The sequence below is a fragment of the Hyla sarda genome, chromosome 8 (genome assembly GCF_029499605.1).
Source record: "Hyla sarda isolate aHylSar1 chromosome 8, aHylSar1.hap1, whole genome shotgun sequence".
NCBI lineage: Eukaryota > Metazoa > Chordata > Amphibia > Anura > Hylidae > Hyla > Hyla sarda.
In genome coordinates this window covers 175,451,606-175,523,694 of record NC_079196.1, presented here as the reverse complement: position 1 = coordinate 175,523,694, position 72,089 = coordinate 175,451,606, and the positions used below count along the sequence as shown (strand labels likewise).

The following is a 72,089-nucleotide window of genomic DNA, read 5'->3' as shown; positions in this document are numbered from 1 at the left end:
GCAAATTAGCCCTCCGTGAGCGGTTCTCGAGATCCTCCAGTTTCAGTTCTAGGTCCCGCAGCTGTGCAGCATGGTCATCGATGTCCCTCCTGTCCTCCTCCGCCGTGTCTGCCAGCACATCCAGTTTAGCCTCGTTGTCCGAAACTCTCCTGCCCAATTCCTGCAGTTGGGAGGTAAAATCATTCACCGCCTTGGACAGAGCTGAGTGGAACATCTTCTTAATGCTTCGAAACATGACCGCTGGCGTTAATTCAGTAGGCTCTGCAGGCTCCTCCTTCTCAGACAGGCCTGCTGGAGAAGCATCTCTCCCTGTCGCCATCTTGGAGCGGGCCCCGGAGCGGAATAAATCCGGAATTGATTGAGAGAGGGCCTGGGAATTGCGGAGAGCTCCCCTTCTGCCTGATCGGGGAATATTCAGAAACTGATAGGTATGTGGATCAGCGTCTTGGAGCCGAAGCTCGGAGCTGAGTGAGGCTTTAAAGACGCGAGTGGCGCAGAGCTCACATCACCTACGTCCCACTCTGTGAGCCGCGCGCATGCGCCCCTGTGCATCTTATTACATCTGGTGCATCTTCTTTTACTTAACCCCTTAAGGACTAGGCCCATTTTGGCCTTAAAGGGTAGCTCCCAACATCCTATTTTTTTTTCTGTCCCTGCCTATTGCCAATCTATCCCTAACACCCTCCCTGCTTTTAATTTTTACTATATTAGAAATGCTTTTTGTCTGCCTGGAAGTGTGCTCACTACCAGGCAGACTTCCCCAGCAGGCAACACGTCACTGATGCCTGCTGGGGGGGACTTCCGCCCTTAGTTCATCTACACAGGGTGCCTCCAGCTGTATCATCACTACAACTCCCAGCTTGCCCTGACATCTATTGGCTGTCAGGGCATGCTGGGAGTTGTAGTATTGAAACAGCTGGAGGCACCCTGTGTAGATAAACTATTAGTTACATGCGGCGCTAGCCCGTCCTCTCCGTCTCCCTCCCCCCCCCCTGCGCCATACCCCGTTCCCTCCATCACAACCCCCCCCCCATTACACTTACTGCAGAGTCTGGCAGCGGGCGTGCAGGGACAGCAGCGGCGACGAGGCGGAGACGGCGACAAGGCGGAGGCGGCAACGAGGCGGCGATGTGCGGGAGGAGTGGCCCAGCCAGTGGCCGGGAGCCAATGCGCTCGCTCCCCGCCTTTCTGATTGACAGGCAGGGAAAGAGCGCAGGCTGAATGAAAAAGGACCTTTTTCAGACGTGACCTCACGCCAGGCTGCAGCCGGCCACTAGAAGGGAGACCCCTAGTGGCCAGTTTTCAAATGTAAATTAAACAATTTTAATTAAAAAAAAAATAATAAAAGCATATTAGAGATATGTTGTAGTACATAAGTACTACAACATATCAAAAAATAAAGTTGGTGACAGTGCCCATTTAGGGACCAGACCAATTTTATTTTTGCATTTTAGTTTTTTCCTCCTCGCCTTCTAAAAATCATAACTCATCCACAGACCCATATGAGGGCTTGTTTTTTGCTTCACCAATTGTACTTTGTAATTACATCACTTATTTTACCATAAAATGTACGGCACAACCAAACAAATATTATTTATGTAGGAAAATTGCAAAGAAAACTGCAATTTAGCAAATTATGGAAGTTTTGTTTTCACGTTGTACACTTTCCGGTAAAAATGACATGTTTCCTTTGTTCTGTGGGTCAATGCGATTAAAATGATACCCATGCTATATGCTTTTCTATAATTGTACCACTTAAAAAAAATCAAAACCATTTTAACCAAATTAGTATGTTTGAAATTGCCCTATTTTGACCACCTATAACTTTCAAATTTTTCCGTATATGGGGCGGTATGAGGGCTCATTTTTTGCGCCATGATCTGTAGTTTTTATCAGTACCACTTTTGCTTAGGTTTCACTTTTTATTAATTTTTTGGGGGAATAAAATGTGACAAAAAAGCAGCAACTTTTGACTTTTTTATTTTTTTACGTTTACGCCGTTCACCGTACGGGATGATTAAAAATATATTTTAATAGTTCAGACTTTTACGCACGCGGCAATACCAAATATGTCTTTATTTTTTTTACGCTTTTTGGGGGTAAAATGGAAAAAATGGAAGTTTGACTATTTTATTGGGGAGGGGATTTTTCACATTTTTTATTTTACATTTTTTTGCTTTTCTTTTTACTTTTTATGTCCCCATAGGGGACTATTAATTGCAATCAGTTGATTGGTAATACTGTTCAGTGCTATGTATAGGACATAGCACTGCTCAGTATTATCGGTCATCTTCTGCTCTGGTCTGCTCGATCTCAGACCAGAGCAGAAGATCCCGGGATCCGATCCTCCATTCAAAGTACCGCACAGCTGCAGATGCCGTGATCTGTATGGATCACGGCATCTGAGGGGGTTAATGACGGACATCCGCGCGATCGCGGATGTCCGCCATTACCGGCGGGTCCCTGGCTGCTGATATCAACCGGGACCTGCCGGGCATAACGCGAGCACCACTCCGGTGCTCGCGATCATGGCAGCGTGTAAATGTATGTCATGGTGTGCTAAGTACCACGTCACCATGACGTACATTTACGTCCATTGTCGTTAAGGAGTTAAAGCGTACCTGTCACCACAAAAAAAAAAAAAAAAAACTCACTACCAAATTATGACCATAAACATCAAGAGGGAGATTTATCAAAACCTGTGCAAAGGAAAAGTTGCACAGTTGCCCATAGCAACCAATCAGCTCACTTTTTTCATTTTTAACAAGGCCTCTGCAAAATGAAAGAAGCGATCTGATTGGTTGCTATGGGCAATTTTTCCTTTGTACAAGTTTTGATAAATCTCACCCATAGTTTTTATGCCTCTATCAACTATATTTATTACAAAAATCACTCTTTTTATTAGCTCACAGTGATAGAAATCCTCTCAGGGGAAGGGGTCGTGTCCCTCCCTTGTGGTGGGGGGAGTTGATTGGTGGGCCTGCTCATTTAGCCTTGTCCATGATTCCTCTCTTGTCATTCTCCCAGCCCTCTGGCAGGAAGCACATAGTAGGTTTCACACTGGTGTGGTGCTCTGTGGCGGCCACTGTTACTGTGATGCTTTGTCTGTGGGGTGGTGTGGCCAGGGGCTTGACCGGGCAGCAGTTGGGCTGCCGGGCCACTGGGTCATTCCCCCTGTGGGCTTGGTGTTGCAGGGGCAGTGGTCGCCCCCAGGTGCTACGCCAGTGTTAGGATAGGGATCCACTCTAAATAGGTGGCCTTGACGTGGCGAATGGGCTTGTACTTTTTGATCAAAATCTATAATAACAACCTGTTAGTTTTTCAAATTATGCTGAGAAGCAAGTAGATCAAAATACAAATGGTGGATGTGCGGCTGTGTTTCTGTTTCTCTATATTTGTTGTACATCTTTTGTCTATGACTCAGTGACAAGCCTGATGCTGCTGCAAGACTGGTTAGTGTCCCAGTAGCTATAGGGACCCATAGTGGTGGGATTTTAAGGAGTTGTTTTCTTTATTATCCTCTTAAGGCCCAGAGCGTACCTGTACACCCTGCGCCCACTCCCCTGCTATGACGGCTATCAATGGCCGGGACCCGTGTCTAATGCCAGACATCACCGATCGCGGTGATGCCCGGCATAAACCCCTTAGATGAGGTGATAAAAGTTCATTGCTGCCTCTAAAATGAAAAAAAAAAAAGACATTCCCGGCAGCTCAGTCAGGCTGATCGGGATCACCACGGTGTCCCGATTAGCTAAGAGGACGGCGGGCCTTACCTTACCTCGACGTCCGATCTCTTCCTTGATGCTCCTCCAAGCAGCCTTAGCAGCCTGGAGCAATCAAGTGCAGATAACAATGATCAATGCCCCCCATTGTGTCATTTTTACAAAAAAATGCATTTTGTAGAAACGAAAGGTTAAAATTATAATTTGCACATTGGCCCTCATTTACTATTGCAAACCCGACATATTTTGTTGGGTTGTGCGTCAGATTCTATGCCAGAAATTCTGTCTGCGTCAGATTTTGTGCCAGAATGGAAAAAAACACGGCTACCCTAAAAAGGGGTGTGGCCCGTCGGTAAAAGGGGTGTGGTCTCTGAAAAGGGGCATGTTCCCGACATTTTCACAAAAACCCAACATATTTACTAAGGTTTCCACAGAAAATGTGGTATATTTGAGATGAGGAAAACCAGACAGATCAGAGCATGTGTAAAAAAAAAAAAAAAAAAAAAAAGTGTAGGGAAAGTGGAAAATGTAGGGAAACCTTAGTAAATACCATGGAAAATAGATTGTAGGAAATTAAAACCCACAAAGAAACCTACACTCCACTCTTAGTAAATGAGGGCCATTATGTTACTAAACAAAGAAAAAGGAAAGCACAAAACCGGCACTTGCAACCAGCTTCTGCATATACTACGAGTTCCGGCACACATATGCGATACAATGGTTTACGGTGAATGAGGCCTGCAGGAGGTTCTGCTCGTGGAACAGAAGGTACATAAATATCAGATCAAACAAGAACTTAATGTGGAGCACTCACCCAGTAAAACATCTTCACTGGCAGTCTCCTAGGCTGTCATGTTCGGATGGAAGCGGGGAGGCGGCAGCTGGAACGGGGAGAGTTCAGATGCTGACCCCAGACCATATCCCGCCGCCTGGTGCTTCCCCCCATTCCAGCTGCCACCTCCCCGCTTCCATCTGAACATGACAGCATTCGGAGACTGCCAGTGAAGACGTTTACTGAGTAAGTGCTCCGTGTCAAGTTCTTGTTTGATCTGTTAATTTGCACATTACCTTCACCCGACACCACAGTAGAACTAAAATTCCCTTCATATGTGGACCGAAGAAAACAGTGCCCCTGTAGCTGAATGTCACCTGGACATACTCTCGGCTACAGGGAAACCGCTTTCTTTTTTACAGCGGAACACAGTTATCAGCACTCCTGCTCCCTCTTACTCCATCCCTGCTACCCTTTCTCATGGGGACAGTTTCTCCACACATCTCCCAGCATGTCTCCGATCCGCCCCCACACATACCACCTTCCCGCAACTCACATCTACCATCCAGCCGCTAGCTGTTGCTCACTGTAAGGGCATGCTGGGAGTTGGAGTCTTGCAACAGGTAGCGGGCGGATGGTAAATGCATGGGCTTGTGGGAGAAAGGCTGTGGAGACCTTTTCTGGCTGCGCTCCAGTCTGTTCAAGCAGCAGGGAGATTAGTGGAGAAACTGTGTCCCTGTAAAAGGGTAGGGGGATGCATTGAGAGGGAGCGGTAATACTGTGTTCCTGTAAAAGGATAGGGGGGATGCAGCGAGAGGGAGCAGTAATACTGTGTCCCTGTAGCTGAGAGTAGGGGGGATGCATTGAGAGCGAGCATTAATACTGTGTCCCTGTAAGAGGATAGGGGGGGTATAGTGAGAGGGAGTGGTAATACTGTGTCCCTGTAAGAGGGTAGGGGGGATGCGGCGGGAGGGAGCGGTAATACTGTGTCCCTTTAAGAGGGTAGGGGGGATGCAGAGGGAGGGAGCAGGAATACTGTGTCAATGTAAGAGGGTAGGGGGGATGCAGTGAGAGGGAGCGGTAATACCGTGTCCCTGTAAGAGGGTAGGGGGGATGCAGTGAGAGGGAGCGGTAATACTGTGTCCCTGTAAGAGGGTAGGGTGGATGCAGTGAGAGGGAGCGGGAATACTGTGTCCCTGTAAGAGGGTAGGAGGATGCAGTGTGAGGGAGCGGTAATACTGTGTCCCTGTAGCTGAGGGTAGGGGGGATGCAGCTGGAGGGAGCGGTAATACTGTGTCCCTGTAAGAGGGTAGTGGGGATGCAGCGAGAGGGAGCGGGAATACTGTGTCCCTGTAAGAGGGTAGGGTGGATGCAGTGAAAGGGAGCGGGAATACTGTGTCCCTGTAAGAGGGTAGGGGGGATGCAGCGGGAGGGAGCAGTAATACTGTGTCCCTGTAAGAGGGTAGGGGGGATGCAGCGGGAGGGAGCGGTAATACTGTGTCCCTGTAAGAGGGTAGGGTGAATGCAGTGAGAGGGAGCAGGAATACTGTGTCCCTGTAAGAGGGTAGGGGGGATGCAGCGTGACTGAACGGTAATACTGTGTCCCTGTAGCTGAGGGTAGGGGGGATGCAGCGGGAGGGAGCGGGAATACTGTGTCCCTGTAAGAGGGTAGGGAGAATGCAGTGAGAGGGAGCAGTAATACTGTGTCCCTGTAAGAGGGTAGGGGGGATGCAGTGAGAGGGAGCGGTAATACTGTGTCCCTGTAAGAGGGTAGTGGGGATGCGGCGGGAGGGAGCGGTAATACTGTGTCCCTGTAAGAGGGTAGGGGGGATGCAGTGTAAGGGAGCGAGAATACTGTGTCCCTGTAAGAGGGTTGGGGGGATGCAGTGGGAGGGAGCGGGAATACTGTGTCCCTGTAAGAGGGTAGGGGGGATGCAGTGAGAGCGAAGACAGGAGGAGTTCTTCTCTTCTTATCTGCATGTCTCTTCATACGAGACGAGGCCAGTAGGAGCGACTTTTGAGTCTCCTTCCAGATAACAGAGAAATCCCGGGTTGGGTTACTTCATCTACAACAGGAACTCCAGAAGAAGTGGGAATGGGGAGGGGGGGCAGAGGGTGACGGCCGTACACCACAAAGAATGGGGATTTGGCAGAGGATTCCGAATTTTTGAAATTGTACGAGAATTCAGCCCAGGGCAGAAGGTCGACCCAATCGTCTTGGCGGGAGGAGACAAAATATCGCAAGTAGTCACCAAGAATCTGGTTTACTCTCTCTACTTGTCCATTGGATTGGGGGTGATAGGAGGACGAGAAATGTAATTTGATTTTCAATTGGTTACAGAGAGCTCTCCAAAATTTCGACACAAATTGAACGCCTCTATCCGAGACGATATGCGTGGGAAGCCCCTGAAGGCGAAAAATATGCAGAAAAAATTGTTTCGCCAACTGTGGCGCAGAAGGAAGACCTGGAAGCGGAATGAAGTGAGCCATTTTGGAAAAACGATCAACGACCACCCAGATGACGGTGTTGCCATGGGATACGGGCAGATCAGTAATGAAATCCATGGCAATTTGGGACCATGGTTGCTCAGGGACGGGCAAAGGAAGGAGGAGTCCAGCAGGCTTCTGGCGAGGGGTTTTATCCCGGGCACAAATAGTACAGGCCCGAACGAAATCAGTAACGTCACCCAGTGTAGGCCACCAATACAGACGGGAAATGAGCTGGATGGACTTTTTAATGCCAGCATGGCCAGCTAGGTGAGAGGAATGACCCCATTTGAGGATCTTGAAGGGAAGGCTTGGAGGAACAAAAGGGGGGGTTTGTCCCAGTGAGGCTGGAGCAGAGGAGACCAGTCGCTCAGGCGGTATGATATGCTGCAGAGGGGTTTCAGATTCTGTGGCATCAGAGGAACGAGAAAGGGCGTCAGCTCTGACATTTTTGTCTGCGGGACGGAAGTGTATCTCGAAGTTAAAGCAGGCAAAAACAATGACCATCTAGCCTGGCGAGGATTCAGACGCTGAGCAGACTGGAGGTACGAGAGATTCTTGTGGTCAGAGTAAATGACAATGGGGTGTTTGAAACCCTCCAATAGATGCCTCCACTCCTCGAGTGCTAACTTGATGGCCAGAAGTTCACGATCTCCAATGGAGTAATTATTTTCTGCCGGAGAGAATGTTTTTGAGAAAATACCACAAGTAATGTTATATCCGGTAGCGTTTTTTTGAAGAAGCATGGCTCCGGCTCCGACTGAGGAAGCGTAAACTTCCAGGAAGAATGGCTTCAATTGATCAGGTCTGGACAGCACTGGTGCAGAAGCGAAGGCAGTTTTGAGACGATTGAAGGCCTCATCTGCTTGAGGAGGCCATGACTTAGGATTAGCATTCTTCCTGGTCAGGGCCACAATAGAGGCCACAATGGTGGAGAAGTGGGGAATAAACTGTCGGTAATAGTTGGCAAATCCCAGAAAGCGTTGGATAGCGCGGAGTTCGGAAGGGCGTGGCCAATCCAAAACCGCAGACAGTTTATCTGGATCCATTTGAAGCCCTTGGCCAGAGACTAGGTAACCTAGGAAAGGAAGACTGTTGCATTTGAAGATACATTTTTCAATTTTAGCATACAGGTGGTTTTCACGAAGCCTTTGGAGCACTAGACGGACATGACGACGGTGTTCCTCTAAGTTAGAGGAAAAATTCAAGATGTCGTCCAAGTAAACCACAACACAGGTATACAATAAGTCCCGAAATATCTCATTAACAAAGTCCTGGAAGACTGCAGGGGCGTTGCACAGCCCAAAGGGCATAACAAGATATTCAAAATGTCCATCTCTAGTATTGAACGATGTCTTCCACTCATCACCCTTCCTGATGCGAATAAGATTATACGCGCCCCTTAAGTCCAATTTAGTGAATATATTAGCTCCGCAGAGACGGTCAAAGAGTTCAGAGATCAAAGGCAGGGGATAGCGGTTTTTGATGGTAATTTTATTTAAACCGCGGTAGTCAATGCATGGTCGTAAGGATCCATCCTTTTTAGAAACAAAGAAGAACCCCGCTCCAGCAGGGGATGAGGACTTCCGAATAAAACCTCTCTTTAGGTTCTCTTGGATATACTCAGACATGGCTTGAGTCTCTGGGGCAGACAGAGGGTAGATCCTGCCCCGGGGCGGAGTGGTACCAGGAAGGAGATCAATGGGACAATCATAAGGCCTATGAGGTGGTAAGATCTCTGCTTGTTTTTTGCAAAAAACATCTGAAAAGTCCTGGTAGGCCTTGGGAAGGCCCGGTATAGGTGTAGCCACAGGGGTTTGACAAGTGGGAGCAGATGTGAGGCATCGTTTGAGACAAGAAGGACCCCAACTTTTGATCTCCCCGGTGGTCCAGTCGAGGGTAGGAGCATGACGTTGGAGCCACGGCAGGCCGAAAAGAACTTCAGAGGTGCAGTTGGGCAGAACAAAAAATTCAATTTTCACATGATGCAGTCCAATGCTCATAGGCAGGGGTTCTGTGCGGTAGTGCACAGTGCAGTCCAACTTTTCTCCGTTGACAGAAGAAATATAGAGCGGTTACTGGGATGCTGAACCTATTAACAAAAGAGGCAAAAATAAAATTTCCTGCAGAACCAGAGTCCAAGAAGGCCACAGCGGAGAAGGAGGAATTGGCGGAAGGAGAAATCCGCACAGGCACAGTCAGACGTGGAGAAGCAGAATTCACACCGAAAGTCGTCTCACCTTTGTGAGGTAATAGAGTGCGTCTCTCCTGACGCGGAGGGCGGATAGGACAGTCTTTTAGGAAATGTTCGGTACTAGCACAGTACAGGCACAGATTCTCGTTACGGCGGCCAGTAAGGTCAGGCGGGACCGATCCACTTGCATAGCCTCCTCGGCGGAAGGCACAGGAACAGTTTGCAAAGGACTTTGGAAGAGAGGAGCCGGGGAGAGAAATCGCCTGGTGCGAACAAGATCCTTTTCCTGCGTCTTTCAGAGAAACGCATGTCGATGCGGGTGGCCAAATGGATAAGTTCAGACAAATTTGCAGGAATTTCTCGTGCGGCCAGGACATCTTTGATGTTACTGGATAAGCCTTTCTTGAAGGTCGCGCAGAGGGCCTCATTGTTCCAGGATAGCTCTGAGGTGAGGGTACGAAACTGGATGGCGTATTTGCCTACAGAAGAACTCCCTTGGACGAGGTTCAGCAAAGCAGTCTCGGCTGAGGAGGCCCGGGCTGGCTCCTCAAAGACACTTCGTACTTCTGAGAAGGACTGGATTGTAGAGGTGGCGGGATTGTTGCGGTCCCAGAGTGGTGTGGCCCATGACAAGGCCTTTCCAGACAGGAGACTGACCACGAAAGCCACCTTAGACCGTTCAGTGGGGAATTGGTCCGACATCATCTACAAGTGTAGGGAACACTGGGACAGGAATCCACGGCACTGTTTAGAGTCCCCATCAAACTTGTCCTGTAGAGACAGGCGGAAGCTGGGAGCAGCCACTCGCTGCGGAGGAGATGCAGGAGCTGGCGGAGGAGATGATTGCTGAAGTTGCGGCAGAAGCTGTTGCAGCATGACGGTCAGTTGAGTCAGCTGCTGTCCTTGTTGCGCGATCTGTTGTGATTGCTGGGCAACCACCGTGGTTAGGTCAGCGACACTAGGCAGCGGGACCTCAGCGGGATCCATGGCCGGATCTACTGTCAGGATTCGGACTGGTATGCAGTGAGGACACTGGTGGTGGATCCTCTGTGTCAGTGGGGTGATGGCGTGGGCCGTACCAGGGGAACGGAGTCTAAGGGGTTACTGGTTTTCACCAGAGCCCGCTGCTAAGCGGGATGGACTTGCAGCGGCAGGTAACCCCCAGGTCGTTCCACCCGATAGCGACTCAACCCCAGCTGACAGCTGAGACAGGCGCGGTACACAGGGACAAGGCAAGAGCAAGGTTGGACGTAGCAGAAGGTCAGAGCAGGCAGCAAGAGTCGTAGTCAGAGGCAACAGCAGGAGGTCTGGGTACACAGGCTTGGGAACACACTAAACGCTTTCACAGGGCACAAGGCAACAAGATCCGGCAAGGACAGGAAGGGGAAGTGGGTTTATATACACATAGCGCAGGTGTAGGTACTGATTGGGCCAGGCACCAATTAATGGTGCACTGGCCCTTTAAATTTTAGAAAGCGGGGCCGCGTGCGCCGGGACAGAACAGCAAGAGGACGGGGCAGGTGAGGAGATTGGGATGCGTCCCGGTACGTGGATCGCATCCCCGCCGGTGACGCCAGTGCAGCTCTCCCTGTCAGCGGGTCTGACCGGAACGCTGCACAGAGAAGAACACTGCGAGCGCTCCGGGGAGGAACAGGGACCCGGAGCGCTCGGCGTGACAACTATGTCCCTTTAAGAGGGTAAGGGGGATGCAGTGAGAGGGAGCGGGAATACTGTGTCCCTGTAAGAGGGTAGGGGGGATGCAGTGAGAGGGAGCGGTAATACTGTGTCCCTGTAAGAGGGTAGGGGGGATGCAGTGAGAGGGAGCGGGAATACTGTGTCCCTGTAAGAGGGTAGTGGGGATGCGGCGGGAGGGAGCGGTAATACTGTGTCCCTGTAAGAGGGTAGGGGGGATGCAGTGAGAGGGAGCAGGAATACTGTGTCCCTGTAAGAGAGTAGGGGGGGATTCAGCGGGAGGGAGCGGTAATACTGTGTCCCTGTAAGAGGGTAAGGGGGATGCAGTGAGAGGGAGCAGTAATACTGTGTCCCTGTAAGAGGGTAGGGGGGATGCAGTGAGAGGGAGCGGGAATACTGTTTCCCTGTAAGAGGGTAGGGGGGATGAAGTGAGAGGGAGCGGTAATACTGTGTCCCTGGAAGAGGGTAGGGGGGATGCAGTGAGAGGGAGCGGTAATACTGTGTCCCTGTAAGAGGGTAGTGGGGATGCGGCGGGAGGGAGCGGTAATATTGTGTCCCTGTAAGAAGGTAGGGGGGATGCAGTGAGAGGGAGCGGGAATACTGTCTCCCTGTTCGAGGGTAGGGGGGATGCAGTGAGAGGGAGCGGTAATACTGTGTCCCTGTAAGAGGGTAGTGGGGATGTGGCGGGAGGAAGCGGTAATACTGTGTCCCTGTAAGAGGGTAGGGGGGATGCAGTAAGAGGGAGAGGGGAATACTGTGTCCCTGTAAGAGGGTAGGGGGGGATGCAGTGAGAGGGAGCGGGAATACTGTGTCCCTGTAAGAGGGTAGGGGGGATGCAGTGAGAGGGAGCGGGAATACTGTGTCCCTGTAAGAGGGTAGGGGGGATGCAGCAGGAGGGAGCAGTAATACTGTGTCCCTGTAAGAGGGTAGTGGGGATGGGGCAGGAGGGAGCGGTAATACTGTGTTCCTGTAAGAAGGTAGTGGGGATGCCGCGAGAGGGAGCGGGAATACTGTGTTCCTGTAAGAAGGTAGGGGGGATGCAGTGAGAGGGAGCGGTAATACTGTGCCCCTGTAAGAGGGTAGGGGGGATGCAGTGAGAGGGAGCGGAAATACTGTGTCCCTGTAAGAGGGTAGGGGGGATGCAGTGAGAGGAAGCGGTAATATTGTGTCCCTGTAAGAGGGTAGTGGGGATGCAGCGAGAGGGAGCAGTAATACTGTGTCCCTGTAAGAGGGTAGGAGGGATGCAGTGTGAGGGAGCGGGAATACTGTGTCCCTGTAAGAGGGTAGGGGGGATGCAGCGAGGCTGAGCGGTAATACTGTGTCCCTGTAGCTGAGGGTAGGGGGGATGCAGCGGGAGGGAGCTTGAATACTGTGCCCCTGTAAGATGGTAGAGTGGATGCAGTGTGAGGGAGCGGGAATACTGTGTCCCTGTAAGAGGGTAGGGGGAATGCAGTGAGAGGGAGCAGTAATACTGTATCCCTGTAAGAGGGTAGGGGGGATGCAGTGAGAGGGAGCGGTAATACTGTGTCCCTGTAAGAGGGTAGTGGGGATGCAGCGGGAGGGAGCGGTAATACTGTGTCCCTGTAAGAGGGTAGGGGGGATGCAGCACGAGGGAGCGGTAATACTGTGTCCCTGTAAGAGGGTAGGGGGGATGCAGCGAGAGGGAGCGGGAATACTGTGTCCCTGTAAGAGGGTAGGGGGGATGCAGTGAGAGGGAGCGGTAATACTGTGTCCCTGTAAGAGGGTAGGGGGGATGCAGTGAGAGGGAGTGGGAATACTGTGTCCCTGTAAGAGGGTAGGGGGGATGCAGTGAGAGGGAGCGGTAATACTGTGTCCCTGTAAGAGGGTAGGGGGGATGCGGCTGGATGGAGCAGCAATACTGTGTCCCTGTAAGAGGGTAGGGGGGATGCAGTGAGAGGGAGCGGGAATACTGTGTCCCTGTAAAAGGGTAGTGGGGATGCGGCGGGAGGGAGCGGTAATACTGTGTCCCTGTAAGAGGGTAGGTGGGATGCAGCGAGAGGGACTGGGAATACTGTGTCCCTGTAAGAGGGTAGGGGGGATGCAGTGAGAGGGAGCGGTAATACTGTGTCCCTGTAAGAGGGTAGGGGGAATGCAGCGAGAGGGAGCGGTAATACTGTGTCCCTGTAAGAGGGTAGTAAGGATGCGGCGGGAGGGAGCGGTAATACTGTGTCCCTGTAAGAGGGTAGGGGGGATGCAGTGAGAGGGAGCGGTAATACTGTGTCCCTGTAAGAAGGTAGGGGGGATTCAGTGAGAGGGAGTGGGAATACTGTGTCCCTGTAAGAGGGTAGGGGGGATGCAGTGAGAGGGAGCGGTAATACTGTGTCCCTGTAAGAGGGTAGGGGGGATGCGGCTGGATGGAGCAGCAATACTGTGTCCCTGTAAGAGGGTAGTAAGGATGCGGCGGGAGGGAGCGGTAATACTGTGTCCCTGTAAGAGGGTAGGGGGGATGCAGTGAGAGGGAGCGGTAATACTGTGTCCCTGTAAGAAGGTAGGGGGGATTCAGTGAGAGGGAGCGGGAATACTGTGTCCCTGTAAGAAGGTAGGGGGGATTCAGTGAGAGGGAGCGGTAATACTGTGTCCCTGTAAGAGGGTAGGTGGGATGCAGCGAGAGGGACTGGGAATACTGTGTCCCTGTAAGAGGGTAGGGGGGATGCAGTGAGAGGGAGCGGTAATACTGTGTCCCTGTAAGAGGGTAGGGGGAATGCAGCGAGAGGGAGCGGTAATACTGTGTCCCTGTAAGAGGGTAGTAAGGATGCGGCGGGAGGGAGCGGTAATACTGTGTCCCTGTAAGAGGGTAGGGGGGATGCAGTGAGAGGGAGCGGTAATACTGTGTCCCTGTAAGAAGGTAGGGGGGATTCAGTGAGAGGGAGCGGGAATACTGTGTCCCTGTAAGAAGGTAGGGCGGATGCAGTGAGAGGGAGCGGTAATATTGTGTCCCAGTAAGAGGGTAGGGGGGATTCAGTGAGAGGGAGCGGGAATACTGTGTCCCTGTAAGAGGGTAGTGAGGATGTGGCGGGAGGAAGCGGTAATACTGTGTCCCTGTAAGAGGGTAGGGGGGATGCAGTGAGAGGGAGCAGTAATACTGTGTCCCTGTAAGAGGGTAGGGGGGATGCAGTGAGAGGGAGCGGGAATACTGTGTCCCTGTAAGATGGTAGGGGGGGATGCAGTGAGAGGGAGCGGGAATACTGTGTCCCTGTAAGAGGTTAGGGGGGATGCAGTGAGAGGGAGCGGGAATACTGTGTCCCTGTAAGAGGTTAGGGGGGATGCAGTGAGAGGGAGCGGTAATACTGTGCCCTGTAAGAGGGTAGGGGGGATGCAGCGAGACTGAGCGGTAATACTGTGTCCCTGTAAGAGGGTAGGGGGGATGCAGCGAGAGGGAGCGGTAATACTGTGTCCCTGTAAGAGGGTAGGGGGGATTCAGTGAGAGGGAGCGGGAATACTGTGTCCCTGTAAGAGGTTAGGGGGGATGCAGTGAGAGGGAGCGGTAATACTGTGCCCTGTAAGAGGGTAGGGGGGATGCAGCGAGACTGAGCGGTAATACTGTGTCCCTGTAAGAGGGTAGGGGGGATGCAGCGAGAGGGAGCGGTAATACTGTGTCCCTGTAAGAGGGTAGGGGGGATGCAGTGAGAGGGAGCGGTAATATTGTATCCCTGTAAGAGGGTAGTGGGGATGCAGTGAGAGGGAGCGGTAATATTGTATCCCTGTAAGAGGGTAGTGGGGATGCAGCGAGAGGGAGCGGTAATACTGTGTCCCTGTAAGAGGGTAGGAGGGATTCAGTGTGAGGGAGCAGGAATACTGTGTCCCTGTAAGAGGGTAGGGGGGATGCAGCGAGGCTGAGCGGTAATACTGTGTCCCTGTAGCTGAGGGTAGGGGGGATGCAGCGGGAGGGAGCCTGAATACTGTGCCCCTGTAAGATGGTAGGGTGCATGCAGTGTGAGGGAGCGGGAATACTGTGTCCCTGTAAGAGGGTAGGGGGATGGGGCAGGAGGAAGCGGTAATACTGTGTTCCTGTAAGAAGGTAGTGGGGATGCAGCGAGAGGGAGCGGGAATACTGTGTTCCTGTAAGAAGGTAGGGGGGATGCAGTGAGAGGGAGCGGTAATACTGTGTCCCTGTAAGAGGGTAGGGGGGATGCGGCTGGATGGAGCAGGAATACTGTGTCCCTGTAAGAGGGTAGGGGGGATGCAGTGAGAGGGAGCGGGAATACTGTGTCCCTGTAAAAGGGTAGTGGGGATGCGGCGGGAGGGAGCGGTAATACTGTGTCCCTGTAAGAGGGTAGGTGGGATGCAGCGAGAGGGACTGGGAATACTGTGTCCCTGTAAGAGGGTAGGGGGGATGCAGTGAGAGGGAGCGGTAATACTGTGTCCCTGTAAGAGGGTAGGGGGAATGCAGCGAGAGGGAGCGGTAATACTGTGTCCCTGTAAGAGGGTAGTAAGGATGCGGCGGGAGGGAGCGGTAATACTGTGTCCCTGTAAGAGGGTAGGGGGGATGCAGTGAGAGGGAGCGGTAATACTGTGTCCCTGTAAGAAGGTAGGGGGGATTCAGTGAGAGGGAGCGGGAATACTGTGTCCCTGTAAGAAGGTAGGGCGGATGCAGTGAGAGGGAGCGGTAATATTGTGTCCCAGTAAGAGGGTAGGGGGGATTCAGTGAGAGGGAGCGGGAATACTGTGTCCCTGTAAGAGGGTAGTGAGGATGTGGCGGGAGGAAGCGGTAATACTGTGTCCCTGTAAGAGGGTAGGGGGGATGCAGTGAGAGGGAGCGGTAATACTGTGTCCCTGTAAGAGGGTAGGGGGGATGCAGTGAGAGGGAGCGGGAATACTGTGTCCCTGTAAGATGGTAGGGGGGGATGCAGTGAGAGGGAGCGGGAATACTGTGTCCCTGTAAGAGGTTAGGGGGGATGCAGTGAGAGGGAGCGGGAATACTGTGTCCCTGTAAGAGGTTAGGGGGGATGCAGTGAGAGGGAGCGGTAATACTGTGCCCTGTAAGAGGGTAGGGGGGATGCAGCGAGACTGAGCGGTAATACTGTGTCCCTGTAAGAGGGTAGGGGGGATGCAGCGAGAGGGAGCGGTAATACTGTGTCCCTGTAAGAGGGTAGGGGGGATTCAGTGAGAGGGAGCGGGAATACTGTGTCCCTGTAAGAGGTTAGGGGGGATGCAGTGAGAGGGAGCGGTAATACTGTGCCCTGTAAGAGGGTAGGGGGGATGCAGCGAGACTGAGCGGTAATACTGTGTCCCTGTAAGAGGGTAGGGGGGATGCAGCGAGAGGGAGCGGTAATACTGTGTCCCTGTAAGAGGGTAGGGGGGATGCAGTGAGAGGGAGCGGTAATATTGTATCCCTGTAAGAGGGTAGTGGGGATGCAGTGAGAGGGAGCGGTAATATTGTATCCCTGTAAGAGGGTAGTGGGGATGCAGCGAGAGGGAGCGGTAATACTGTGTCCCTGTAAGAGGGTAGGAGGGATTCAGTGTGAGGGAGCAGGAATACTGTGTCCCTGTAAGAGGGTAGGGGGGATGCAGCGAGGCTGAGCGGTAATACTGTGTCCCTGTAGCTGAGGGTAGGGGGGATGCAGCGGGAGGGAGCCTGAATACTGTGCCCCTGTAAGATGGTAGGGTGCATGCAGTGTGAGGGAGCGGGAATACTGTGTCCCTGTAAGAGGGTAGGGGGATGGGGCAGGAGGAAGCGGTAATACTGTGTTCCTGTAAGAAGGTAGTGGGGATGCAGCGAGAGGGAGCGGGAATACTGTGTTCCTGTAAGAAGGTAGGGGGGATGCAGTGAGAGGGAGCGGTAATACTGTGTCCCTGTAAGAGGGTAGGGGGGATGCAGTGAGAGGGAGCGGAAATACTGTGTCCCTGTAAGAGGGTAGGGGGGATGCAGTGAGAGGAAGCGGTAATATTGTGTCCCTGTAAGAGGGTATTGGGGATGCAGCGAGAGGGAGCGGTAATACTGTGTCCCTGTAAGATGGTAGGGTGGATGCAGTGTGAGGGAGCGGGAATACTGTGTCCCTGTAAGAGGGTAGGGGGAATGCAGTGAGAGGGAGCAGTAATACTGTGTCCCTGTAAGAGGGTAGGGGGGATGCAGTGAGAGGGAGCGGTAATACTGTGTCCCTGTAAGAGGGTAGTGGGGATGCGGCGGGAGGGAGCGGTAATACTGTGTCCCTGTAAGAGGGTAGGGGGGATGCAGTGTGAGGGAGCGGGAATACTGTGTCCCTGTAAGAGGATAGGGGGGATGCAGCACGAGGGAGCGGTAATACTGTGTCCCTGTAAGAGGGTAGGGGGGATGCAGCGAGAGGGAGCGGGAATACTGTGTCCCTGTAAGAGGGAAGGGGGGATGCAGTGAGAGGGAGCGGTAATACTGTGTCCCTGTAAGAGGGTAGGGGGGATGCAGTGAGAGGGAGTGGGAATACTGTGTCCCTGTAAGAGGGTAGGGGGGATGCAGTGAGAGGGAGCAGTAATACTGTGTCCCTGTAAGAGGGTAGTGGGGATGCGGCGGGAGGGAGCGGTAATACTGTGTCCCTGTAAGAGGGTAGGTGGGATGCAGCGAGAGGGACTGGGAATACTGTGTCCCTGTAAGAGGGTAGGGGGGATGCAGTGAGAGGGAGCGGGAATACTGTGTTCCTGTAAAAGGGTAGGGGGGATGCAGCGAGGCTGAGTGGTAATACTGTGTCCCTGTAGCTGAGGGTAGGGGGGATGCAGCGAGAGGGAGCTTGAATACTGTGCCCCTGTAAGATGGTAGGGTGGATGCAGTGTGAGGGAGCGGGAATACTGTGTCCCTGTAAGAGGGTAGGGGGAATGCAGTGAGAGGGAGCAGTAATACTGTGTCCCTGTAAGAGGGTAGGGGGGATGCAGTGAGAGGGAGCGGTAATACTGTGTCCCTGTAAGAGGGTAGTGGGGATGCGGCGGGAGGGAGCGGTAATACTGTGTCCCTGTAAGAGGGTAGGGGGGATGCAGTGTGAGGGAGCGGGAATACTGTGTCCCTGTAAGAGGATAGGGGGGATGCAGCACGAGGGAGCGGTAATACTGTGTCCCTGTAAGAGGGTAGGGGGGATGCAGCGAGAGGGAGCGGGAATACTGTGTCCCTGTAAGAGGGAAGGGGGGATGCAGTGAGAGGGAGCGGTAATACTGTGTCCCTGTAAGAGGGTAGGGGGGATGCAGTGAGAGGGAGTGGGAATACTGTGTCCCTGTAAGAGGGTAGGGGGGATGCAGTGAGAGGGTGCGGTAATACTGTGTCCCTGTAAGAGGGCAGTGGGGATGCGGCGGGAGGGAGCGGTAATACTGTGTCCCTGTAAGAGGGTAGGTGGGATGCAGCGAGAGGGACTGGGAATACTGTGTCCCTGTAAGAGGGTAGGGGGATGCAGCGGGAGGGAGCGGTAATACTGTGTCCCTGTAAGAGGTTAGGGGGAATGCAGCGAGAGGGAGCGGTAATACTGTGTCCCTGTAAGAGGGTAGGGGGGATGCAGTGAGAGGGAGCGGTAATACTGTGTCCCTGTAAGAGGGTAGGGGGGATTCAGTGAGAGGGATCGGGAATACTGTGTCCCTGTAAGAAGGTAGGGCGGATGCAGTGAGAGGGAGCGGTAATACTGTGCCCTGTAAGAGGGTAGGGGGGATGCAGTGAGAGGGAGCGGTAATACTGTGTCCCTGTAGCTGAGGGTAGGGGGGATGCAGCTGGAGGGAGCGGTAATACTGTGTCCCTGTAAGAGGGTAGGCCGGATGCAGTGAGAGGGAGCGGTAATACTGTGTCCCTGTAGCTGAGGGTAGGGGGGATGCAGCTTGAGGGAGCGGTAATACTGTGCCCTGTAAGAGGGTAGGTGGGATGCAGCGAGAGGGACTGGGAATACTGTGTCCCTGTAAGAGGGTAGGGGGGATGCAGCGGGAGGGAGCGGTAATACTGTGTCCCTGTAAGAGGGTAGGGGGAATGCAGCGAGAGGGAGCGGTAATACTGTGTCCCTGTAAGAGGGTAGGGGGGATTCAGTGAGAGGGATCGGGAATACTGTGTACCTGTAAGAAGGTAGGGCGGATGCAGTGAGAGGGAGCGGTAATACTGTGTCCCTGTAAGAGGGTAGGGGGGATGCAGTGAGAGGGAGCGGTAATACTGTGCCCTGTAAGAGGGTAGGGGGGATGCAGTGAGAGGGAGCGGTAATACTGTGTCCCTGTAGCTGAGGGTAGGGGGGATGCAGCTGGAGGGAGCGGTAATACTGTGTCCCTGTAAGAGGGTAGGGCGGATGCAGTGAGAGGGAGCGGTAATACTGTGTCCCTGTAGCTGAGGGTAGGGGGGATGCAGCTGGAGGGAGCGGTAATACTGTGCCCTGTAAGAGGGTAGGGGGGATGCAGCGAGACTGAGCGGTAATACTGAGTTCCTGTAAGAGGGTAGGTGGGATGCAGGGAGAGGGAGTGGTAATACTGTGTCCCTGTAAGAGGGTAGGGGGGATGCAGCGAGAGGGAGCGGGAATACTGTGTCCCTGTAAGAGGGTAGGGGGGATGCAGCGAGAGGGGGCAGTAATACTGTGTCCCTGTAAGAGGGTAGGGGGGATGTGGTGGCAGGGAGCGGTAATACTGTGTCCCTGTAAGAGGGTAGGGGGGATTCAGTGAGAGGGATCGGGAATACTGTGTACCTGTAAGAAGGTAGGGCGGATGCAGTGAGAGGGAGCGGTAATACTGTGTCCCTGTAAGAGGGTAGGGTGGATGCAGTGAGAGGGAGCGGTAATACTGTGCCCTGTAAGAGGGTAGGGGGGATGCAGTGAGAGGGAGCGGTAATACTGTGTCCCTGTAGCTGAGGGTAGGGGGGATGCAGCTGGAGGGAGCGGTAATACTGTGCCCTGTAAGAGGGTTGGGGGGATGCAGCGAGACTTAGCGGTAATACTGAGTTCCTGTAAGAGGGTAGGTGGGATGCAGGGAGAGGGAGTGGTAATACTGTGTCCCTGTAAGAGGGTAGGGGGGATGCAGCAGGAGGGAGCGGTAATACTGTGTCCCTGTAAGAGGGTAGGTGGGATGCAGCGAGAGGGACTGGGAATACTGTGTCCCTGTAAGAGGGTAGGGGGATGCAGCGGGAGGGAGCGGTAATACTGTGTCCCTGTAAGAGGGTAGGGGGGATGCAGTGAGAGGGAACGGGAATACTGTGTCCCTGTAAGAGGTTAGGGGGAATGCAGCGAGAGGGAGCGGTAATACTGTGTCCCTGTAAGAGGGTAGGGGGGATGCAGCGAGACTGAGCGGTAATACTGAGTTCCTGTAAGAGGGTAGGTGGGATGCAGGGAGAGGGAGTGGTAATACTGTGTCCCTGTAAGAGGGTAGGGGGGATGCAGCGAGAGGGAGCGGGAATACTGTGTCCCTGTAAGAGGGTAGGGGGGATGCAGTGAGAGGGAGTGGGAATACTGTGTCCCTGTAAGAGGGTAGGGGGGATGCAGTGAGAGGGAGCGGTAATACTGTGTCCCTGTAGCTGAGGGTAGGGGGGATGCAGCTGGAGGGAGCGGTAATACTGTGCCCTGTAAGAGGGTAGGGGGGATGCAGCGAGACTTAGCGGTAATACTGAGTTCCTGTAAGAGGGTAGGTGGGATGCAGGGAGAGGGAGTGGTAATACTGTGTCCCTGTAAGAGGGTAGGGGGGATGCAGCGGGAGGGAGCGGTAATACTGTGTCCCTGTAAGAGGGTAGGTGGGATGCAGCGAGAGGGACTGGGAATACTGTGTCCCTGTAAGAGGGTAGGTGGGATGCAGGGAGAGGGAGTGGTAATACTGTGTCCCTGTAAGAGGGTAGGGGGGATGCAGCGAGAGGGAGCGGGAATACTGTGTCCCTGTAAGAGGGTAGGGGGGATGCAGTGAGAGGGAGTGGGAATACTGTGTCCCTGTAAGAGGGTAGGGGGGATGCAGTGAGAGGGAGCGGTAATACTGTGTCCCTGTAGCTGAGGGTAGGGGGGATGCAGCTGGAGGGAGCGGTAATACTGTGCCCTGTAAGAGGGTAGGGGGGATGCAGCGAGACTTAGCGGTAATACTGAGTTCCTGTAAGAGGGTAGGTGGGATGCAGGGAGAGGGAGTGGTAATACTGTGTCCCTGTAAGAGGGTAGGGGGGATGCAGCGGGAGGGAGCGGTAATACTGTGTCCCTGTAAGAGGGTAGGTGGGATGCAGCGAGAGGGACTGGGAATACTGTGTCCCTGTAAGAGGGTAGGGGGGATGCAGTGAGAGGGAGCGGTAATACTGTGTCCCTGTAAGAGGGTAGTGGGGATGCAGCGGGAGGGAGCGGTAATACTGTGTCCCTGTAAGAGGGTAGGGGGGATGCAGCGGGAGGGAGCGGTAATACTGTGTCCCTGTAAGAGGGTAGGGGGGATGCAGCGAGACTGAGCGGTAATACTGAGTTCCTGTAAGAGGGTAGGTGGGATGCAGGGAGAGGGAGTGGTAATACTGTGTCCCTGTAAGAGGGTAGGGGGGATGCAGCGAGAGGGAGCGGGAATACTGTGTCCCTGTAAGAGGGTAGGGGGGATGCAGTGAGAGGGAGTGGGAATACTGTGTCCCTGTAAGAGGGTAGGGGGGATGCAGCGAGAGGGAGCGGTAATACTGTGTCCCTGTAAGAGGGTAGGTGGGATGCAGCGAGAGGGACTGGGAATACTGTGTCCCTGTAAGAGGGTAGGGGGGATGCAGTGAGAGGGAGCGGTAATACTGTGTCCCTGTAAGAGGGTAGTGGGGATGCAGCGGGAGGGAGCGGTAATACTGTGTCCCTGTAAGAGGGTAGGGGGGATGCAGCGGGAGGGAGCGGTAATACTGTGTCCCTGTAAGAGGGTAGGGGGGATGCAGTGAGAGGGAACGGGAATACTGTGTCCCTGTAAGAGGGTAGGGGGGATGCAGCGAGAGGGAGCGGTAATACTGTGTCCCTGTAAGAGGGTAGGGGGGATGCAGCGAGACTGAGCGGTAATACTGAGTTCCTGTAAGAGGGTAGGTGGGATGCAGGGAGAGGGAGTGGTAATACTGTGTCCCTGTAAGAGGGTAGGGGGGATGCAGCGAGAGGGAGCGGGAATACTGTGTCCCTGTAAGAGGGTAGGGGGGATGCAGTGAGAGGGAGTGGGAATACTGTGTCCCTGTAAGAGGGTAGGGGGGATGCAGCGAGAGGGGGCAGTAATACTGTGTCCCTGTAAGAGGGTAGGGGGGATGCGGTGGCAGGGAGCGGTAATACTGTGTCCCTGTAGCTGAGGGTGTGTGTGGGCGCCTTAGCCAATTACTATCCAGCTAAGGCACCTGTGAAAAAAAGAGACCTGTGAAAACTGAAAGAAGCAATCTGATTGGTTTCCAAGGGCACCTGCACCACTCTACACTGGGAGATTCATCAATACCTGTCCAGGGGAAAAATTGCCCAGTTGGCCTCTGAAAAATGAAAGCAGCAATCTGATTGGTTGCTATCCACGACGTAACCTTTCTCATGTTTTGATAAATCTCCCCCCACAACACTACTCTAAGAAAATACTCGCGAACATACAGTATTAGACCCACTCTACTGATGCATTCCCCCCAAGATTATTCTTCTGGATTTTACAAGCACGTAACGAGACGTGCTGACGTAACTATGTGCGTGCCGCAGCTCAGACAACGAAAAGGATTACAGCTGGGCTTTTACTGGCAGGAAGTGACGTATGGCGGATATAACATAGTCTGAAACTTCATGGGTAGAAGAATATGTCAGAACTCTTTTTTCTTAACCAATAGAAAAGAGTGGGCGGGGTTCTTGCAGTGGCGCGGAATGTGCTTTGGCGCGAAAGTATTGTTTTCGCGCGCTTTCGTCCTGCAGTGAGGTCTTTCTCCCTTGTGCTCTCGCAGTCCTCTTCTCTGTCCCATCATGTCCGGCTTCGACGATCCCGGTATCTTCTACAGCGACAGCTTCGGAGGAGAGCAGCAGACGGGGGATGACGGGCAGGCTAAGAAGTCCCAGCTGAAAAAGCGCTTTAAAGAATTCCTGCGGCAGTACCGCTATGGCACCGACCGCACCGGCTTCACCTACAAATACAGGTCTGAACTGAGCCCTGCGGTACATGGCTGACAATGTATCTAGATCAGGCTGATAAGGTTATTGATGTCTATAATAATGCCCAGCCTTCTTCTAGAGGGTTATTCAATGTTTCCTAACCACGGTGCCTCCTGCTGTTGCTAAACTAGGGCATGCTGGGAGTTGTAGCTTAGCAATTTCTCGAGGCACACTGGCTGGCTGGGTGAACACTGGTTAATAGACTTGATCTATTGGTTTCCTTTGTGTAAAGGATACATGCATGCTGGGAGTTATAGTTTTGAAACAGCTGGAGGCACAGTGGTTGGGAAACACCAATAGATCAAATCTATTGGTTTCCTATGTGTGAAGGATACTTTATAGACATGTAAGTCTTGATCAGGGGGTGGGGGGGTTGCTAGTGGAGACCCCCACCAAGCACTTAAGGGGTTAAGCTTCCCCCTTTTTTTTCCTTGTTTTGCTACTCAGAAATCTGTAAATAAGTTGATCAGAATCTTAGCTGAGCACCTCATCCTCTTAGGTTCCCACCCCCATCAAAATGTCTTCCTAGGGCTGGTATTGCACGAGCATATATTTGTATTAGAGATGCAGGTCTGAACTGACTGCTGTAGCTGGGTCACAAGAATACGCGTGTGACATTGGCGTAGAGATGCGCATTTCCAATTCACTTTGGCAGGTAATTCGGACATACACGTGCTGGACCAGATGCACAATGCCCAACCCAATGTATGTACTAAGGGATGGAAGTACAGCGAAATCTCCCAATAGGGAATACCTCCCAATTCCCCGGCAGACTCCCATAAGACTTAAAGGGGTACTCCGCACCCCTAGACATCTTATCCCCTATCCAAAGCATAGGGGATAAGATGTCAGTTCGCCGGGGTCCCGCTGCTGGGGACCCTGGTATCTCGGCTTCTGCACCCACCTGTATGGCTTCCACCTCACACCGGCAACGCTGGAGGCTTCGGATCCTGACCACAATGGCGTAAGAGCGTGATGTCACGCCCCGCCCCCTCAATGCAAGTCTATAGGAGGGGGTATGACTGACCACCCATAGACTTGTATTGAGGGGGCGGGGCGTGACGTCACATGGGGTGGAGTTGCGACGTCACGCTCTTCCACCATTGTGGTCAGGATCCGAAGCCTCCAGCGTTGCAGGTGTGAGTTGGAAGCCGTACAGGTGGGTGCAGCAGCTGGTATCCCGGGGGTCCCCAGCAACGGGACCTCCACGATCTGACGTCTTATCCCCTATCCTTTGGATAGGGGATAAGATGTCTAGGGGTGCAGAGCACCCCTTTAATGTATTTGCATCCTGGTTGGCCCAATAGGGGACAACCAGGCTCATGTGCTGGCCCTATCTTGTACACAGGGTCGTGGTACAGTCAGTACCCTAGTAAGGGGCCCAGGCAGTCCCCTGCAGCAGCCCCAGAAGACCTCAGTGGCCTCCTGAATTTTTATTTTTTTTTACTTTGAAACCTTCTGCTTATAAGGAATAAATTATATATTGATTCCCATATACAATATGTCTACTTTATGTTTCCATCATAAAGTTGACATGTTTTTACTTTTGGAAGACATCAGAGGGCTTCAAAGTTCAGCAGCAATTTTCCAACTTTACACAATTTTCTAAATCTGAAAATTTTCAGGGACCAGTTTAGTTTTGAAGTGGATTTGAGGGGCCTTCATATTAGAAATACCCCATTATAAAAAAAAAACTGCACCCTCAAAGTAGTCAAAATGACATTCAGAAAGTGTTAACCCTATAGGTGTTTCACAGGAATAGCAGAAAAGTGAACGAGAAAATTCAAAATCTTTATTTTTTTTACACTCGCATATTTTTTGTAGACCCAGTTTTTGAAATTTTACAAGGTGTAAAAGGAGAAAGTCCCTCAAAATATGTAACCCAATTTCTCTTGAGTAAGAGAATACCTCATATGTGTATGTCAAGTGCTCTGTGGGTGCACTACAAGACTCAGAAGGGAAGGAGCGACAGTGGGATTTTGGAGAGTGAATTTTTCTGAAATGGTTTTTGGGGGACATGTCACATTTAGGAAGCTCCTATGGTGCCAGAACAGCAAAAAAAAATCCCCACATAGCATATTTTTGAAACTACACCCCTTCAGGAACGTGACAAGGGGTACAATACTACTGTATGCTGCCCCCCATGCTAGAATCCGAGCTAATGGCCTACTTTCACATTCCTTTCCTCTAGGGCGAGGCACGCGTTAGTGGTGTCCCCTGTCCCCATTCCTCTTTGCTATTGCAATAGAACCCCTGGCGATTTTAATTAGGTCATCCCCTGATATCAAAGGATTTTGCAATGGAACCCTGGAGGAACGCATTGCCCTCTATGCAGACGACATGCTTCTCTTTTTGTTAATACATCACTCTCTCACCCCCTTAATGACCCTTATTGAATCTTTTGATGGCTACTCTGGCTTTACCATTAACTGGGATAAGTCTGCGCTTCTTCTTCTCGACCCCCCTCCCACCGTTGCCAGTGCTCGCTGGGGTTGCTCTCCCTGTAGTCTTCAGATTTAAGTATTTAGTAGAATGTCACCCCCAGCCCCTATGACTGTTAATCATCAATCTTGTTCCGTTACTATACCGCAGCTCCCAAAAAATAGTTACTTGGTGCAAGCTCCCCTTATCTATGGTGGGAAGGTCTAACTTAGTTAAAATGGTCCTTATGCCACAGTTTCTGTACATTCTCCATAATCATGTTTGGATTCCTATGAATTACTTTCTTAGGATTCAGGCTCTGTACAGAGAGCTTATTTGGAATGGTAGGTCAGCTAGAATCTGTCTTGAAATGCTACAGCGTGGCAAGGAGGAGGGCGGTTTGTCTATTCCAAACCTGTGGTTATATTTTCTGGCTTCACAGATCCAACAACTGAAGGGGTGGGCGCAATTCACTATGTGGCGTACATGCGATTTAATCTCAAAGCGCATAGGTGGTGTGACCCCTATCTGTTAGCAATGGCTGCGCAGACTTGCCCCCCGGACTTTCCGCCCCCCACCTTTTGTCCTTGTCGTAAGGTCTGGATGAAATTTAAGACTCATGCACTTTCCTGTCTTTGTAACATACTCTCCACTGTGGTACAATCCAGGTCTTTCTGAACTCTCCTCCCTGCCAGATGTTGCTTGCTGGATCGCTCGTGGGTTTCTGTACCTTTCTCAGGTGTATGATGGGCCGACATTGAAGTCATTTGCTCAGCTACAGGACGATTTTCATTTGCCACACTCCTTTTTTCTATCGCTGCCTGCAGCTACGACATGCCTTAGATACGCAGTCTCAGGCTTGTGACTTGACTGTCGGCTCATCGGTGGTGGTGAACGATTTATTTACTCAGGTTTCGACTAACGGTATTGTATAGAGACGTATTGTCCTCTTATCATGATGCCTACCCTTTGATGGTTAGGGGCAAATCGGAGGTGGATGTGGGTCCCTTATCGGATGAGCAATGGACGCAGATTTTAACCACGGCCCCGCGGCTTGCTGTCTCAGAGTGTCCCAAATTTTCTTACTGCTTCGAGTGTATCGCACTCCTGCATTTCTTCATAGGATCAGGGTATGGCCGGACTCCTGCCCTCGATGCTCTATGCTCGACACCCATTTGCTGCATGTGAAGTGGGACTGTGCTCCTCTTATGCCATTTTGGGACTATGTGGGGTGCTTGATCAGGAGAGTTTATGGATGCCCGTTTGCTATATCCACCATGACGTGTATCCAGGGCTATTTAGACGGATTGAACGAGGACAGTGGTAGGGATCGACCGATTATCGTTTTGGCCGATATTATCCGACATTAATGATCTTGGAAGTTATCGGTATCGGCAAATACCTTGCCGATAATCCGATAATGCCCCACTCAGACAGCCGCCCCGCACTGTATTACTTTACTTTCCGCTATGTTGCAATGGAAGGTTCAGAAAGGGGACTTGGGGGAGGGAAATAATTAATTTTTTTATTTTTTTTTGGGGGGGGAGATTTGTATGTTTTTTTAATACAAAACAGTTTAATAAAATTTTTTGATTTAAATAAAAAAGGGGTACAATGGGCTTTAAAACCAGTTTTTTTTTCACTAAAATGCATTTTTTTTTTCAATGTACCATTTTTACAAGAGGTAATAGGAAAAAAAGTCCCCCCCCCAAAAAATTTGTAGCCCCATTTCTTGAGTATGGAAATATCCCATATGTAGATGTAAAGTGCTCTGCGGGCGAACTGCAATGTTCAGAACAGTGTCGTTGAGCTTTTGGGGAGAGAATTTGTTTGGAATGGAAGTCGGGGGCCATGTGCATTTACAAAGCCCCTGTGGTGCCAGAACAGTGGACCCCCCCCCCCACCTGTGACCCCCATTTTGGAATCTACACACTTCACAGAATGTAACAAGTGCTGGAGTGAGCATTTACACCCCACAGATTTTTGACCGATCTTTGGAACAGTAGGCTGTGCAAATGAAAAATAAAAAATGTCATTTTCACGGACTACTGTTGTGCTGTTACAGTTAATATTCTCATTATTGTAGATGCAATTTACATAGTTAATTCTGTGACTTATGTACCATGTATTTTTCTATGGGTAGGTATGTGCTGCCACCTTCTGGCCTATTTTGGTAATGCTCTTGTTCCTCCTGTGAGCATGAATCATCATTTCCTTTGTATGTAAACTCCTCCCCTGCTCTTCCTGTACTTCCTGTGTCATGGCTGCTTGCATCTGCCACATGTAACAGGGACTCTTGTACTCCACATGATAAGCTAAGGAAAGCATCATCTTTTGACCGCATAATACTTAAATCCATTCATTCTGCTGTATTCCTGTTGTGTGATGTTCAGAATAAACCAGCTTTTGGATGAAACCAGTATTGGAGAGTTCAGCTATCTGAGGAGGATTGTCCGCAATAAACGTATCTGCTTATACAGGCCAGGCACAGAGGTCTCACAAGGGTTAGATCACTATCACAACAATCCGAGTCAGAATAACTGTTCACATGCGAGGGGGGGGGGGGGGGTCGGTGCATTGTTCCACTATGGGGGCTTTGCAAACAAACATGGCCTTCAATTTCAGGCACATTCTCTCTCCAAAAGCCCAATGGAGCTCCTTCTTTTCTGAGCATTGTAGTGCGCCTGCAGAGCACTTTAAATCCGCATATGGGATAAGAGATGGGGCTACAAATTTTCTTAAATTTTAACAAAAATTCGTCAAACTCCTGTGGGGTGTTAAGGCTCACTTTACCCTTTGTTACGTTCTGTGAGGGTTGTAGTTTCCAAAATGGGGTCACGTGTATTTTTTTGAATTTGTCAGAACCGCTGTAAAATCAGCCACCCCTGTGCAAATCACCAATTTAGGCCTCAAATGTACATGGTGGGATCACTCCTGAGCCCTGTTGTGCGCCCGCAAAGCATTTTATGTCCACATATGGGGTATTTCTGTACTCGGGAGAAATTGCGTTAAAAAAATGTTTTCCCTATTACCTCTTAAAATAAGTATGGGGCAACACCAGCATGTTAGTGTAAAAAAAAAATATAATTTTTTTTTTTTTTTTACAATAACGTCCTTGTGTAGACACCAACTTTTCCATAAGGGGTAAAATGCAGTATGCTTTGGGTCATTGGACAGTGCTTCACAGTGCAGATGGACAATGAGTTCTGAAGCATTTTGCTGAATATAAGCAGATAATATTGCCCGAAACACTTCAGAATTCATCCTGCTGCTTTTGTCAGCAGTCACTTCATCAATAAATACAAGAGTACAACTGGGAGAAGGGATACAGTCGGCACTGCTTATATGCCTGGAACATACACACACTCGTAGGGAAACTGACTTGTAGGTGTACAATACCAAAACAGCAATAGCATCAATTAATCCGGTGCTCAGTGAATAGAGGTTCAAAGTCCCATATTGTAATAGTAGAAAGAAACTCACTGCACTTGGTCTGGATGCATTTAAGTCTTTAATCCCGGTAGAGGTACATACAGGTGTCAGGAGGGGGAGAAGAGACGGGATGTCCGTTTCGCAGCTTCCACAGGTCCCTACCAGACAGAGTGCCGTGAGTTTCTTTCTACTAGTAAAATAAAAATGCAGTTCCATTGGCAGCCATACATGCCCACTATGCCATGACACTACCACCACCATGCTTCACTGATGACATGTACGCTTAGGATCATGTACCTTTCCTTCTCCATACTCTTCTTCCCATCACTCTGGTTGATCTTGGTCTCATCTGTCCATAGGATGTTGTTCCAGGACTGTGAAGGCTTTTTTACATCTTGTTTGGCAAACTCTAATCTGTCCTTACTGTTTTTGAGGCTCCCCAATGGTTTACATCTTGTGGTGAACCCTCTGTATTCACTTTGGTGAAGTCTTCTCTAGATTTTTGACTTTGGCACACATACACCTACGTCCTGGAGAGTGTTCTTCATCTGGCCAACTGTTGTGAAGGGGCTTTTCTTCACCAGGGAAAGAATTCTTTGGTCATCTACCACAGTTGTTTTCCTTGGTCTTCCGGGGCTTTTGGTGTTGAGCTCACCGGTGCGTTTCTTCTTTTTAAGAATGTTTCAAACAGTTGTTTTGGCCACGACTAATGTTTTGGCTATCTCCTCTGATGGGTTTGTTTTTTCAGCCGAATGATGGCTTGCTTCACTGATAGTGACAGCTCTTTGGATCCCATCTTGAGAGCAACAGATACCAAATGCAAATAGCACACTTGAAATGAACTCTGGACCTTTTATCTGCTCATTGGGATTGGGATAATGAGGGAATAACACACACCTGGCAATGGAACAGCTGGGAAGCCAATTGTCCCTTTACAAGTGGGAGGCACATATGCAAACTGTATTAATTCCTACACTGTTCACCTGATTTGTATGTTAATACCTTTAAATTAAAGATGACTATCTGCAGTTAACCCCTTAATGACCACGGACGTAAATGTCCTGGTTTGGCAGGACTTACCGCACCAGGACATACATTTACGTCATGTGTATGACCGCAAGCATCGGAAGGGTGCTCGAGTCATACACGGCAGGTTCCAGCTGCTAGCAGCAGCCGGGGACCCGCTCGTAATGGCCGTCATCCGCAATCGCGCGGATGTCCGCCATTGACCCCTCCGATGCCGTGATCAGTACAGATCACTGCATCTGCGGAATTGTGGCACTTTGATCGGATCGCCCGCAGCGCTGCCGCAGGGATCCGATCATCCAGCATGACAGCCGGAGGTCCCCTTACCTAGCTCCGGACATCTCTTGGTCTTCTGGTCTGCTTGATCGAAGATCACCGATAATACTGAGCAGTGCTATGTCCTATGCATAGCACTGCACAGTATTAGCAATCAAAGGATTGCTATAGATAGTTCCCTATGGGGACATAAAGTGTAAATAAAATTTAAAAAAAGTTAAAAAATGTAAAAACTAAGTGAGAAATCCCCTCCCCCCCCCCCCCCCATAAAAATGACAATTGTCCTTTTTTCCCATTTTACCCCCAAAAAGCGTAAATATATATTTTTTAATAAACATATTTGGTATTGCCGCGTGCTTAAATGTCTGAACTATCAAAATATAATGTTAATGATCCCGTGCGGTGAATGGCGTAAACGTAAAAAAATTAAAAAGTCCAAAAATGCTGCTTTTTTTTTGGTCACATTTTATAAAAAAGATCTAAAAGTTTTAGATATGCAAATGTGGTATCTAAAAAAAAAGTAGATGGCGCAAAAAATGAGCCCTCATACCGCCCTATATACAGAAAAATGAAAGTTATAGGTGGTCAAAATAGGGAGATTTTAGATTACTGATTTTGTACAAAAAGTTAAATTTTTTTTTTTTTCATCGGTACAAAAATATAAATATCATTTTAATCGTATTGACCCACAGAATAAAGAACACGTGTCATATTTACCGTAAATTGTACAGTGTGAAAACCAAACCCTCCAAAATGTGCAAAATTTTGGTTTTCATTTAAATTTCCTCCCTAAAAATATTTTTTTTTGGGTTCGCCGTACATTTTATGGTAAAATGAGAGGATTCATTACAAAGTACAATTGGTCACGCAAAAAAACAAGCCCTTATATGGGTCTTTAGATGGAAATATAAAAGTTAGGGATTTTAGAAGGTGAGGAGGAATAAACAGAAAACGCAAAAATAAAATTGACCTGGTCCTTAAGGTGAAAATGGGCTTGGTCATTAAGGGGTTAAAGCACATCTTGTTCGTTTCACTTCAAATCCATTGTGGTGGTGTATAGAGTCAAAAATGTTAGAATTGTCGCAGTCCCAATATTTATGGACCTGACTGTAGCTACGCCTTGTCTGCATTCCAAGACACCCGCACCAGTGATGGCAAGTTGGTAATAGCTTTGTCTTTATCCTGCTAAGCAGTGGTCTACAATATTAGCCTCCCCAGTTTTAAACCACAGCGCCTATTATTCTCCAGTGTTGAAGCCATGATTGACTTTTTAGTTGTACATTAGCTGTAGAGCCGCATGTTGGCGAATCACTGCTCTTGAAAAAACAAATGTTGGCTTTGTCATTTTCAAGGCTGTGTATTGTTTTCTTGGTATGTTTCTTACTAACTGGATATTTGCTTTCAGAGATGAACTCAAGCGTCACTATAACCTTGGGGAGTATTGGATTGAGGTGGAGATGGAAGATCTGGCTAGTTTTGATGAGGACCTTGCAGACTATCTATATAAGCAGCCCACAGAACACCTTCAGCTGGTAATGTCATATGTACAACAAACCTTCTAAGTACTGTTTGCCACCAGCAGCGGCTCTCGTATATTTCAGTCTTAATATTCTTTCCATGATATCCTGATTAAAGAAAAAGCTTTGCAATCTTACATAGTTACATAGTTAGTACGGTCGAAAAAAGACATATGTCCATCAAGTTCAACCAGGGAATTGAAGGGTAGGGGTGTGGCGCGATATTGGGGAAGGGATGGGATTTTATATTTCTTCATAAGCATTAATTTTATTTTGTTCCAGGAATGTATCTAATCCTGTTTTAAAGCTGTTAATTTTTCCTGCTATGACCAGTTCCTGAGGTAGACTGTTCCATAAGTTTACAGTTCTCATGGTAAAGAAGGCGTGTCGCCCCTTCAGACTAAACTTTTTCTTCTCCAGACGGGAGTGCCCCCTCGTCCTTTGGGGGGGGTGGGGGGGGGTTTAACCTGGAACAGTTTTACTCCATATTTTTTGTATGGGCTATTAATATACTTATATACATTTATCATATCCCCCCTTAAACGTCTCTTCTCAAGACTAAACAATTGTAACTCCTTTAACCTCTTCCCGACCCATGACATACATGTATATGTCATGGGTCGGCTCCCATTCTATAACGTGGGGCCACGGTGTTGACCCTCGTCATAGCGGGTCGGGCCCGTCACCTAGCAACAGCCGGGACCCGTGGCTAATAGCGCACGGCAGTGATCGCAGTGCCGCGCGCTATTAACCCTTTAGACGCGGCATTCAAAGTTGAATGCCGCGTCTAAAGTGAAAGTAAACTAATGCCGGTTAGCTCAAGGAGCTGCTCGGGATAGCCGTGGCAAAATCGCGGTATCCCGAACAGCTTACATGACAGCCGGAGGGTCCCTACCTACCTCCATGCTGTCCGATCGCCGAATGACTGCTCAGTGCCTGAGATCCAGGCATGAACAGTCAAGCGCGAGAATCATCGATCACTGGTGTCCTATGAGAAACCAGTGATCAATGTAAAAGATCAGTGTGTGCAGTGTTATAGGTCCCTAAGGGAGCTATAACACTGCAAAAAAAAGTGAAAAAAAAGTGAATAAAGATAATTTATCCCCTTCCCTAATAAGTTTGAATCACCCCCCCTTTTCCTATTTAAAAAAACTGTGTAAAAATAAACATGTGGTATCTTCGCGTGCGGAAATGTCCGAATTATAAAAATATATCATTAATTAAACCGTACGGTCAATGGCGTATGCGCAAAAAAACTTCCAAAGTCCAAAATAGTGCATTTTTGGTCACTTTTTATATCATGAAAAAATGAATAAAAAGCGATCAAAAAGTCCGATCTTTACAAAAATGGTACTGCTAAAAACTTTAGATCACGACGCAAAAAATGAGTCCCCATACCGCCCCATACGCTGAAAAATAAAAGTTATAGGGGTCAGAAGATGACCTTTTTAAACGTATAAATTTTCCTGCATGTAGTTATGATTTTTTTCCAGAAGTACAATAAAAACAAACCTATATAGTAGGGTATTTAACCGTATGGACCTACAGAATAAAGAGTAATTTTTACCGAAAAGTTTACTGCGTAGAAACGGAAGCCCCCAAAAGTTACAAAATTGTGTTTTTTCTTCAATTTTGTTGCACAATGAATTTTTTTTTCCGTTTCTCTGTAGATTTTTGGGTAAAATGACAGACGTCATTACAAAGTAGAATTGGTGGCGCAAAAAATAAGCCATCATATGGATTTTTTGGTGCAAAATTGAAAGAGTTATGGTTTTTTAAAGGTAAGGAGGAAAAAAACGAAAGTGCAAAAATGGAAAAACCCTGGATCATGAAGCTCCTCATAGCTAAGATGTTCCATGCCCCATATTAGTTTAGTCGCGCGTCTCTGCACCCTTTCCAGCTCCAGTGTCCCTTTTATGGACTGGTGCCCAAAACTGAACAGCATATTCCAGGTGGGGCCGTACCAATGCTTTATAAAGGGGGAGTATTATGTCCCTGTCCCTCGAGTCCATGCCTCTTTTTATACATTAACCAAAGATATGTGACCAAAGTAGCTTTTCAATTTGAAAAGTAAATTGCGTTTGGTGCGTAACACTTTAGTACAACCTCCTATCAAATAAATGCACCAGACGTAGAAATATAAATAAAATAACAAGCTTTATTAAACATATATAATAATTAGATAAAAGACATGAATAATGAGAATCAGCAATAGCCAGAAAAAATGTGCAATGATCAAATAAAGAGTATTCTTTGGAGTTTGCCATTACCAGTTAAACACATTCAGCAGAATAATTGCTGCCACACTATGTACACATGGAGAAGGCAAACACAAAATGAATAATAAGAGCAGAGACAACGTGTGCAAGTGGTCTAATGGTGCACTGTGGGAGCTTGAAGAAACCTAGAGACAAAAGTGTATTGGTATGAGACCTGAAGAAATCAACAGGTACATCCATAGCAACATCACTGAAAAGGTACACCAGCCCACGGAAGGGAAGAAAAGATAAACAAGCTGCCACAGTGCATCCGGAGTCACCACGTTATACTCACAGAAGAGATCACACACAACCCCTACGCCGTTTCGCTACCTGCTTCGTCAGACGAAAAAAAGCTCACACTGAAAATAAAATGCACACCATAATATCTAATGCAATAGCTTTATTACAAATTACAAAAGTCGAGTTACAAGTTTAAAACCATTAAAAAGGTTCTCTGAAGAGCCACAACACCGCCTCAGAGCAGGGCCATGACCTCCTGCTCTGAGTAAATGACCCCGTCCTACTGGTAACCAAATGACAATCAGTGTCGAGTGTTGTGGACACCCCTGAGGAAGTCGCTTGAGACGGAACACGTGGGGTTCTTTGACCCCGTCCTCTGTTGTAGCACCTGTGTCGTTGATCTCTGTGGATTGTAGCTGTGTTATTGTGGTATTGTATAAGACAGCATTGCTCGAGTATAGTATTGTTTGCATTATTGTTGTGATATAGGAATACATTATCATAGGAGTGCTTGCTCTGTCTATGTATGTACCTGCATGTTTATAGCCACATGGAGTCGACACTGTCATTTGATTACCAGTAGGACGGGGTCATTTACTCAGAGCAGGTGGTCATGGCCCTGCTCTGAGGCGGTGTTGTGGCTCTTCAGAGAGCCTTTTTAATGGTTTTAAACTTGTAACTCGACTGTTTTGTAATTTGTAATAAAGCTATTGCATTAGATATTATGGTGTGCATTCTATTTTCAGTGTGAGCTTTTTTTCTTTTGGATAGTATTGTTTGTTACACTGAATTGCACCCATCCTTACACGATATTATAGTGAGCCCCCCGTATCTTTCTATTACCGCCCAGCATCCTGTCAGCCCGATCCGCGATGTGCCGAACTCGTGCGCCAGGCAGACAACACACTGTTCTGCGATCCCACTCATGGTGTTCTTTATTTTTTTTGTAGCTGGAGGAGGCTGCCCAGGAGGTAGCAGATGAGGTCACCCGTCCACGTCCTGCAGGTGAAGAAACTGTGCAAGAAATCCAGGTCATGCTGCGTTCTGATGCCAATTCTGCCAACATTCGCAGTCTGAAGGTATGTCCCATGCTGCTTGTGGGTTAATGATATACTGTGAATCGAAGTCACAATCACGCCTTCAGTTGCTTACTCCTTAATGTAATTTTCTCTCTAAAACCTTAAAGGGGTTATCCACCATAAGGTGATTTTAGTATGTACCTGGCAGGCAGTAATGGACATGCTTAGGAAGGATCTGCGCTTGTCTTGGGGCTAAATGACTGTTGCGAGATTACCATAACACTGTCTCTTCCCCCCCCCCCCCCCCCAAATGAAGAGCCACCGAGAAAAGGTGTTTTTATTTTATTTAAATTTTTTGTACTCTCCATAAAATCTCTCTCGTAACCTTCATTGGGGGGACACCGCATCCACCCGTTTCTTGGTCCGTATTTAATTTTCCGGATCTTTTTTTTTTTTTTTTTTTTTTTTTTTTTTAATCCGGGATTTCTTTCTGGGGTCCTTCGAAAATATTTCTTGGCTTTGTGACAAAACTGTACCTCACTTCCAGTGGGCAGGTATATCCCGCCAGGGGGGAGCCAACTTTTTTCCCTAGTGTCAGCGCCTCCTAGTGGCAAGAGCATATACCCATCAGTGTAGGTCCCCCCCCCCCCCCCCCCCCCCCCAATGAAGGCTATGAGGGAGATTTTACAGTGAGTACAAAAAAATCTCCTTATTTGCCTAATTTATATTTGTGTCGAGGAAGGATCCTGGATTTGAAATATTGCGGTGTAATCTGTACACTGGAAACCTAAAGTGACAAATCAAACAATCTCTAATGTATGGGGCGGTTTCCCAACTTTCTTTATAGCAGATATAGGGTGGTGAGGAGGATAAAACAGTTGTAGTTCAATATACCTTATTCTTTGGATGAGAGTGCCTGCCACCAAGGGTGTCTGGCAACTGCTCATGTCTCTCTTCCTATGGCAGTGTTTCCCAACCAGGGTGCCTCCAGCTGTTGCAAAACTAAAACTCCCAGCATGCCCAGACAGCCAACGGCTGTCTGGGCATTCTGGCAGTTTTAGTTTTGCAACAGCTGGAGGCACCCTGGTTGGGAAACGCTGTCCTATGGAGATCACATGCCTGTTTGGCCAAAGAGGTCAGTAGGATCTAATATGTATGGCCCGGTTTACTGTAGTTTTTCATTTATTTTTTTTTACAGTCAGAGCAGATGTCTCACCTTGTGAAGATCCCTGGTATTATTATTGCTGCTACAGCCGTGAGGGCCAAAGCCATAAAGATCTCAATACAATGCCGCAGCTGCAGAAACACCATCAGCAACATTCCTGTGCGGCCAGGCTTGGAGGGTTATGCCATGCCACGAAAGTGCAACACGTACGTTCATCAAACATTTCCTTGTACTTTATGTATCACTCTGCGCACAGGTCCTTGGACTCAAATTTTTTTATCTCCCACAGGGAGCAGGCAGGTCGACCAAAGTGTCCCCTAGATCCATACTACATTATACCTGACAAATGTAAATGTGTGGATTTTCAGACACTAAAGCTTCAGGAGTCTCCAGATGCTGTGCCACATGGGGAGATGCCCCGACATATGCAATTGTACTGTGACAGGTAATGTTGCTCCTCCTTGGTTACGTTACACTGTTTGCCATAGTAATAAATTGTCTTTTTTGTTTGTTTTTTAAACTTTGAGTAATTTCAGTGAAAACTTTCAAAATTTCTTTAGGTATCTCTGTGACAAGGTTGTTCCAGGAAATAGAGTGACTATTATGGGTATTTATTCAATTCGCAAAAGTGGAAAAACATCCACCAAAGGCCGTGACAGAGTAGGAGTGGGTATTCGAAGCTCCTATATCCGTGTTGTTGGAATACAAGTAGATACAGAAGGCACAGGTGAGTTGTATTGAACGGTTTACAAAGTTAAGGCCCTAGTATATTGCAGTGTTTCATAACCAGGGTACCTCCAGCTGTGGCCAAACTACAACTCCCAGCATGCCTGGACTGCCTTTGGCTGTTCAGGCATGCTGGGAGTTGTAATTTGGCCACCGCTGGAGGCACCCTGATTGGAAAACACTGATATATTGTAATGTCTTAAAACATAATTTATTTATATTTTTGAGGGGTTTGGCCTTTCAAATCTTTTGCCTCTTGCCTTTGCAGGAAGGAGTGCAGTAGGCGCTGTGACTCCACAAGAAGAGGAGGAATTCAGGCGTCTTGCTTCCAAACCTGATATTTATGAAACAATTGCTAAAAGTATTGCCCCATCAATTTATGGCAGTAATGACATCAAAAAGGCTATTGCATGTCTGCTCTTTGGTGGATCCCGTAAAAGGTGAGCTTCAGCATTAACCCCTTAACTACGCAGGATGTATATTTACATCCTGCGCTGGCTCCCGCGATATAACGCAGTGACCTCGGGTCTGTTCCGGTGGCCATCAACGGCCAGGACCCGTGGCTATTACCGGACATCACTGATTGCGGTTATGCCCGGTATTAACCCTTCAGAAAGAAGAAACTTACTGGCTGCTAAGTGAGGCTGAATGGGACCACCACGGTGAAACCGCGCTGTCCCGATCAGCTGTACGGCCATGAGGAGGGTCCCTACCTGCCTCCCCGCTGTCCGATTGCTGAATGACTGCTCCATGCCTGAGTACCAGGCAGGAGCTGTTGAGCAGTGATAACACTGATCAATTCTACGCGATTACATAGCAGTGATCAGTGTAGGAAATAAGTTTGTGCAATGTTAGTTCTCTATGGGGGCTATAACATTGCAAAAAAGTGCAAATTGTTAAATTTGATTTAACCCCTTTTCACATAAAAAAAACTATGTAAATAAATATATAAACATGTGGTAGTGCTGGTAATGACAAATATGAACTTAGGAATCAATATGGCGAAAGCCAAGAAAATCTCAAAGGAGCGGACTCCTTCTTTAAAGGCAAAGCACAGTGTAACTGTGCAAACAGGAGACAAAATGTCCAAATATGAGACAACCCAGGAATGCAGAAGAATAAAGAGAAAAGGGGGGGAGAGAGAAAGAGCAAAAGAAAAGGGAGAGGGTGGGTGAGGCCCACAAAACGTACGAAGACACCAGATATGACAGGGACAGGAATGGTAGGGTATCATTTTAATCGTATGGATCTACAGAAGTGTCATTTTTTTTTTTTTTACAAAAAAATGCACTGCATTGTCGCACAATGATTTTTTTATTCTTTCGCTGTAGATTTTTTGGTAAAATGACTGATGTCATTACAAAGTAGAATTGGTGGCGCAAAAAATAAGCCATTATATGGATTTTTAGGTAGAAAATTGAGTTATAATTTTTATAGGTAAAGAGGAAAAAAAATGCAAAACCTGAAACGCTGAGTCCTTAAGGGGTTAAGAATGAAATGTTGCTGTAGTTAAATGGCTGTAAATTGAAGCTGAGTTAGGTGGCAACTTGTGATGTTGGGTACAGAGGATTTACAGCCTTTGCATTGGCTTGTTCTCACATGCAGGGAATGCTCCTTATATTACTGGGTAATCTTTTATTTAGGCTTCCTGATGGATTAACTCGTAGAGGAGACATTAACCTGCTAATGCTGGGAGACCCTGGTACTGCCAAGTCTCAGCTCCTGAAGTTTGTGGAGAGGTGCTCACCCATCGGGGTAAGAGTTTTGTCCCTCATTAATGACTGAATATTGTATTTTTCATGCATTACATATACCACTATAGAACAGTCATATCTGCTGCTAATGTAACTTCCTTTGTAGGTCTACACATCTGGTAAGGGTAGCAGTGCTGCTGGTTTGACGGCTTCAGTCATGCGAGATCCTATATCTCGTAACTTTATTATGGAGGGTGGTGCCATGGTGTTGGCAGATGGAGGAGTCGTTTGCATTGATGAATTTGATAAGGTAACTATATAGTAATTGAGAAAATACTAAGTGTGTATATATAATTGCAGTTTATTCTAACTAATGTATTCAAGTAAATGGGATCTAAAAAAAAAAAAATTCTGCAGTAAGTTACGTTTTCAGTACGTCTGTATATGCTAAGTGCAGGAATTAAGATGGACTTTAAAGGGGTAGCCATCACGCCCCTTCCATAGACATGAGGGGGGGCATGGTGTGACAATGCAACCACGGCCTCCTGAGCCCAGTGCTCTAAACATCATGTTTGAATGCTGGGTGCTTGCCCAGAGATCGGACGGTCCCAACGACTGTACCCCTGCAATCAGACATCTTATTGCCTATCCTTTGGGTAGTGGTTAAGCTATCTAGAAACGGAGTACCCCTTTAATGTATTCAGTGACACAAAGTGTTAAATTAACAAATGTAACTTTCAGATGCGAGAGGATGATAGAGTGGCAATCCATGAGGCAATGGAGCAGCAGACCATTTCGATAGCAAAAGCTGGCATCACAACCACCCTGAACTCTCGCTGCTCAGTGCTTGCAGCTGCCAATTCAGTGTACGGAAGATGGGATGACACCAAGGGGGAGGAGAATATTGACTTCATGCCCACTATTCTATCAAGATTTGACATGATCTTCATTGTAAAGGATGAACACAATGAGCAGCGAGATATGGTAAGATTCTTAGATCATCCCTCACACTGTCCCCAGGCTTTACAATTCATCTAGATTGCAATGTACAGGCACATGGCTAAGGGGATTTTAAAGTAATGTCAAAAGTTTTGATTGTTAGGTGGTCTGCACGCTTGTCCTCCCACTCTCTGTGACCAAAATAGTCACCTGACAAAGCCAGGAAGAACATGTTAAGTACACGCCTCTTTCAAACCTTTTGGAATGTTTCTGACATATCAAGTTTAGTTTTTACAAACAGAGGCTGTCTTGTAAACTACCGTGTGTATGTATGTGTGTGTGTGTGTGTGTGTGTGTGTGTGTATATATGTAAATATATAAATAAATAAATTTAAATAATATAATTTTTTTTTTTTTTTTTTTTTACATCCTGTTTAGATCCTCGCCAAGCATGTGATGAATGTACATCTTAGTGCACGGACACAAACTCAGTCTGTAGAGGGGGAGGTGGACCTTAACACACTCAAGAAATACATTGCATATTGCAGAGTGTAAGTAAAGTCCGCTCATTTCACAATGTCATGCAGGTGAAATTTGAGACTGTTTTTCAATAAATTTTTTAAATTTTTCTATTGATGCAGTAAATGTGGACCCCGCCTTTCAGTGGAAGCAGCAGAGAAGCTTAAAAATCGTTATGTCCTCATGCGTAGCGGTGCCCGAGAACATGAGCGGGAGAGCGAGAAGAGATCCAGTATCCCTATAACGGTCAGGTATGGATATTACAAACGATTGGATTATACATCTTCGACTGCTCGTAGGCATAGTTTTATTTTTCAGCTACAGGACAGCAGAAGACCAATTTTTTTTTTTTAATAGGGGCCTGCATCTTAATAAACTTGGTTCATTGTAGTACCTAATACTTAGTGTTTGTTGTGCTACTAAAAACAGGTCCCAACTGGTCCAATGCCATCAAACCAGCACAAGGAAATGTTTGTTTCTTGGTGGTTTGTGTACCTAATACTTAAGTTTAAGAAACATATGAAATGCCAGACTTAATCTCCTCCCTAAAGATTTGTCTGCATGAATATACAGTGGCATTGATTTAAAGCAGGCTGTGCAGAAGTGGCATGGAAGACCTAATGCCCCTTTTTTCAGCTGTAAACAGTTAATGCAGAATTTCCGCACATCCGCAGCAATTCAACATTCATTTGGGTGGTTTCTGGCTTGTGCGGAATCTGCATGCGGAAATTCAGAAGTGTTAATGGAATTGTAGAATTCTATTAAGCTTTAATTTTTGGAATTGTGCATCTGCCATGTGAATAGACCCTTAGGGCTGTAGTCTGTCTTTCAAGTCTGGGAAATGGAATTCTTGTATGCATGTTTTTATTTTAAATTTTTTTTTTCAAAGACTGGTGGCATTGTACTAGTCAATGTCCTTCAGATTGTTGATAGCTGGTGTAAGGTTTGGACAGTCAAAAGCATAAAACGAAGTGTGATTAGTTATAGGATGTGTTTTCAAGATTGAATGGGTATATTCTTTAGATAGGTCTAAACTTCTATTGAAACTTTTGACATGTCACTGTATATTTAGAGAGAGACCGGTACATTTTAGGTATTTTCTCATGACAGATTAGTGTTAGTCATTAAAAGCTTGACATGTCTATCAGACCTTTCAAAAGTTGTTCACACAGGCTGAGAGGTGATGGACATGTCGAGTTGTTTTTAATGACTGCTTTAAGAGTTTAATTTACAAAGTCTAATGCATTTTCAGACAACTGGAAGCCGTTGTCCGGATTTCAGAATCTCTTAGCAAGATGAAATTACAGCCATTTTCCACAGAAACAGATATAGATGAGGCTCTGCGCTTGTTCCAAGTGTCTACTCTGGATGCTGCCATGTCAGGAAGTCTCTCTGGTGAGTATAACAGAAACAAGTTACAGATGAAGTTCCACTGCAGTTGTGAGCGCCATGCATAATACTATTTAAATGTATTCCTTTCAGGAGTGGAAGGATTCACCACACAAGAAGATCAAGAAATGCTCTCTCGCATTGAGAAGCAGATGAAGAGGAGGTTTGCAATTGGCTCCCAGGTTTCTGAACACAGCATCATCCAAGATTTTCTTAAACAGGTGAGAATGATAAAGATACAGGATGGGATTTTTACTTGTACCTGGATAAACTTCTTTCAGTATGTGTGAATGTACTCTAAAAGCTAAACTCATAGGAGGGTTTACTACTGTATTGATGCCTCTTTTAGTATAAAGAAAATCTCACAAGTTAGTATTGAGCTGACATACAGGGCAGTCACCGGAAGTTTTAATGCAATGGACTCAACGCTGAAAATAAACCCTTTTGGCTTTTCTCTAATATAGTAGTGGATATAGTAGCCAACTTATGTGCTTGTATCTGTCAATAAATGTGTTTGGGCAAGGTTGATAAGTTAATGTCTTGATTTTGTTTCCAGAAATACCCTGAACATGCAATTCACAAGGTCCTGCATCTTATGATGAGACGTGGTGAGATTCAGCATCGCCTTCAGCGTAAAGTTCTATTCCGCATAAAATAAGACAAGAAATGCACGAGGACCCTGCACCATGGAATACTTACTGGACAGCTCTTCGGTGTAGCACTATTGAAGTTGAGTACCTTCATTCTAAATGGACATTGATAGATCCCTCAGCAGGAATATGTATATACGCTTAAAGCCAGCTGAAAAATCTGTAGGTCGAAATATTTCTGTATATAATTGACCCATCGAAGGAGTAAGGTGACAATGTTTGGAGTTAACGTTAGATCATTGATATCTTATAAGTAAAATGCTCCTGCTTCTAAAGTATCTTAAAGGCTAGTTATGCTTTATAATTCATTTTAAGCCTATGCATAAGATGTTACATGAGCAGAAAAAAATAAATAAAAATTTTTATATTCAGATGACTTGGTAGGTGTTGTCTGTAAATTGAAGTTAATGGAGTATGGTTTTCAGAGAGGACACTGCATGGTCACCTGAAGTTTCGTTTAGGATAGTTAAGCCAAAATTGACTTTTAAAGGAACTCCTGTAAGCTAAGGACTGAGTGTCAATGAAAGAACAATATTTTACTATGAAATATACACTGGGGAACGCTTTAAAAGTACTAGAAGATTCTGTGTGACAGGTAAAGGAAGATGGGTACAACTATAATGCCAAGTTCTAAAGGCATTTTAAGCTTGATTTGTTGGTTTCATATGAAGTTAAAGGGGAAACTCCGGTTGAAACAAGTAGAAAACAAATGTTTTCAAATCAACTGGTGCCTGAAAGTTGAACAGATTTGTAAATTGCTTCTATTAAATTTCTGACAACTGTGTTCTCTGCGGACACCCCTGTCCGTGTCAGGAACTGTCAAGATTAGAATCATATCCCCATAGAAAACCTCTCCTGCTCTGGACAGTTCCTGACAAGGACAGAGGTGTCAGCAGAGAACACTGGGGTCAGAATGGAAAGAACTTCAGAAATTTTTCAGTATATCTGTAGTATAAAGCAGCTAAGTACTGGAAGGATTAAGATTTTTAACCTGAGTTGAAGACTCGCGCCCCCCCCCCCCCCCCCCCCCCCCCCCACCGTTCCCCTTTAAAGGGCTTGGGAACATCCCTTGAGGGGCTTTTATATTTTCCAGGTCTTTACACGTACATTTACCACAGCTGGTGAGAACCCTAGTGTCTAAACCAGGGTGCCTCCAGCTGTTGCAAAACTACAACTCCCAGAATGCTCGGAAAGCTGTTGGCTGTCCGGCCAAGCTGGAGGTTGAAGTTTTGCAACATCTGGAGGGCCACAGTTTGACACCTGCTTTAGGGTCTATTTACATGAACAGTATCCTGTGCAGATTTAAAGGAGTTATCTAATTTTCTAAATCAACTGGTGCCAGAAAGTTAAACAGATTTGTAAATTACTTCAATTAAAAAGATCTTTACCCTTCCAGTACTTTTTAGCAGCTGTATGTTTCTTTTGAATTTCTTTTTAGTCTTGTTCCCAGTGCTCTCTGCTGACACCTCTGTCCGTGTCAGGAACTGTCCGAAGCAGGAGAAAATCCCTTTGGCAAACTTATGCTGCTCTGGACAGTGTCAGAGGTGTAAGCAGAGAGCACTGTGGAAAAGACAAAAGAAAAGAATCTTCTGTAGCATACAGCTGCTAAAAAATACTGGAAGGGTGAAGATCTTTTTAATAGAGGTCATTTACAAATCTGTTTATCTTTCTGCCACTAGTTGATTTAGAAATTTTTTTTTAAAGTTCTGTTCAGTAACTTGGTTTACATGGAAATCTGTAGCTTCAAATCTTCTGCGCAGGACAGTGTAAATACACCCTAAGGCTCTATTCACACTCAGTATTCTGTGCATATTTGATTAAACTTGCATTGAAATCCTGTGTGACACAAGTGCAGGATACTGTGTGTGAATGCACCATTAGGGTATGTTCACAAACATATGTTGTGCTGCAAATCTGTTTTTAGCAGATTTTTCTACCCATTGAAGTCAACAGACAGCAAAAATACGCATGTGTGAATGTGTACCCTTAGGGGCGTATTCACACGTACCTGCGCATATTTGATGTAGAAGGTATTCAACAATTCAGTTTACATTGAAATCTGCAGCATCAAATATGCACACAGGATACTGTACATGTGAATACATCCTTTAAAACTTCTCTTCAGGGAAACTGAGGAGTCTAGTCCAGCCACTGAGCAACAAACTTACATTATCCTTCATGCGCAAAACTGGGAGGAACTGGCGTCAGAGGTAATGAACTCCTGGCATTTACCAACCCCAGACTCCTCCCATTAGAGACCAGATACAGAAGCAGAATCGTTCAATCCTAGAACACATTTCCATTGCTCCAGAGTCCAGTGGCGGTGTGCTTTACACCACTCAATCTGACACTTGTCATTGTTTGCACACCTGCTCAGCCAAAAAACACGCCATGAAGTTCCTGGCAGCGCACAGTTATGGCGTCAGCATTAACTGCGCCCCTGCTCAGTACAAAATAAGCATGTTATTTGTATAGCTGCTATAAAACTGAACACAGCTTATATATTACTATTCTCTATACTTACTAAAAAGCAAAACCCAACCCACATTCTTGTATTTTATTAAATGACAATTTATTGGATGGTGTAAACTTTTTGCCCATGAGAAGATTCCGTAACTGCGCTTCGCTGTTGTACATTTATAGCAGCAGCAACAACTGTAACCCTTAAGGAACCCTCGAGGTCCATAACTGCATGACAGAGGGCGCCAAGTCAGGCACATTGGTTTATAAAGCTACCTCCATCTTCCCCATAAAAGGCACCTCTCCTCTGTTCATTGGGACATTCATAGCTTAACATGTACACAGGTATTACTAGAACTGTGCCAATAGTTCCTAAACCTTTCGCATCTGCAAGTTGAACAGGATCTGGTGGCAGTGAGAAATGATCCGCATCTATACAATTTAAAAAGCATAAAAGGAATAGTTGTCAGGTTTTCCATAAAAATGCCAAGTGAGGGCAATAGTCAACTTGGCTGTCACCTGAGAACAAGGCAACTGCAATGGGTCACCTCTTATACTATTACAGTATCTTCCACGTATTAATTCCAGCGCAATTCACAAAGGAGTTCTCCAGTATTAGGGCTTCCAGACATTTAAAGTGAACTGCTCTATAAAGTCTTTAAAAGCAGTGTTTCGCAACCAGTGTGCCTCTAGTTTTAAAACTACAACTCCAAACATGCCTGCCTGGACAGCCAAAGGGAGTTGTAGTTCAGCAACAGCTGGAGTTACACTAGTATAGGACTGAAGCAGCAACATAACCTATACAGGTAAAGACATTCTGGTATAAGACTCACTGGCGACCTCAGTTATTGCTGGTCTACAAGCAGCTATAATGGAGGATTCCTTTAAATAAAAATAAAAAACTTCAGTGATGCCCCCAATGAGTTTGTGGCCAGTGATCTTTAACATTCAGACCATACTTGGTATAAAATTATAAAAAGATTACCCCTGGCATTTCACCGCCAAAATGTTTAACGTTTACATGCACGAAAAGTTAAAAAAACATCATTGGACGAACACTCATTTTCATCTACTTTTGCTAACATGCCACACGATAAAATAAAAATCCATAATTAAAATAAAACCTGGATTGGCACTAAGTTGTTGTTTTTGCTATAGTCCTAAGATATGGGATAAAGTGTAACATATTCTCGGAGGGTCGCTAAATAAACACATGTAAGGCTGGGTTCACACCACGTTTTTGTAATACAGTTCCCGTATCAGGTTTTTGATTAGTCAGGTTTTGAGGAATCTTTAACAAAATGTGTGTAAAAATTAATCCATAAGGTTTGAAAAATGATGTCTGGTTGCATCCATTTAAGAGAAAAAAAATGTATGTTAACTTTTCACTCCATTATGAATAAAATTTCACTTGTTTGATTGGAAATCTAAGAAAAACCTGTGCAAAGTCAAAAACTGTATGCATATACCATTCTGTATGCTTCCCATTGACTCCCATGTTAAAAAAAATAAAAATAATAAAAAAAAGCTTCAATACGGCTTTTCACCCGGACCAAAAAACTGGTAGTTTACTGTTTTGGGTACAGGGGGATTATAGGATTTTCAATACGGTTCCTTACAGTTTTCAAATTGAAAACTTATACGAGAAATGTATTGCAAAAATGTGGTGTGAACCAAGCCTAAGATGCCCATCCTGAAGGCCTATACCAGCCCCCCGAACTAAAAATAAAATACATAGTTATCTGCTGTAGGACTGGTAGCTTTCCGGGCATGCTCAGAAGCTTCTCCTTGTACTCAGGAACCAGCCATGAAAATAGACCTACAAATAAGAAATAAAAGTTCTCTAAAACTGCCCGGGATAAAACTGGTTGTGTCCATAAGGAATAACAGCTGCTATTATCAGACATCACAGGAGCGCCACCTTTCCTGAGAGTCAGATGAATAACTCCTTCATGTAAACTGGCAGAAACATATCCCAATGATTTCTGCATGGCAGGGATTTCTACAGCGTCACGTCTCAAATCTTGTGGCAGGGGATTTGCTCCTTGATAACCTGTGGTGCTGGTGTCTTCACCCCTTAAAGACCATAACCCATCCATAGTAAGCTCTTATGTGCAGCTAGTGGATTTCAATGTGGACCTGAAAGAATGAAAAAAAATTGATTAAAATTACATGTATTGTGACATGTGTAGAGTTGAATTCCATCAATTGTTATAGGAATAGTCTGGTACAGCCTATTCTATCCTGCCCGGTCTGCAAAAGAAGCAAAAATAAACTTTCACTTACCTTCCCTACATCCCCCGGAGCTCTGCTACAGCTGATCGGTCGGCCGGGCTGTCTGCTTCATACGGCTCTTCAGCCTATCACCGGCCGAGGCGGGACATTGCTGCTGAGGCGAACCGATCAGCTGTAGCGGAGCTCTGGGGGAACGTAGGGAAGTAAGTGAGTTCATTTTATTTTTTTGCAGCTCGGGCAGAATAGAATAGTCCGTATCTGACATCTCCTTTTTAAGTCTTGAAAAAAAGTTCTGCTTTCCAATGCCCTAAACATGATAAAAATAGATGCTGCGCACAAGTGTTTATGCTTGGAACACATCTGCGGATTTATACACACCATATTACCATAGGCTTCTGACCAGAGCATACATCTTTAATTCCACTCCTGATTGTAACCTGTTTTGAATACAAGTGGATCCAGGCTCCCTGATCTTATGTACACTGCTCAAAAAAATAAAGGGAACACATTGTAACTCCAAGTCAATCACATGTCTGAAATCACTGTCCACTCAGGAAGCAACACTGACAATCAATTTCACATGCTGTTCTAAAGGAGTGGTTCTGCAGGTGGTGACCACTTCTCAGTTCCTACGCTTCCTGGCTGATGTTTTGGTCACTTTTGAATGCCGGCGGTGCTTTCACTCTAGTGGTAGCATGAGATGGAGTCTACAACCATCACAAGTGGCTCAGGTAGTGCAGCTCATCCAGGATGGCACATCAATGCGAGCTGTGGCAAGAAGGTTTGCTGTGTCTGTCTGAGTAGTGCCCAGAGCATGGAGGCGCAACTAGGAGACCGGCCAGTACATCAGGAGATGTGAAGGAGGCTAACAACCCAGCAGCATGACCGCTACCTCCGCCTTTGTGCAAGAAGGAGCACTGCCAGAGCCCTGCAAAATGACCTCCATCAGGCCACAAATGTGCATGTGTCCACTCAAACTGTCAAAAACAGACTCAATGGGGGCCCGACATCCAAAGGTGGGGGTTGTGCTTACAGCTCAACAAGGTGCATGACGTTTGGCATTTTTCAGAGAACACCAAGACTGGCAAACTTGCCACTGGCACCCTGTCCTCTTGACAGATGAAAGCAGGTTCACACTGAGCACGTGACAGATGTGAGTCTGGAGACGCTGTGGAGAATGTTCTGCCTGCAACATCCTCCAGCATGACCGGTTTGTTGGTGGGTCAGTAATGGGGTGGCATTTCTTGTGAGACCATATGCTGGTGCAGTTAGCCCAGGGTTCCTCCTAATGCTAGACGTCATGTGGCTGGAGTGTGTCAGCAGTTCCTGCAAGAGGAAGGCATTGATGCTATGGACTGGCTCGCCCGTCCCCCATACCTGAATCTGATTGAGCACATCTGGGACATCATGTCTCACTCCATCCACCAACACCACTTTGCACCACAGACTGTCCAGGAGTTGGTGGATGATTTAGTCCAGGTCTGGGAGGACATCCCTCAGGAGACCATCCGCCACCTCATCAGGAGAATGCCCAGGCATTGTAGGTAGGTAATACGGGCACGTGGAGGCCACACACACTACTGAACCTCATTGTGACTTGTTTTACGGACATTACATAAAATTGGATCAGCCTGTAGTGAGGTTTTTCACTTTGATTTTGAGTGTGATTCCATATCCAGACCTCCATGGGTTGATAAATGTGATTTCCATTGATAATTTGTGTGCGATTTTGTTGTCAGCACATTCTGCTATGTAAAGATGAAAGTATTTCATACGATTAGATCATTCATTCAGATCTAGGATGTGTTATCTTAGTGATCCCTTTTTTTTTTTTGGAGCATTGTATTTTAAAGGGGTACTCCGGCGCTAAGACACCTAATGGGGGGGGGGGGGGACTGTACAGCACACCTAATGTGGGGAGGAGGAACTGTACAGCACACCTAATGTGGGGAGGAGGAACTGTACAGCACACCTAATGTGGGGAGGAGGCACTGTACAGCACACCTAATGTGGGGAGGAGGAACTGTACAGCACACCTAATGTGGGGAGGAGGAACTGTACAGCACACCTAATGTGGGGAGGAGGCACTGTACAGCACACCTAATGTGGGGAGGAGGAACTGTACAGCACACCTAATGTGGGGAGGAGGCACTGTACAGCACACCTAATGTGGGGAGGAGGCACTGTACAGCACACCTAATGTGGGGAGGAGGCACTGTACAGCACACCTAATGTGGGGAGGAGGCACTGTACAGCACACCTAATGTGGGGAGGAGGCACTGTACAGCACACCTAATGTGGGGAGGAGGCACTGTACAGCACACCTAATGTGGGGAGGAGGCACTGTACAGCACACCTTATGTGGGGAGGAGGAACTGTACAGCACACCTAATGTGGGGAGGAGGAACTGTACAGCACACCTAATGTGGGGAGGAGGCACTGTACAGCACACCTAATGTGGGGGGGGGGGACACACGACTGTACAGCACACCTTATGTGGGGGGGGGGACACACGACTGTACAGCACACCTTATGTGGGGGGGGGGGGCACTGTACAGCACACCTAGTGTGTGTGTGTGTGTGTGGGGGGGGGTGTGACTGTACAGCACACCTAATGTGGGGGGGAGGAGGAACTGTACAGCACACCGTGTGTGTGTGTGTGTGTGTGTGTGTGTGTGTGTGTGTGTGTGTGTGTGTCGGGCGGGGGGGGTCTGTACAGCACACCTAATGTGTGGGGGACTATACAAAAATATAAAATTGTATTCTGATCCCTATAACTTATTTTTCTGTATATGGGGATGTGAGGGTCATTTTTTGCGCTGTGATGTGGTTTTATCGGTTATATTTGTTTTGATGGGACTTTAATTGCTTTTTAGATTTTTTTTAATGGTATTTTAAGTGACCACAAATGTGCAAATCTGGTTAGTGCACTGTTACGACTTTTGGTTTTACCAAGGGCCACGCTAAGCCTAAAACCGGCCCTGCCTATGTCCCCCGGCTGTCCCCTTACCTGCAGCCTGATGTTCAGCATCATGGAGGCGATCACATACAGATAGGGGAACTTGATCCGCAGCCTCCAGGCCAGGTCGAAGAAGATGAGCAGGGTGCGGGTCAGGCCCTTAGAGAAGACCTCATAGGAGCGCACAGCCGCAGACTGGGAGAGCCAGACCAGCAGCTGGGACACGGACGCCATACACCCCGCCGGGCCGGGACCACACCCCGCTCACACTGGTATACAGCGCCTACACCCAGGGACGACCATATTAATGGAGCCCATTGAACGTACACACTACTAACCCGGAAGTGCCTAGCCGACTACGGCCTCCTTCCCGGTAAGGGTCACGGCAGCGGCGGAGAGGGGCGGGCACTCCAGGAGGACGGTGTATATATACTTCCTGTATGTATTGTGGACACCAAGAAGCCGCTAGCGGGCGCTCCAACACCTGATCTGATTGGCTGACCTCAGAGGATGACAGACCAATCAGATCGTGGGAAACAAACCATACGCAGTGGGGGAGGGCTACCTGCTGATGCCTTGTGTGAGATGGCGGCGGTACCTGCAGGAGATGAGCCCGGTCCGGCTGGGGAAGCTGTGCAGGGAGCCGGAGAGAGTGACCCAGGCCCCGGCGTTCACTCATCCGTACAGCCGTGAATTGAGCTTGTCGGGCAGGTGGAGGACGGTGTGTCCGGCTAATCGGCAAGCTGGGAGCTGCAGGTCCTGACACCGGTCACGTCTAATCATAACTACTACCCCCATCCTCCTGTCACTACTACTACCCCCATCCTCCTAATGTCACCACCTTTACTAGTACTATCCCACATCCTCCTAATGTCACCACCATTACTACTACTACTACCCCCATCCTCCTAATGTCACCACCTTTACTATACTACTACCCCCATACCTCCTAATGTCACCACCTTTACTACTACTACTACTACCAACCCCATCCTCCTAATGTCACCACCTTTACTACTACTACCCCCATCCTCCTAATGTCACCACCATTACTACTACTACCCCCCATCCTCCTAATGTCACCACCTTTACTACTACTATCCCCATCCTCCTAATGTCACCACCTTTACTACTACTACTACCCCCCATCCTCCTAATGTCACCACCTTTACTACTATACCCCCCATTCTCCTAATGTCACCACCTTTACTACTACTACTATCCCCATCCTCCTAATGTCACCACCTTTACTACTACTACCCCCATCCTCCTAATGTCACCACCTTTACTACTACTACCCCCATCCTCCTAATGTCACACTACTACTATCCCCATCCTCCTAATGTCACCACCTTTACTACTACTACTACCCCCATCCTCCTAATGTCACCACATTTACTACTACTACTACCCCCATCCTCCTAATGTCACCACCTTTACTACTACTATCCCCCATCCTCCTAATGTCACCACCTTTACTACTACTACTACTACCCCCATCCTCCTAATGTCACCACCTTTACTACTACTACTACCCCATCCTCCTAATGTCACCACCTTTACTACTACTATCCCCATCCTCCTAATGTCACCACCTTTACTACTACTATCCCCCATCCTCCTAATGTCACCACCTTTACTACTACTACTACCCCCATCCTCCTAATGTCACCACATTTACTACTACTACTACCCCCATCCTCCTAATGTCACCACCTTTACTACTACTATCCCCATCCTCCTAATGTCACCACCTTTACTACTACTACTACCCCCATCCTCCTAATGTCACCACATTTACTACTACTACTACCCCCATCCTCCTAATGTCACCACCTTTACTACTACTATCCCCATCCTCCTAATGTCACCACCTTTACTACTACTACTACTACCCCCATCCTCCTAATGTCACCACCTTTACTACTACTACTACTACCCCCATCCTCCTAATGTCACCACCTTTGCTACTACTATCCCCATCCTCCTAATGTCACCACCTTTACTACTACTACTACCCCCATCCTCCTAATGTCACCACCTTTACTACTACTATCCCCATCCTCCTAATGTCACCACCTTTACTACTACTATCCCCCATCCTCCTAATGTCACCACCTTTACTACTACTACCCCATCCTCCTAATGTCACCACCTTTACTACTACCCCCATCCTCCTAATGTCACCACCTTTACTACTACTATCCCCATCCTCCTAATGTCACCACCTTTACTACTACTACTACCCCCATCCTCCTAATGTCACCACCTTTGCTACTACTATCCCCCATCCTCCTAATGTCACCACCTTTACTACTACTACTACCACCCCCATCCTCCTAATGTCACCACCTTTACTACTACTACTACTACTACTACTACCCCCATCCTCCTAATGTCACCACCTTTACTACTACTACCCCCATCCTCCTAATGTCACCACCTTTACTACTACTACCCCCATCCTCCTAATGTCACCACCTTTACTACTACTACCCCCATCCTCCTAATGTCACCACCTTTACTACTACTACCCCCATCCTCCTAATGTCACCACCTTTACTACTACTACCCCCATCCTCCTAATGTCACCACCTTTACTACTACTACCACCCCCCATCATCCTAATGTCACCACCTTTACTACTACTACCACCCCCCCATCCTCCTAATGTCACCACCTTTACTACTACTACTACCACCCCCATCCTCCTAATGTCACCACCTTTACTGCTACTACTACTACCACCCCCATCCTCCTAATGTCACCACCTTTACTACTACTACACCCCATCCTCCTAATGTCACCACCTTTACTACTACTACTACCCCCATCCTCCTAATGTCACCACTTTTACTACTACTATCCCCATCCTCCTAATGTCACCACCTTTACTACTATCCCCCATCCTCCTAATGTCACCACTATTGCAACTACCCCCATCCTCCTAATGTCACCACCACTACTACACCTACCCTCCTAATGTCACCACCACTACTTCTACACCTACCCTCCTAATGACACCACTACTACTACACCTACCCTCCTAATGTCACCACTACTACTACACCTACCCTCCTAATGACACCACTACTACTACACCTACCCTCCTAATGTCACCACCACTACTACTACACCTACCCTCCTAATGTCACCACTACTACTACACCTACCCTCCTAATGTCACCACTACTACTACTCCTACCCTCCTAATGTCACCACCACTACTACTACTCCTACCCTCCTAATGTCACCACCACCACCACTACTACACCTACCCCCCTCATGTCACCACTACTACTACTACACCTAATGTCACCACTACTACACCTACCCTCCTAATGTCACCACTACTACTACACCTACCCTCCTAATGTCACCGCTACTGCTACTACTACACCTACCCTCCTGATGTCACCACTACTACTATACCTACCCTCCTAATGTCACCACTACTACTACACCTACCCTCCTAATGTCACCACTACTACTACACCTACCCTCCTAATGTCACCACTACTACTACACCTACCCTCATAATGTCACCACTACTACTACACATACCCTCCTAATGTCACCACTACTACTACACCTACCCTCCTAATGTCGCCACTACTACACCTACCCTCCTAATGTCGCCACTACTACACCTACCCTCCTAATGTCGCCACTACTACTACACCTACCCTCCTAATGTCGCCACTACTACTACACCTACCCTCCTAATGTCGCCACTACTACTACACCTACCCTCCTAATGTCACAACTACTACTACACCTACCCTCCTTATGTCACCACTACTACTACACCTACCCTCTTATGTCACCACTACTACTACACCTACCCTCCTAATGTCACCACCACTAATACTACTACACCTACCCTCCTAATGTCACCACCACCACTACTACTACACCTACCCTCCTAATGTCACCACCACCACTACTACTACACCTACCCTCCTAATGTCACCACTACTACACCTACCCTCCTAATGTCACCACTACTACACCTACCCTCCTAATGTCACCACTACTACTACACCTACCCTCCTAGTCACTGCTACTACACCTACCCTCCCAATGTCACCACTACTACTACTACACCTACCCTCCTAAAATCACCACTACTACTACTACACCTACCCTCCTAATGTCACCACTACTACACCTACCCTCCTAATGTCACCACTACTACTGCTACACCTATCCTCCTAGTCACTACTACTACACCTACCCTCCTAATGTCACCACTACTACTACACCTACCCTCCTAATGTCACCACTACTACTACACCTACCCTCCTAATGTCACCACTACTACTACACCTACTCTCCTAATGTCACCACTACTACTACACCTACCCTCCTAATGTCACCACTACTACTACACCTACCCTCCTAATGTCACCACTACTACTACACCTACCCTACTAATGTCACCACTACTACTACACCTACCCTCCTAATGTCACCACCACTACTACACCTACCCTCCTAATGTCACCACTACTACTACACCTACCCTCCTAATGTTGCCACTACTACTACTACACCTACCCTCCTAATGTCACCACTACTACTACACCTACCCTCCTAATGTCGCCACTACTACTACTACACCTACCCTCCTAATGTTGCCACTACTACTACTACACCTACCCTCCTAATGTCGCCACTACTACTACACCTACCCTCCTAATGTCGCCACTACTACTACACCTACCCTCCTAATGTCGCCACTACTACTACACATACCCTCCTAATGTCACCACTACTACTACACCTACCCTCCTAATGTCGCCACTACTACTACTACACCTACCCTCCTAATGTTGCCACTACTACTACTACACCTACCCTCCTAATGTCGCCACTACTACTACACCTACCCTCCTAATGTCGCCACTACTACTACACCTACCCTCCTAATGTCGCCACTACTACTACACCTACCCTCCTAATGTCGCCACTACTACTACACCTACCCTCCTAATGTCGCCACTACTACTACACCTACCCTCCTAATGTCACAACTACTACTACACCTACCCTCCTTATGTCACCACTACTACTACACCTACCCTCCTTATGTCACCACTACTACTACACCTACCCTCCTAATGTCACCACCACTAATACTACTACACCTACCCTCCTAATGTCACCACCACTAATACTACTACACCTACCCTCCTAATGTCACCACCACTACTACTACACCTACCCTCCTAATGTCACCACCACCACCACTACTACTACACCTACCCTCCTAATGTCACAACTACTACACCTACCCTCCTAATGTCACAACTACTACTCTCCTAATGTCACCACTACTACACCTACCCTCCTAATGTCACCACTACTACACCTACCCTCCTAATGTCACCACCACTACTACTACACCTACCCTCCTAGTCACTACTACTACACCTACCCTCCCAATGTCACCACTACTACTACACCTACCCTCCTAAAGTCACCACTTCTACTACTACACCTACCCTCCTAATGTCACCACTACTACACCTACCCTCCTAATGTCACCACTACTACTACACCCTCCCTCCTAATGTCACCACTACTACTATACCTACCCTCCTAATGTCACCACTACTACTACACCCTCCCTCCTAATGTCACCACTACTACTACACCTACCCTCCTAATGTCACCACTACTACTACACCCTCCCTCCTAATGTCACCACTACTACTACACCTATCCTCCTAGTCACTACTACTACACCTATCCTCCTAGTCACTACTACTACACCTACCCTCCTAATGTCACCAATACTACTACACCTACCCTCCTAATGTCACCACTACTACTACACCTACCCTCCTAATGTCACCACTACTACTACACCTACCCTCCTAATGTCACCACTACTACTACACCTACCCTCCTAATGTCACCACTACTACTACACCTACCCTCCTAATGTCACCACCACCACTACACCTACCCTCCTAATGTCACCACTACTACTACACCTACCCTCCTAATGTCACCACTACTACTACACCTACCCTCCTAATGTCACCACTACTACTACTACACCTACCCTCCTAATGTCACCACTACTACTACGCCTACCCTCCTAATGTCACCACTACTACTACACCTACCCTCCTAATGTCACCACTACTACTACTACACCTACCCTCCTAATGTCACCACTACTACTACACCTACCCTCCTAATGTCACCACTACTACTACACCTACCCTCCTAATGTCACCACTACTACTACACCTACCCTCCTAATGTCACCACCACCACTACACCTACCCTCCTAATGTCACCACCACCACTACACCTACCCTCCTGATGTCACCACCACCACTACACCTACCCTCCTGATGTCACCACCACCACTACACCTACCCTCCTGATGTCACCACCACCACTACTACTACACCTACCCTCCTGATGTCACCACCACCACCACTACTACTACACCTACCCTCCTAATGTCACCACCACTACTACACCTACCCTCCTAATGTCACCACCACCACTACTACTACACCTACCCTCCTAAAGTCACTACTACTACATAGTGGGACGGAGGTGCAGGACAGTCAGGCAGTTAGCTGGGTTACTGTTAGAAAACGGGGTAGAGGGAAAAGTGTCAGGGAGGCTAGTCCTGATCTGGCACACCCCAACTAGTTTGCCCACTTGGCAGATGAGGGGGATGCCATTTCAGAGCTAGCGGTACTGCAGCAGGACTCTGACCGCAAGGGGGGTGTCTGCTCAAGGAGGGACGGAGGAGTGCAGGGCAGGCCAGACAGGTACTAGTGGTGGGGGACTCAATTATTAGGGGGACAGACAGGGCGATCTGTCACAAAGACCGAGATCGCCGAACATTGTGTTGTCTTCCTGGCGCTCGAGTTCGGCACATCGCAGATTGGGTTGACAGGTTGCTGGGGGGGGGGGGCTGGAGAGGACCCAGCAGTCATGGAACATATTGGAACCAATGACAAAGTAAGAGGTAGGTGGAGTGTCCTTTAAAAATTATTTCAGGGACTTAGGCCGCAAGCTTAAGGCAAGGACCTCCAAGGTAACATTTTCTGAAATATTACCTGTACCACGAGCCGCACCAGAGAGGCAGCGGGAGATTAGGGAGGTAAACAAGTGGCTCAGAAGCTGGTGTAGGAAGGAGGGGTTTGGGTTCATGGAGAACTGGGCTGACTTTGCTGTCGGTTACCTGCTCTACCGTAGGGACTGGCTGCACCTCAATGGGGAGGGTGCAGCTGTGCTCGGGGAGAAGATGGCTAGAAGGGTGGAGGAGTGTTTAAACTAGGGACTGGGGGGGGGGGGTAACCTACAACATAGAGGGGGAAGATAGTGTAGATAGAGAGGTGGGAATTATAAATGTACCTGGGGGTGGAGCGGAGGGAGGGGTTAGAATAGTTAATAGGGATAGGCTTCATTGGAAGAAAAATCATACACCATTGAATTGCATGATAACTAATGCCAGAAGTCTGACCAAGAAAACTGATGAACTGGAGTTGAAAATGTCTGAGGAGGATTATGACATAGCGGGTATAAGAGAGACTTGGTTGGATGATACCTGTGACTGGGCGGTCAACATACAGGGTTATGGTTTATTCAGGAAAGTCCAATTTGAAGGCCGCACTGCTGGAGGATATTTGGGAGGGAAACGATAATGTGCCACAAAACAATGAACTTAAGGAAGGCAAAGTTCGATCAACTAAGAGAAGCCTTTAACAATATAAAATAGGATAATGTCCTCAAAAACAAGAATACTGACACTAAATGGGAGACTTTTAAAAAAATATCTTACATTCTCACTGTAAGATGTATATACCTTATGGGAATAAAAGGGTCAGAAATAAAAGAAAACCAATATGGATGAACAAAAATGTTAAGGGGGCAATAAATGGCAAAAATAAAGCATTTAAACTACTAAAACAGGACGGCAGGGAAGAAGCATTAAAAAGCTATAGAGAAAAATGTAAAAAAACAGATAAAAGCCGCAAAAATAGAGACAGAAAGACTCATTGCCAAAGAGAGTAAAACTAACCCCAAAATGTTCTTTAACTATATAAATAGCAAAAAGGTCAAAATTGAAAGTGTGGGCCCTTTAAAAAAATGATGTAGAAATTATAAACGGGGATCAGGAAAAAGCAAATATATTAAATTATTCACTGAGGAAAATGAAATACCAGGTGAAATACAGCGATAAGGTAAACTCCCCAGTACAGGTCACCTGTCTAACCCAGGAAGAAGTACAGTGCCGCTTACAAAAAAATCTAAATAGACAAATCACCAGGTCCAGATGGCATTCACCCCCGAGTTCTAAAGGAATTAAGTAATGTAATAGACAGACCCCTATTACTAATATTCAGGGACTTTATAGTGACAGGGACTGTTCCTCAGGACTGGCGCATGGCAAATGTGGTGCCAATATTTAAAAAGGGAACAAAAGGTGACCCCTGGAATTATAGAACTGTTAGTTTAACCTCGGTTGTATATAAATTGTTTGAGGGTTTCCTAAGAGATGCTATTTAGGAATATCTTGATAAAAATTAATGTATGACCCCATATCAGCATGGCTTTATGAGGAATCGGTCCTGTCAAACTAACCTGATCAGCTTTTATGAGGAGGTGAGCTCCAGGCTGGACCAGGGGCAATCGCTGGATGTCGTATATCTGGATTTGATAAAATGAGAAGGTTTGGGCTGGGGGAGAATGGGGGAGATTTATCAAAACCTGTGTAGAGGAAGAGTGGTGCAGTTGCCCATAGCAACCAATCAGATTGCTTCTTTCATTTTTCACAGGCCTCTTTAAAAATGAAAGAAGCGATCTGATTGGTTGCTATGGGCAACTGCACCACTCTTCCTCTACACAGGTTTTGATAAATCTCCCCCAATGTGTGCAAGCGGGTAAGTAACTGGCTCAATGATAGGAAACAGAGGATGGTTATTAATGGTACTTATTCTGATTGGGTGACTGTTACTAGTGGGGTACCACAGGTGTCAATCTTGGGTCCTGTTCTGTTTAATATATTCATTAATGACCTTGTAGAGGGGTTGAATAGTAAAGTAGCAATCTTTGCATATGACACTAAACTCTGTAAAGTGGGAAACACTATAGAGGACAGTGCACTGTTACAAATGGATCTGGGTAGGTTGGAGGTTTGGGCTGAGAAGTGGCAGATTAGGTTCAACACTGATAAATGTAAGGTGATACACTGGGATTATGTATTAAATGGGAGAACACTTGGGACGACTGACTTGGAAAAGGACTTAGGACTTAGTTGACAGTAAATTTAGCTGTAGTGACCAGTGTCGGGCAGCTGCTGCCAAGGCAAATAAAATCATGGGGTGCATCAATAGGGGCATAGATGCCCACGACAAGGAAATAATTCTACTGCTGTACAAATCACTAGTCAGACCTCACATAGAATACTGTGTACAGTACTGGGCACCAGTGTACAAGAAAGATATAGTGAAGCTGGAGAGGGTTCAAAGACGGGCAACCAGAGTAATACGGGGAATGGGAGGACTACAGTACCCAGAAAGATCAGAATTAGGGTTATTTAGTTTAGAAAAAAAGAAGGCGTAGGGGAGACCTAATAACTATGTATAAATATATCAGGGGACAGTACAGAGATCTCTCCCATGATCTATTTATACCCAGGACTGTTTCTATAACAAGGGGGCATCCTCTACGTCTAGAGGAAAGAAGGTTTCTACACCAGCACAGATGGGGGTTCTTTACTGTAAGAGCAGTGAGACTGTGGAATTCTCTCCCGGAGGAGGTGGTCATGGTGAACTCTGTAAGAGAGTTCAAAAGGGGTCTGAATGCATTTTTGGAGAGTAATAACATTACAGGTTATGTATGCTAGATTTATAGGGACAGAACGTTGATCCAGGGATTTATTCTGATGCCATATTTGGAGTCGGGAAGGAATTTTTACCTCTAATATGAGGGTTTTTTGCCTTCCTGTGGATCAACTCAGTAGGGACTTATTAGGGTTATAGGTTGAACTTGATGGACTCTGGTCTTTTTTCAACCTTATGAACTATTTTACTATGTTACACCTATCCTCCTAATGTCACCGCTACTACTACAACCACCCTCCTAATGTCACCACCACCACTACTACTACACCTACCCTACTAATGTCACTACTACTACTACACCTACACTCCTAATGTCACCACTACTACTACACCCACCCTCCTAATGTCACCACTACTACTATACCTACCCTCCTAATGTCACCACTACTACTAAACCCATTCTAATGTCACCACTACTACTAAACCCATTCTAATGTCACCACTACTACACCCACTCTCTTAATGTCACCACTACTACATATGTTCTACTTATGTCATCACCACTACTACTACACCCACCCTCCTAATGTCCCCACTACTACACCCACTCTCCTAATGTCACCACTACTACATCTGTTCTCCTTATGTCACCACAACGCCCACCTCCTGCAGTCACCACTACCACTTTGACCCTCCTGCGTTTGCCTTTACCACTCCCTCCATCCATCTGCTGTCACCACTGCAGTGCTTGCATATCTCCAGTGCTCCCATAGAGATGCATGGAGGGGGACATGCACGGGGACAGACGGGGCCCCGTTCTGGAGATGGTGGGCGTATACCTAAGGGAAAAGGTTATCAAACATCTCTTGAGGATTTGAAGGAAAAGATCAGACAGAAAATCTTCACCGATCTGCCTGAGATGACCCGGAGCGTGAGGCAGAATTTGCCAACGACAGCTGCCAGTTTTTTATGTTCTCTTCAGAAATATATATATATATATATATATATATATATATATATATATATAAAAGTTACTAGATAGCTTTGTTTATTTTATATACCTTTTTGAAATGTGTGAGATCTTATTGCCCCACCCTGTGAATATTAGAAGATGTGGCAGTAATTTATCCCAGCAGCTGTGTGTGAACATATCCCTAAACATAAGGCCTTGTGGCTATTTCATTAATGGGGTGAGCTCCGCATTGGGGAGCAAGGGGGGGGTTAAGTGTCTGATCGCGGGGGGTCCGACCGCCAGGACCGCCCTGCGATCTCCTGTATGGTGCTCTGGCTCTCTTCACGCACGGAGTGGGGGTCAACGCGCTATCTCTATGGACATACAGCGGTGCGGTGGGGAATGCCGGGAGAATGGTGCGGTGGTCAAATCCTTCTTGATCAGACATTTATCCCCTATCGTGTGTATAGGGGATAAATTCAGTACTGGAGTACCCCTTTAAGCTAAACTTTTGTTGCTCTGGGCAAATTAGACCATTTTTTTTTTGTCTTAAACAGTTTGATAAATCTGGACCCCAGTTTCTTTTTCCCATGTAATTTTTTTTACAGCTACATGGATCTAAAAGGAAAGAGGATAGAAGGACTTAGGCTAGGTTTAGGGCTCGTTCACACGGGCGGATCCGCCGACATTGGACCCCTACAGTGTGTCTTAGATGTGCCTGTTTGGAGCGGCAATCAGCCACTACGAGCAGACACACTGCTGCGATGTGCTAGTCGCCGCGCGCATGCGCAGTGTACTCACACACATGGCAGCCGCTCCCCCTGCTCCTTGAGCTAGGCCGAGAGCAGGCGCAATGGGTGCGAGTATACTGCGCAGGCCCATCCAGTTGGCCGTCTGTCTTGGAGCAATGTTTAACTTTATTTTTTGTGTGCGGCTCCGTCTGCTCTGCCCCCCTTTTCCGTCTGCTCTGCCCCCCTTCTCCGGCCGCCCTGCCCTGCTTCTCCAGCCGCCCTGCCCTGCTTCTCCGGCCGCCCTGCCCCGCTTCTCCGGCCACGCACACTTCCCCCTTCCTCCGGCCGCACTTTACACCTCACCAGCCCGCACAATGCTGCGCTAACGGCAGACGCAGGGGCTGCTGGGAATGGACGTGCCCCGCGCAGGTGCGCACGTCTGCTTCCACCCACTGAGATGGCCCTGCCAACAACTCTTGGTGCCGAATGGCCATACCTCGGCATGAGGAAGAAGTGGAGGCCGGTGCAAAGCACACCTTAGCAGGTCGGAGTCGGCGCGCCCTGCAGGTCAGGATAGTGTGCGGTAAGGTGACTCAGAGGGGAAGGGGAAAGGAAGAGGGGTTGAATGAATGTATGATGCGTATTACATATGTATTATGTATGTATATATTATGTATGTATGATGTGTGTGTATGTATGCATATGGTATGTATGATGTTTTTATTTATGTATTATGTATGTATGTGTGTGTGTATATATATATATATATATATATATATATATATATATATATATATATATGTGTGTGTGTGTGTTATGTATGCATGATGTGTGTATGGATGTATGATGTGTGTGTGTGTATGTATATATATATATATATATATATATATATATATATACAGTGACCCCCCCGACCTACGATGGCCCCCGACATATCATGAAATCGACATACGATGGCCTCTCAGAGGCCATCGCATGTCGATGTCAGCATCGACATACGATGCTTTTTTATGTCGGGGCCATCGCATTAAGTGCTATCCGGCAGCGCCAAATGTTTAAGCTGCTGCCGGATAGCAGCTTAATGTTCCCCGTGTGGTGCGGTAAGTATTACTTACCCCTCCACGATACTCCGGGGTGCCCTCCGGGTCCAGCGCTGGTCTTCAGGTGTCTTCTCGGCCCTCTCCGATGACGTCAATACGCTGCTGCGCACGTCATCCAATAGAAATGGCGTACGCAGCGGCGTAATGACGTCGCTATGCAGGCCCAGTAAGGCCTTGCGGAAGACAGAAGAGGACCGGAGAAGACAGCGGAGGACCAGAGAAGACCAGGAGAGCCCAGCAGAGGCCCGGGATCACCATCGCGAGCGGCGGGGACAGGTGAGTACAGATGCCTATACTTTACATTGCACGAATCCCTCAACATACGATGGATTCGACAAACGATGGCTCGTTTGGAACGAATTACCATCGTATGTTGAGGGACCACTGTGTGTATGTATATATATATATATATATAATGTATCAGAATAAAGGAAAAAAGAAAGTTACCTCCAGCTCTTCAAGGAAAGCAGTGCTTGTAAGAGAGCTGGGCGGTATGCCCAAAAATATGTATCACGGTATTTTTTTAACTTATGGCGGTTCCACGGTATTTCTTTCACCCCCTCCCCCAAATCATGTGACCCGCGAGCGCTCTTCTGCTTCCCCCCCCCCCCCCACCAAATCATGTTACCCGCCTGCGCTGTTCTGCTCCCCCCCAATTAATTATCAGCCCAGCGGGGTACTACTCACATATGTCAAGCACTGCCCTCCTCTTTGTTGCGGGCCGACACCAGCACTGGAACTCTATACTGTAAGCCAGTGGACCTCCAGATGTTGCAAAACTACAACTCCCAGCATGCCTGGACAACCAACGCTGTCCGGGCATGCTGGGAGTTGTAGTTTTGCAACAGCTGGAGGTCCGCAGGTTTGAGACCACTGCTGTACGCTGTATCCCTATGCCCGGGCTGCAAAAGATTAAAAAAAAATATTTTTACTTATCTACGTCTGCCTCACGCTGGGGACTGGAATGTCGGACAGCCGTCAGCCTATCACCGGCCCGAGCGATGTCGCACCCCGGCCGGTGATAGGCTGAGCCCACTGTCATGTAAGAAGCCGGCCAGAGATCCTTACATGACAGTGGGCTCAGCCTATCACTGGCCGGGGCGGGACTTCGCTGTGGCCAGTGATAGGCTGACGGCTCTCAGACGTTCCCGTCCCCAGCGTAAGGCCGACGTAGGTAAGTTTAAAGTTTATTTTCTTTATCTTTTGCAGCCCGGGCATAGGGATACAGCGTACAGCAGTGGTCTCAAACCTGCGGAACCTCCAGCTGTTGCAAAACTACAACTCCCAGCATGCCCGGACAGCGTTGGCTGTCCGGGTATGCTGGGAGTAGTAGTATTGCAACATCTGGAGGTCCGCAGATTGGAGACCACTGGCGTACAGTATAGAGTTTCAGCGCCGGTGTCGGCCCGCAACAAAGAGGAGGAAGACAGTGCTTGACATATGTGAGTAATACCAGAATGGGCTGATAATTAATTGGGGGGGGAGCAGAACAGAGCAGGCAGGTCACGTATGATTAGTTCCCCGATGTGGGGACAGCGCAGCGCTGGGCTGATAATTCATTCCCAAGGGGGAGGGGCCCAACCGGTATTGCGGTATGGGGAAAAATTAATATCGTGCAGCCCAAAAATTTCGGTATTCGGTATGAACCGGTATACCACCCAGCCCTAGCTTGTAATATTAATATATCAAACATTTAATCTGTATACATTAAAAATAAAAAAAGTGGACATTGATCATAAAAGAGAAACGTAACTCCAGAACATTTAGAGCTACATCTAGCCATGATTAAGAGCTAAATGTAGCTCGAAACGTGTTGGCATTTTGCTTCTCTTTTATGATTGATATCCACCTTTTTTTTTTATTTTTAATGCATACAGATTAAATGTTTGATGTTTTAATACTACAAGTACTGTTTTCCTTGGAAGAGCTGGAGACAACTTTCTTTTTTCCTTTGTTCTGATACACGGGACATGACCTGCTCTCCACAGTCCTTACTCTTCTACCAGCAAATATACTCAAAACTACTACAGCAGCGACCTAGCATCCAACCTGGTAGCTGAAATTACACTTTTTTTCTCTTTTTTTATGTATTATGTTTGTGTTATGTATGTATCATGTATTATGTGTGTATGTATTATATGTGTGAAAAATGTATATGTGATATGTGATAGATGTGTGTATGTATGTTGTGTGTATGCATGTTAGATGTGTGTGTATGTATAATAGATGTGTGTATGATAGATTTGTGTGTGTATGTATGATAGATGAGTGTATGATGTGTGTATATAAAATAGATGTATGTATGATAGATGTGTATACAATAGATGTGTGTATGTATGTATGACAGATGTGTATATAATACACACATCTATCAAACTTACACATCAAATATCATACATACACCGATCATATACAAATCTATTTTAATCAGGGGTCTGGGGAAAGGTGACAGAGGAGCCTGGAGAGGACTTAGGTGTGGGGAGAGGGGGGTACAGTTAAGTCTGGCAGTGATTTGGGTTGTGGATGGGGAGTGTAACAGAGGAGCTGGGTATGTTCACATGGCGGAATGTCCATGTGGAATTCTGCAGGAGTATTCCGCACGGACATTCCGCTGCAGCAGAGTTTCATTGCTCTCAATGGGATTCTGCTGCACTGTGCACACTGTGGAATCTACTCGGCAGATGTTTCTGCTGCAGAAATCCCTATTTTGCGGATATTGCTTGGAAATGCATTGCCATCTACGGGTGCATTTCTGAGCAGTCCTAGTGCCTGCCAGATTATTCAAATGTGCGGAATTTGCTGGCATTCCACACAAATTACATGGCCTCAGGAGTCAAGGGGGGGGGGCAGAGGGCTCTGGAGGAGGAGGATGGAGGAGTAGGGAAAAGAGGGGTCTAGAAGAGAGGATCAAGGAGGACAGAGAGGTCTTGAGGAGGAGGATGGAAGAAGACAGGGCTCTGGAGAAGGAAGATGGAGGGGGACAGAGGGGTCTGGAGGAGGAGAACAGGGGTCTGGAAGAGGAGGATGGAGCAGGACAGAAGGGTCTGGAGGAGGAGGATAGATGGGTCTGAAGGAGGATAGAGGAGAACAGAGGGGGATGGAGGAGGACAGAGCAGTTTGGAGGGGGTTGGAGGAGGACGGATGGGTCTGGAGGAGGATGAAGGAGGACAGAGGGGTCTGGAGGAGGATGGAGGAAGGCAGAGGGGTCTGGAGGAGGATGGAGGAAGACAGAGGGGTCTGGAGGAGGAGGATAGAGGGGTCTGGAGGAGGTGGATAGAGGAGGACAGAGGGGTCTGGAGGAGGAGGATGGAGAAGGAAAGAGTGGTCTGCAGGAGGAGGAGAGAGGGGTTTGGAGGAGGAGGAGAGAGGGGTCTGGAGGAGGAGGAAAGGGGTCTGGAGGAGGAGGAAGATGGAGGTGGACAGGGGTCTAGAGGTGGAGGAAGTGGGAGGAGGACAGAGGGGTCTGGAGGAGGACAGAGGGGTCTGGAGGAGGACAGAGGGGTCTGGAGGAGGACAGAGGGGTCTGGAGGAGGATAGAGGAGGACAGGGGTCTGGAGGAGGAAAGAGTGGTCTGGAGGAGGAGGAGGAAAGAGGGGTCTGGAGGAGGAGGAAAGAGGGGTCTGTCCCATCAGAGCTGTAGTCACTTGTTAGTTCTGCAGTGATGATGGGTGATTCTGTACCCCAATCTGTGGCTCTTCAGCTGTTGCAAAACTACACCTCCCATAATACCTGAGGCTCTCCAAGCATGATGGGAATTGTAGCTTTGCAACAGCCGTAGAGTCACTTGAAATTAGGTAATCTGTGGGGGTCCAAGCATTTGGACTCCCACAAAACAATGGGCTGCTTATTCTAAAATGCCCGGGCCTATTTTTGTTCCCAGTCCGGCCCTGATACTGCGCATGTGCATGGGGACCCGCACATGGCAGTGTGTCTGCTCGTAGTAGCAGATCACCGTTCCGAGCAGGCTCATCTGAGACACACTGTAAGGGTCCATTGTCGGTATATTTTACGCTGTGAATCCGACGGGTGAACGAGCCCTTACACCGGGTTAGTGACCCTATTAGTCATATCTTGCCATCCTGCCAAAAACAGAATGCCGGCATATACTGTAAACGGGAGCAGGGGATCCCATTGAATTCTATGACTGAAAAGAGTCACCTTCTGACCAAGTTTGGGACCTATGTGCTATTTTCAGCACACTCAAAAACGGGGGCTCCTGCACTTTTGAAATTGTGCATAGGTCTTGCACGGAGTCATTGGGTGACTCCATAGACATCAATGGGGTTCACTGCTCCCATTACTTAGGTATCCTGTTTTTGGTGAGATGCTGAAGAATACGACTAAGGGTATGTTCACACTGAAGGTTTGGAGAGGAATTTCCGCAAGTAATTCTCCTTGCTTATTCCTCTCCAATTCATTCAGCAGTGAAAAACCCCATAGTATGTAATTAAAGGGGTACTACCTTGCTGACAACTTATCCCCTATATAAAGGATAAGGGATAAGTTGCCTGATTGCGCGGGACCTCTGTGATCTTGCACGCAGCACCCCGCTCTCATCAGGTCTGATGACGGGGCCGGTGATCGTGACGTCACAGCTCCGCTCCCGTGTGACATAACGCTCCGCCCCTCAATGCAAGTCTATGGCAGGGGGCAAGACAGCTGTCTCGCCCCCTGCCATAGACTTACATTGAGGGGCGGAGCCGTGACGTCACGATACTCCGGCCCCGTGATCGGCAGTTATCAGACCCGGAGCGATGTTCGCTCCGGGGCCTGATGAGAGCGGGGTGCTTCGTGCAAGATCGCAGGGGTCCCCAGCGGCAGGACCCCACACGATCAGGCAACTTATCCCCTATCCTTTAGATAGGGGATAAGTTGTCAGCACGGTAGTACCCCTTTAAATTTCTGCTCCTCAGTTCACACTGAGGAATTTCCGCTAGTGGAATTCTGTCACTGAATTACGTTCCGCATGAAGAATGAACATGTTCTTTCTTCATGCGCAATTCGTGTCCTAATCCCATAGAACTCAATGTAAATTTTTTTTTTTTTTGCAGAATTCGTGCAAAAAAAAAAAATGTCTCCTATGCCGCACTGAATTCCGCACGGAAAAAAAACTGTCATTTTTGAGCAGATTTTTTTCAGCGAGAATTCCGCGCAAATATTAATCAGTGTGAACATACCCTAAGGGTGCACAAACGTAGTATGAACCTAGCCTTATACATCTGCCACATCCACTTTTTTGCTTTGGCTAATACTTCCCGCTCAGAAATTCCTCTGTGTGAACAAACTCTAGGGCTCCTGCAAATGAGTAACATGCTAGAACCCAGATTGCCATAATGGAGCACTACGTAAATGAAATAACTGTAAATTATTTTCTTATTACAGAATCTGACTTAGGGTATGCTCACATTTTTGAGGTACATAGCAAGCTCTGTTGACATACTGAAAACTGTAGTACGATGGGAACCCCTAAGATTATAGTTAATCACTAGGGGTACGAGCATAAATCCCTACTACATAGGGCAATGCTTCCCAGCCAGTGTGCCTCCAGCTGCTGCCAAACAATAACTCTCAGCATGCTGGGAGTCATTGTTTTGCAGCAGCTGGAGGCACACTGGTTGGGAAGCACTGCATTAAAGGGGTACTCCGGTGGAAAACATTTATTTTTTATTTATTTATTTTTTTTAAATCAACTGGTGCCAGAAAGTTAAACAGATTTGTAAATTACTTATTTTAAAAAATCTTAATCCTTCCAGTACTTATTAGCAGCTGTATACTACAGAGGAAATAATTTTCTTTTTGGATTTCTTTTCTGCTGACACCTCTGTCCATTTTAGGAACTGTCCAGTGCAGCATATGTTTGCTATGGGGATTTTCTTCCTGACATGGACAGAGGTGTCAGCAGAGAGCACTGTGTTCGTGACAGAAAAGAAATCCAAAAAGAAAATAATTTCCTCTGTAGTATACAGCTGCTAATAATAAGTTCTGGAAGGATTAAGATTTTTTAAAATAAGTAATTTACAAATCTGTTTAACTTTCTGGCACCAGCTGATTTAAAAAAAAAAAATAAATAAATTCCACCGGAGTACCCCTTTAACCCCTTGGGGACGGAGGATTTTTCCGTTTTTGCACTTTCATTTTTTCCTCCTCACTTTTTTTAAAAATAACCTTTTCAATTTTGCACCTAAAAATTCATATGATGGCTTATTTTTTGGGCCACCAATTCTACTTTGTAATGACATCATTCATTTTACCCAAAAATCTACAGCAAAATAGGAAAAAAAATTATTGTGCGACAAAATTTAAGACTTTTGGGGGCTTCCATTTCTACACAGTAAATTTTTTGGTAAAAATTACACCTTGCCCCTGATTTACTAAGAATGTTGTGTAGGTTTCTTTGTGGGTTTTAATTCCCTAAAATTTATTTTCAATGGTATTTACTAAGGTTTCCCTACATTTTCCACTTTCCCTACACTTTGCTTTTTTTACACATGCTCTGATCTGTCTGGTTTTCCTCAGCTGAAATCCACCACATTTTATGTGGAAACCTGTCGGGTTTGCAATATTAAATGAGGGCCCTTATCTTTATTCTGTAGGTCCATGTGATTTAAATGATACCCTACTTATATAGGTTTGATTTTTTCGTACTTCTGGAAAAAATCATAACTACATTCAGGAAAATGTATACGTTTAACCTCTTCAGGACATAGGGCGTATGGATACGCCCTGCATTCCGAGTCCTTAAGGACCGAGGGCGTATCCATACGCCCGTGGGAATTCCGGTCCCCACCGCTAGCCGGTTGGGGTCCGGAGCCGGATGCCTGCTGAAATCGTTCAGCAGGCATCTCGGCATATCGCCCAGGGGGGTCATTATGCCCCCCCATGTCGGCAATCGCTGGACAATTCAGTCCAGCGATCTGCGGCGATTCCGGGTCAATCGGGTCTCTAGTGACCCGGAATTACTGGCTGTTCGGGGCCGTCTCTGACGGCCCCGAACAGCCAGAGCCTGCAGGGGTGAGGTGGCACTGGTGCCACCTCACGATCGCCCTGATTCGTCGGCCAGATTACCGGCCGACCAATCAGGGCACCTGCTGCGGGTGTCACTCCCGCACCCGCTCCGCCCCTCTTCCAGAGGATGTGAGCGGGTGCGGGACGTGCACCCCGGGTGCTGGGGACCCCGATCCCCGGCGTCAATGTTGGGATCGGGGCCCCAGGAGCAGCGGCGGCGGCGACGACGAGGGACTGACTTTCCGGTGTGGATCGTTGGAGGTGAGTGACAGCCTCCTGCTGTTGCTTAGCAACAGCTCCCAGCATGCAAAAAGGGCATGCTGGGAGCTGTAGTTAAGCAAAAGCAGGAGGCAGACCACCACAAATCCCAGCATTCCCTTATGGGCATGCTGGGACTTATGGTTTTGCAACAGCTGGAGGCACATTTTGTCTATGGAAAAGTGTACCTACAGCTGTTGTATAACTACAACTCCCAGCTTGCACAAACAGCTAAAGTGCATGCTGGGAGTTGTAGTGGTGCATCTGCTGGTTGCATAACTACAACTCCCAGCATGCCCGTTGGCTGTCGGTGACTGCTGAGAGTTGTAGTTTTGCAACAGCTGAAGGCACACTGGTTGTGAAACTTAGAGTTTTTTTTTTTTTTACCTAACTCAGTGTTTCACGACCGGTGTGCCTCCAGCTGTTGCAAACTCTCAGCAGTCAATGTACACCATGCACCGTACATGCTGGGAGTTGTAATTTTGCAACAGCTGGAGGCACACTGGTTGTGAAACACTGAGTTAGGTCACAAACTCAGTGATACATAACCAGTGTGCCTACAGCTGTTGCAAAACTAAAACTCTCAGCATGTACAGTCTGTCAGCGCATGCTGGGAGTTGTAGTTTTGCAACAGCTGGATGTTCCCCCCCCCCCCCCCATGTGAACGTACAGTGTACACTCACATGGGCGGAGGTTTACAGCAAGTATCTGGCTGCAAGTTTGAGCTGCGGCAAATTTTCTGTCGCAGCCCAAACTGCCAGCGAGAAACTACTGTGAACCCCCGCCCGTGTGACTGTACCCTAAAAACACTACACTACAGTAACACAAAATAAAATAAAAAGTAAAAAACACTACATATACACATACCCCTACACAGCTCCCCTCCCCAATAAAAATGAAAAATGTCTTGGATGCCACTGTTTCCAAAACGGAGCCTCCAGCTATTGCAAAACAACAACTCCCAGTATTGTCGGACAGCTGTTGACTGTCCAGGCATGCTGGGAGTTTTGCAACAGCTGGAGGCACCCTGTTAGGGGTATTCTACGCCAGTGATTCCCAATGTCCACCCCAATGCAAATCCCTAATTCAGGCCTCAAATGCGCATGGCGCTCTCACTTTGGAGCCCTGTCGTATTTCAAGGCAACAGTTTAGGGTCACATATGGGGTATCGCCGTACTTGGGAGAAATTGTGTTACAACTTTTGGGGGGTATTTTCAGCTTTTACCCTTTTAAAAAATGTAACATTTTGGGGAAAACAAGCATTTTAGGTAAAAATTTTTTTTTTTTTTTTACATATGCAAAAGTCGTGAAACACCTGTGGGGTATAAAGGTTCACTAAACCCCTTGTTACGTTCCCCGAGGGGTCTAGTTTCCAAAATGGTATGCCATGTGGTTTTTTTTTTTGCTGTCCTGGCACCATAGGGGCTTCCTAAATGCGGCATGCCCCCAGAGCAAAATTTGCTTTCAAAAAGCCAAATGTGACTCCTTCTCTTCCGAGACCTGTAGTGCGTCAGCAGAGCACTTTTCACCCCCATATGGGGTGTTTTCTGAATCGGGAGAAATTGGGCTTCAAATTTTTAGGGGTATTTTCTGCTATTACCCTTTTTAAAAATGTAAATTTTTTGGGAAAACAAGCATTTTAGGAAAAAATCATTTTTTTTTTACATTTGCAAAAGCCGTGAAACACCTGTGGGGTATAAAGGCTCACTTTACCCCTTATTACGTTCCCCGAGGGGTCTGGTTTCCAAAATAGTATGCCATGTGTTTTTTTTTTTTGCTGTTCTGGCACCATAAGGGCTTCCTAAATGCAACATGCCCCCCAAAAACCGTTTCAGAAAAACGTACTCTCCAAAATCCCCTTGTCGCTCCTTCCCTTCTGAGCCCTCTACTGCGCCCGCCGAACACATTACATAGACATATGAGGTATGTGCTTACTCGAGAGAAATTGGGCTACAAATACAAGTAAACATTTTCTCCTTTTACCCCTTGTAAAAATTCAAAAATTGGGTCTACAAGAACATGTGAGTGTAAAAAATGAAGATTGTGAATTTTCTCCTTCAATTTGCTGCTATTCGTGTGAAACACCTAAAGGGTTAAAACGCTGACTGAATGTCATTTTGAATACTTTGGGGGTGCAGTTTTTATAATGGGGTCATTTATGGGGTATTTCTAATATGAAGACCCTTCAAATCCACTTCAAACCTGAACTGGTCCCTGAAAAATACAGAGTTTGGAAATTTTGTGAAAAATCGGAAAATTGCTGCTGAACTTTGAAGCCCTCTGGTGTCTTCCAAAAGTAAAAACACGTCAATTTTATGATGCAAACATAAAGTAGACATATTGTATATGTGAACCAAAAAAAAAAATTATTCGTAATATCCATTTTCCTTACAAGCAGAAAGCTTCAAAGTTA

At 47.3% G+C, this 72,089-nt stretch overlaps 2 protein-coding genes across 2 annotated transcripts; one reads left to right on the top strand and one right to left on the bottom strand.

Moving 5' to 3' along the window:
• The first annotated feature begins 22,443 nt into the window (after positions 1-22,443).
• MCM5 (minichromosome maintenance complex component 5) lies at positions 22,444-42,541 on the top strand. Its single transcript, XM_056535372.1, has 15 exons — positions 22,444-22,862; positions 31,439-31,565; positions 35,002-35,130; positions 36,269-36,441; positions 36,525-36,680; positions 36,796-36,962; positions 37,230-37,401; positions 38,605-38,716; positions 38,822-38,965; positions 39,397-39,639; positions 40,033-40,145; positions 40,236-40,364; positions 41,366-41,508; positions 41,596-41,723; positions 42,059-42,541. Exons 1-15 carry the CDS (start codon positions 22,693-22,695, stop codon positions 42,158-42,160), a joined length of 2,208 nt encoding a protein of 735 aa, XP_056391347.1. The 5' UTR covers positions 22,444-22,692; the 3' UTR covers positions 42,161-42,541.
• A 2,137-nt stretch (positions 42,542-44,678) lies between these two features.
• LOC130285049 (small integral membrane protein 10-like protein 2A) lies at positions 44,679-50,253 on the bottom strand. The gene is made up of 2 exons (XM_056536170.1): positions 49,858-50,253; positions 44,679-46,751 (listed from the first exon to the last, which is right to left on the bottom strand). Exons 1-2 carry the CDS (start codon positions 50,038-50,040, stop codon positions 46,731-46,733), a joined length of 204 nt encoding a protein of 67 aa, XP_056392145.1. The 5' UTR covers positions 50,041-50,253; the 3' UTR covers positions 44,679-46,730.
• Positions 50,254-72,089: the final 21,836 nt, after the last annotated feature.

Excerpts from the sequence above, each read along its gene's own strand:
- LOC130285049 (XM_056536170.1), bottom strand. The coding sequence starts at position 50,040 with ATGGCGTCCGTGTCCCAGCTGCTGGTCTGGCTCTCCCAGTCTGCGGCT. Across the intron at positions 46,752-49,857 it reads TGCTGAACATCAGGCTGCAG|GTCCACATTGAAATCCACTA; the intron begins GTAAGGGGACAG and ends TCATTCTTTCAG.
- MCM5 (XM_056535372.1), top strand. The coding sequence starts at position 22,693 with ATGTCCGGCTTCGACGATCCCGGTATCTTCTACAGCGACAGCTTCGGA. Across the intron at positions 35,131-36,268 it reads CCAACATTCGCAGTCTGAAG|TCAGAGCAGATGTCTCACCT; the intron begins GTATGTCCCATG and ends TTTTTTTTACAG. Across the intron at positions 41,509-41,595 it reads CATGTCAGGAAGTCTCTCTG|GAGTGGAAGGATTCACCACA; the intron begins GTGAGTATAACA and ends TATTCCTTTCAG.